This window comes from Centroberyx affinis, unplaced genomic scaffold (assembly GCF_046629955.1).
Source record: "Centroberyx affinis isolate AG114_WGS23_722 - 3 ecotype Tasmania unplaced genomic scaffold, CSIRO-AGI_Caff_v1 ptg003182l_1, whole genome shotgun sequence".
NCBI classification, from domain to species: domain Eukaryota; kingdom Metazoa; phylum Chordata; class Actinopteri; order Beryciformes; family Berycidae; genus Centroberyx; species Centroberyx affinis.
In genome coordinates this window covers 1-72,089 of record NW_027281228.1, presented here as the reverse complement: position 1 = coordinate 72,089, position 72,089 = coordinate 1, and the positions used below count along the sequence as shown (strand labels likewise).

The 72,089-nt window shown below is 43.8% G+C and overlaps 3 protein-coding genes across 7 annotated transcripts in view; 2 read left to right on the top strand and 1 right to left on the bottom strand.

Moving 5' to 3' along the window:
- Window positions 1-10,139, top strand: part of bcar3 (BCAR3 adaptor protein, NSP family member) — a 47,752-nt gene extending 37,613 nt beyond the window's left edge. For all 3 annotated transcript variants that reach the window (XM_071538012.1, XM_071538013.1, XM_071538014.1), the window contains 10 exons: window positions 1-101; window positions 846-946; window positions 1,860-1,991; window positions 2,280-2,531; window positions 2,656-3,266; window positions 4,864-4,979; window positions 5,352-5,523; window positions 6,108-6,219; window positions 7,425-7,628; window positions 7,725-10,139. The exon at window positions 1-101 is cut by the window's left edge and continues 135 nt beyond it. In XM_071538012.1, the coding sequence (XP_071394113.1) occupies window positions 1-101; window positions 846-946; window positions 1,860-1,991; window positions 2,280-2,531; window positions 2,656-3,266; window positions 4,864-4,979; window positions 5,352-5,523; window positions 6,108-6,219; window positions 7,425-7,628; window positions 7,725-7,903 (1,980 nt within the window). In that variant the 3' untranslated portion in view covers window positions 7,904-10,139. The remainder of the gene's footprint in view (window positions 102-845; window positions 947-1,859; window positions 1,992-2,279; window positions 2,532-2,655; window positions 3,267-4,863; window positions 4,980-5,351; window positions 5,524-6,107; window positions 6,220-7,424; window positions 7,629-7,724) is intronic.
- A 5,469-nt stretch (window positions 10,140-15,608) lies between these two features.
- On the bottom strand, window positions 15,609-62,351 carry fnbp1l (formin binding protein 1-like). Of its 3 annotated transcripts, XM_071538008.1 has the most exons (17): window positions 62,236-62,351; window positions 34,409-34,524; window positions 33,600-33,650; window positions 32,532-32,679; window positions 30,976-31,038; window positions 29,752-29,856; window positions 28,076-28,204; window positions 27,835-27,981; window positions 27,389-27,616; window positions 24,410-24,592; window positions 21,642-21,656; window positions 20,719-20,828; window positions 19,957-20,089; window positions 18,950-19,044; window positions 18,202-18,377; window positions 16,877-16,914; window positions 15,609-15,963 (listed from the first exon to the last, which is right to left on the bottom strand). In XM_071538008.1, exons 1-17 carry the CDS (start codon window positions 62,257-62,259, stop codon window positions 15,823-15,825), a joined length of 1,902 nt encoding a protein of 633 aa, XP_071394109.1. In that variant the 5' UTR covers window positions 62,260-62,351; the 3' UTR covers window positions 15,609-15,822. The 3 variants fall into 3 exon arrangements, with proteins under 3 accessions (XP_071394109.1, XP_071394110.1, XP_071394112.1); XM_071538009.1 differs by lacking the exons at window positions 21,642-21,656; window positions 24,410-24,592 and having other exon boundaries at window positions 20,719-20,831; XM_071538011.1 differs by lacking the exons at window positions 21,642-21,656; window positions 24,410-24,592.
- A 1,804-nt stretch (window positions 62,352-64,155) lies between these two features.
- Window positions 64,156-71,804, top strand: LOC139659979 (methylcrotonoyl-CoA carboxylase beta chain, mitochondrial-like). The gene is made up of 9 exons (XM_071538015.1): window positions 64,156-64,257; window positions 64,953-65,051; window positions 66,777-66,941; window positions 67,036-67,232; window positions 67,402-67,580; window positions 67,737-67,817; window positions 71,082-71,260; window positions 71,374-71,590; window positions 71,709-71,804. The coding sequence occupies exons 1-9, from the start codon at window positions 64,238-64,240 to the stop codon at window positions 71,802-71,804; spliced, it is 1,233 nt and encodes a 410-aa protein (XP_071394116.1). The 5' UTR covers window positions 64,156-64,237.
- Window positions 71,805-72,089: the final 285 nt, after the last annotated feature.

Here is a 72,089-nt window from a genome sequence, read left to right as displayed (position 1 = left end):
AGCCTCAACATCACCAACGGGCACGCGCACGACCACGTGCACGCCGCGCACGACCACGTGCACGCTCAGGACGGCGGCATGGGCCGAGGGGGCCAGCTCAGGTGGGGATCACACACACACACACACACACACACACACACATACATACACACTAAGATGGTGTGTATTGTCTCAAACAGATTACATGACCATATCTACTGTAATTTATTGAATTGAACAGTCATTCTCTCGCTCTCTCTCTCTCTCTCTCACACACACACACACACACACACACCCTCAACCCCTTCCCCTTCCCTTTTTAAGCTTTTAACTCGTCGAGCTATTTCCATTCATCATCCAGGCAATAGGCTGTATATACTCCATGCTCCATATGTACTGCAAGTCCTGTATAAATAAAGACACGCTGTATGACTTTGAAAGGAGTAGAAGTGTGTAATTTCACGCTGCATGGAGCGTAATATATGGAGTCCATATCTGTCTCCGTAACAGGGGGAGCGAGGGAAAGATAAATATATGGTCGAGAGTTCAGAGGCAGAGAAAGAAAGAGAGAGAGAGAGGAGGGGGGAAGAGAAAGGTGGAGGGAGAGAGAAAGTAGAGAGAGAAAGTGAAATAAAGGCGAGAGAGAGGATAAAGCAGAAACCAGTGTTGTTCCACCTGTCTTCAAAGGTTCGGCTTGCTCTTTTCTTTCTTTCTTTCTTCCTTTCTTCCTTCCTTCCTTCCTTCCTTCCTTCCTTCCTTTCTTTCTTTCTTTCTTTCTTAAAAGCGATAAACCTTTGAAGACACATGTATTTTTCTCCTCTCTGTGTGTTTAAAGTATAGTTTTTTGACTCTCCCCGCCCACTCAGGTTGAAGGACAGGTGCGGCAGCCAACCAGCGAGCCTCAACCAGGTGCAGGAGAGGCGACGCCCACTCAAGGCGCACCAATCAGAAAGCTTCCTACCTCTTGGTGAGTAAAAGTTGCATTTTTTCATTCACTCTTTTGCACTCCTACTTCCAAAATGTCCCATTTATTTGTGCTGTACCTACTTGAAGTGCCGTTTCATTATATTGAATTTTGAATGCATTTTTTTTTTTCCACTGAGTTGAACTGTTATTCCAGTGCTTGATTCAGTCGATATGAGAAATATGAGTTTGCTTCTTTTTCCACCTGCTTTTGCCGTCTTCCAGGCGCGATTTTCCCACCCGGAGTGTAACAAATCAAATATGGCCGACATGGGAACAAAGCTAATTCCCCTCCAAACACTTGATTTACTGCCATATTACACAGAGGGAACGTTTCAGAGGCAAATGGAAACGTGTCCTCCCTGTGTTGTCACTTTGTATTTGACATGCAGTCTGAGGAGAAGAGAGAGAAAAGACAGATAGAGAGATAGGAAAATAGAAATAGACGGAATGACAAAAGTAAGGATTTATGATCAATTATGGGTATGGTGAGTGAGAGTAGAGCAAAATATTGACTAACTGTATTTGATGTTAGTGTTTAAAGCAGTTCAGCTTTCTCCTTATAGGCACTTTAGATGCATTTAGACGCATTGAATATATTTGGGGGACTCTAAATTTGCATTTTATCCACCTTGCAATTGCATCTTCAGTGCCAGATATGGAAGTAATCAGGCGTGCATTGTGAATTCACCGTCGGGACACACTCCAGGCACAGCACACATAAAGAGACGGAGGGGAAGAGAGAGGAAAACACCGATTTAAATAAACTTTGTAGATGTATTGTAGACGCCACTTTGTAGATGTCTACAATATTTCACGCGGCTGGTCTGAGGTCTGCGTGTGTTAAGACTTAATGCGCAATGGGATTAACTGCCTCTCCCCATCTCTCCTTTCCTCCTCCTCCTCTCCTCCTCCAGGATCCAGGCCGCAGCCCCAGCCTACCGACCCCCTCCTCCCCAGCCCCAGCCCCAAGTCCCCGGTCTTTCGGACGGGCAGCGAGCCGGTGCTGAGCCCCTCTGTCCCGCGGAGATCCATGGAGCCTCTGGCAGGTCAGTAGAGACATAAAGGGATAAAAAAAAAAAATGGCACACACAGATTTTTATTTTACCTTTTTAATTGATTGAAACATGTGTCAAAAATAAATAAGTGGAACTGACAAAATATATAGTGCATCAAAAAAATAAATAAATAAGAAACTGGAAAATATCTACTCAGGTTTGGCCCAGTTGGCCTGGTTTAGGTTCGGTTTTGTGTTTAAATAAAATACAATAATAGCTTGTTCCCTCAATGGAATAACATTATGCATATTTTATACATTGTGACAATTTTGTCTACAGGCCATGCCATCAGGGGCTCCGACAGCCAGCTGTGCCCCAAACCGCCCCCCAAGCCCAGCAAGGTGCCCTCGGTCCGGCTGCCCCGCTCCCCCTGCCTCCTGCCCCTGGCTCTCCCCTCCTGCTCCTCCTCCTCCTCCTCCTCCGTCGCCCCGGACTCCTCCTCCTCCTCCTCCGCCTCCCCCAGCCTCGCCCCCGCGCCGCCCCCGGACTCCACGTGTACAGAAACCCACGGTCCGGCGTGGAGGAGCGGAGGTAAGTCATGGTTATTCTGTGTTATGGAGCCAGAAATGATGTTATTTTTAAAGTCATACATTTTCAAAAAAAAACATGAAACTTAAATTCCCAGTGTCAAATAGATATGATTGTTACTCCACAGTGTCCACGGTCCCCCCCGTCCCCCCGGTCAAACCCCTGAAGTTCCAGCATCAGCTTCACCTTCTGGACCCTCCACCTGCCGAAGCGGGTCAGTTCCCGGACACGGAGGCCATAACGGGACACACCGAACGCCCCGCGGAACTCAGGTCCTGCAGCCCCCAGCGATGGGAGGAGCCAATCTCATTAGACCACGCCCCCGAGCCCCAGCCGCCCCAGCCGCCGCCGCCCTGCAGCTACGTGGAGCGCCTGAGGAGAGAGGGGGACGCGGGGGGGAGAGAGGCGGAGGAGCAGGAGGCGGGAGGGAGGAGAGGGCTGGACCGGAGCTCCTACCATCACGCCATCGCCGCCTTGGAGAACACCAGCGAAGAAGAGGAGGAGGACGGGGGGCGGGGGGACGAGGAGGAGCGGGCGAGGAGGGGCGAGGAGAGGGGCGGCTTCCGGAGGCCGGTGGTGGAGACGGCGTCGGCGTTCTGGCCGGCGGACTTCGGCTCCCGCCTCTTGCCGGCGGAGAACAAGCCGCTGGAGATGGTGGTCCTGAAGAGAGCCAAAGAGCTGCTGCTCAGCCACAATCACCACAGCATAGCCAGGCACCTGCTCATGGCCGACTGCCAGGTACACACACACTCACACGCACACACACATACACACACACATACACACACACACACACAAAGGACACACTGTCTGCTTATAGGTCAAGACAGAGGTGTGACTTTGCTCAAGTCCCAAGTCAGTCTCAAGTCTTGAGGCACAAGTCTCAAGTCAAGTCCATGTCATTAATGTCAAGTCTCAAGTCGAAATATAGATTACCAAGTCAAGTCTCAAGTCAAGTCCATGTCATTAATGTCAAGTCTCAAGTCAAGTCTCAAGTCTAAATGTAGATTACCAAGTCAAGTCTAGTCTCAAGTCAAGTCTCAAGTCTAAGTGTAGATTAGCAAATCAAGTCTCATGTCAACTCCAAGTCATTAATGTCAAGTCTCAAGTCTAAATATAGATTATCAAGTCAAGTCTCAAGTCAAGTCCCAAGTCTAAATGTAGAATAGCAAGTCAAGTCTCAAGTCAATTCCATGTCATTAATGTCAAGTCTCAAGTCTAAATATAGATTACCAAGTCTCAAGTCTAAATATAGATTACCAAGTCAAGTCTCAAGTCAAGTCCCAAGTCTAAATGTAGAATAGCAAGTCAAGTCTCAAATCAAGTCCATGTCATTAATGTCAAGTCTCAAGTTCAGTCTCAAGTCAAGTCTCAAGTCTAAATGTAGAACAGCAAGTCAAGTCAGAACAAATCAAGAGTCCAGTATCAGTTTAATATCTTAAAGAAAACTAAATATCTAGGACTTTTCAATGCAATATGGTTTTAATAGGATAAAAACTTGGTAAGAGCATCATGAGTTTGATTTCTATAATCACTTTCAGCTTCAATAAATTCAATCATTCCATACAAATTCAGAAAACAGAATTTAAATGCAGTCGTCTGCTGGAACAAATCTCATCACTTTCAATCAAAGTCATTTACACAAACACAAGATCTCAAGTCAAGACCTTTTCAAGTCATCAGAGTACAAGTCAGAGTCAAGTCCCAAGTCACCAGAACCCAAGTCAAGTCTCAAGCTATTCAAATTGTGACTCAAGTCCAAGTCATGTGACCCAAGTCCAAGTCATGTTGTATGATACAACATACAGATGACAACACAGATGACTTGGTTTTCAGTATCAAACACCTTTAATATGTGAAATGAAACTCAAACATGTAAGTACAGACCTATATAAAAATGCACAACTACACTCCATCGAAGCATCGTGCATACAAGATGACACACATTTTACAAAACCATGCACAGGTGCTCACCAATAGAAGTGAGACCACACACACTAACACACACGTGTGTCTTAATCTGGAGGTAAACATGTTTACTGCTGCTGTTATCAACAGATCCTCTGTCTGTCTGGCTGTTGGCATTCTAGGGAATTAGATTAAAACTGTCCTGCAGTCATAAAACCAGTCTCATGACGCACTCGGAAACAAAAACAAGCCTGGACCGAGCCCCACACACACACACACACACACACACACACACACACACACACACACACACACACACACACACACAGACACTCCAGATACACCGTTGCTCCAGCTTGATAGTTATACAGAATAAGGGAGAAAATGTATGTGAATGATGGATGTGTGTGGGGTTTTTTTCTCCCAGGTTGCTAGGATACTGGGCGTGTCTACAGAGCTTAAAGGTCAGATGGGCGTGGCCTCGGGGCTGGAGCTGGTGACCCTGCCGCACGGCCAGCAGCTGAGGCTGGACCTGATGGAGAGGTACACACACACACACACACACACACACACAGATACAACTCAAGGATAAAGTACACGAAAAAAAACAAAAAAACACAAACATCGATGCCCACCAACACGCCAATACACACATGTAGATATCATACACACACCTGTAGATACATAAGCATGCAGTCACACAAGCCCAAATGCACATGTGAACACACACACACACACACACACACACACACACACACACACACACACCAGTGGATCTAGGACTCGTGATTCAGTGTGGACTCAGTTTTCGTGATCGCTTGAACTCGCCAGTAGAAGAAGAAAAACAGAACCGGACATCCAATAATAATCGTAATAATCCCGCCCCCTCCCTCCTCTCCTCCTCCCGTCTCCCAGGCACCACACCATGGCGATCGGCGTCGCCGTGGACATCCTGGGATGCACGGGCAGCGTGGAGGAGCGGGCGTCCACGCTCAACCGCATCATCCTCGTGGCGCTGGAGCTGAAGGACGCCGTCGGCGACCTGTACGCCTTCACCGCCCTGATGAAAGCACTGGACCTGCCGCAGGTAACACACACACACACACACACACACACACACACACACACACACACACTGAAACAGACACATGCATACTAAACCAGTGATTCTCAACCTTTTTCATATCAAGGACCCTAATTTAGTCCACATTAGACCCCCATTTGATGAGATTTTGTCTCTCTGACCCAAATCTGAGAATATTTTTATTGTCAGATATGATTTTGTCCAGAATTTCATGACTATCTGTATTGTAGGTAGAGAGATAACAGAGAAACTATGGGATCAAAACAGTCATTCTTCTACATTCTCTAATTGTGTTCACTTCTTGCAAATGAAATAATGGTGAAGTTTAACAATTCATCAGTTTGCTGGGGACCCCCTGGAACCCCCTCAAGGACCCCAGGTGGTCCCCGGACCCCACGTTGAGAACCACTGTACTAAACCACACACACTCATTCTTTTTCAAATTAAAACACCTGAATGGAAGTGGCAAGTTTCAATCAAAGTTTTTACAGTTTTTTACAGTTGATGGAAATGCACTTAATTCTCAATTTTATCTTGGATTGACATATGTTGGAAACACTGATGTGTGTTGTGTGTGTGTTGTGCAGATCAGCCGCTTGGAGCAGACGTGGACGACCCTGAGGAGGAACTACACACAGACCGCCATCACCTATGAGAAAACCCTCAAACCCTTCTACAAGAACCTCTACGAGGGCACAGGTACCCGCCACACACACACACACACACACACATATTCATATTTTAGTCATTTCGCTGATGCTCTTATCCGAAGCCACTTACCATGGGTGCAGCAGCAGAATAAGCTTCAGTTCCCACATCACCAAAATTACAATCAACCAAAAATCTGCATCAGGGCCTCAAGATCAGGGCCTTATGTTGGGGTGAAGCGTTTGGAAAAGAAACAGAATAAGAGCGATAAGAAGGGAGATGGAAGGTTTTTCATTTTTTAAATAAAGGTTAAAAACCATCGATGGAAAGTAACTAAGTACATTTACTCAAGTACTGTACTTAAGTACAATTTTGAGATACTTGTACTTTACTTGAGTATTTCCATTTGATGCTACTTTATACTTCCACTCCACTACATTTCAGAGGGAAATATTGTACTTTCTACTCCACTACATTTATTTGACAGCTTTAGTTACTTTTCAGATGGAGATTTGACACAATGGATAATATAACAAGCTTTTAAAATACAACACATTGTTAAAGATTAAACCAGTGGTTTCCAACCTTTTTGGCTTTTGACGTCTTACAAAAAGCAGTGTGTAGTCGGGTCACATTTCAGATGTCTATGAGTTGTTAACAGCTCCACCAAATAGTGATTTTTCCCTCTAAACCTCACATGGTTTCATTTCAATAAATGTTCAAATGATCCAATATTTCACCAAAAATCAAAGATTAGAGAAAAAGTCCAAAAACTGAAAACAGATTTGTGTATCAGAACTTTGTTTTTTCTTCTTTCCTCTCCCATTAATCATCTCACGACCCCTCAGATTTATCCGGTGACCCTTTGGAGGGGCCCGACCCCTAGGTTGGGAACCACTGGACTAAACTAGCTAACTGTATATAAAGTAGATCAAACTAGCTCCACCTCCAGCAACTACAACAGTAACATGCTGCTTACACACTGATGCTTCAGTATTAATAATCTAATGATGTCATATATAATAAAATATCAGTCAGAGGGACCAAACCACTACTTTTACTTTAATACTTTAACTACATTTTGCTGCTAATACTTATGTACTTTTACTTAAGTAGGATTTTTCATGCAGGACTTTTACTTGTAATGGAGTATTTTTACATTGCTGTATTGGTACTTTTACTGAAGTAAAGGATCAGAGTACTTCTTCCACCACTGTTAAAAACAAACTCTTCATGTCCCTGGACTGTCCCCGCAGCCTCCCTCCCTCCTGTGGTGTGCGTGCCCCTCCTGCTGCCCCTGCTCACCCTGATGGAGCGGCCGTCCATCGCGCCGGAGGGGGCAGAGCTCTGGGAGACCAGCGACCAGGGCTGTGACATCATGCTGCGCCACCTGGAGGCGGCCCGCAGCGTGGCGCACGACGCACACGGCTACACGGCGAACGCCCAGAAGGCCTTACAAGGTACGAATACAATAAAACACACAGTTTTTATAAATACTCATATGAAAATACATGCACTTCATCTCTAACCCCCCCCCTGTGTGTGTGTGTGTGCAGGGTTCCAGTGCGACGAGGACCTGCTGGAAGTGTTCAAGACGGACTTTCAGCTGCGGCTGCTGTGGGGGAGCCGCGGCGCCGCCGTCAACCAATCGGAGCGCTACAACAAATTCACCCTCATCCTCACGGCGTTGTCGCGGAAACTGGAGCCCCCGCCCAAAACGCACACCCTGATATGACGTCATCCAAGCACGCTCACTTTTTTTTTTTTTTTTTTTTTACAAACGCAAAGAAGTTTGATGCATTGACACTTTGGTCCCGTCGGAGCAGAGAGAGGAAATATATTTTTTTTTTTGGGGGGGGGGGGATTATGGACAGTTCAGAGAGCAGATATGACAAAGGGAAGCTGGGAAAGCGTCACATTACTGTTGGATACACTCTTAAAAACTATAAAGGCAGCAGGCAATTTTGTGGTGTGAGAAATGCTTATTTTCACGGTTTGTGTGGAGCAGCAGTTTCCATTTCAAAACCACGATAAGCATATGAACTCGCCGCTATGAATAAACCAGCAGAATTTCACGCAGCACTCATGAATTTATGATGAGCAGCCCAGAAACCAACAGGTATTCTGAATTTATGACCAATTCCTGTTAATACCGGAGTTCACTCTTGTGTCCAGTGTGATGATTTTCCATCATGTAACTGCAGGAGGCCAGGATCCATGGGTTTTGAATGTACAGGTTATTAATGATCCATATTGAAAGTTATCAGAGATGTGCACAGTGTCTATGGCCGTCGCAATATTCAGTCACAGCAATGTTAGCTCTGCTTTCCGGCTCCACGGCTGGTGCTGAGCAACGTATGATTCAACACCAGCTGATTTTTTAAATGTTTGGCATTTCACCGTGGCTCTGTTATGTGGAGGGATTTATTCTATTTTATTACGACAAAGCTTGTCACACTGAAATAATCACAAGAAACTACAGTAATTCCTTTTATCTGTGGCCAAAATTTGGAGAAAGGGGGCCACACTGGACAAGAGCCATAAGGGTCAGTCGGTGTCCCCAAGGCCACGACTCTGTTAGACATAGGGCTCTGCTATAGACCCACTGGACCAAGACAGACAGAAAGACAGAAAGACAGATAGATAAAAACCACTAGCAGGCTCAGGCAGATCCAGAGGAATGGTGATAATGAAAGGATACATTGAAGGATGCTAGATTTACTGCTAAGCCAAGATAACCTGATGATCAGAGGGTTAGGGTTAGTACTAAGAGTGTCTCCTGAAACAAAGGCTGCATTTTCACTGCACCTTCAAAAAAACAACTTTTCTGCAACAGATATAGAACAACTGACTAAGTTACAAAACAGTTTCAGAGCTCGCGGTGAATGAAAACGCAGTCTGACTTCCATTAAGCTAGCGCCGGAGATGGTTTCCTTTTTAAAGGGACTGACTGCTGTATGTGCAAGAACAGAGGAGACTTGAAGGGATACCTTGACATTTTGAATTTTAGTGATTCAAAATGCCCCCCCCCCCCCAACAGCCACTTTTTACATTGCCATTCCAGTTCACTGAAAAATGCCCTGTTAGCATTGTTAGCATTCCTCTTCGAAACAAAAGGGCAAAGCTAGCAACTAGCAACAAGCTAGCAACTAGCAACAAGCTAGCGGTGCCTTGGTTTCTCGCAGTAGTAATAATGCTAACGAGCCATAAGCTGAAAGACAAATGCAGAAATTCTTTTGCATAATGTGACAAGTACATATAACAGTAAAACGTCAGGGTATCCCTTAAAGACTTGAATAGCCTATATTGTGATTCCTTGTTAAATCAGGGTAAAAGACAGAATAAAGTGATAGAATAGTGAAAGAGGACAGAGAGGAAATTCTCCTACAGAGCCAGTGCTAGTGTATATTGTCTTTAAATAATAACTGTATTTAACAGTGTTGTTAAAGTATGATTCAGGTGTTTGTTTTTTTTTGCCTTCCTGTCCATGTCAGCCTGTTCTCTGCAATTACACAGAAACAGAAAATTGTGATTTAAAGCCTGTACTGAGAATTGTTTTATCCATTTGTAAATCAGTGGGACAAAGATGATCTTAACTCTTTGGCTGCGTTCACACAGGGACAGAAAGTTTGGTTCTGGACATTTTTTTCCCACAAGTCTGATCTGTTTGTTGCTGTATAAACAGGGAAAACCATGAGTCCATGTTCGGAAGCCATTGGAAGATCGGATATACATATAGATATATATATATATGAAAATCAGATCTTGTGTACCTGTGTAAATCTGCCTAACTTAAGTCTGTTAATGTGTGAGAGACTAAAGCTGTACATAGTTCAAGCATTAGCATGTTGATACTAGACTGTAATATATTTTCTCTAGGAGACTATTGACTGTAAAAAGATGTTGATGAATTTTAATATGTTTATATAACGGACTACTGTGGTATGATTTAATAAATATAGTGTATGATCTGTGGAGACCCACTGTGTGTGAGTGTGTTATGAAAAACCAAGTCGAAAAACTCAATTATAAACTCATTTTTGAGTGGAAATCCTCCTTCCACTCAATCAGGAGAATCTGTGTGAACTCATTAACAGCTTCATTTATCACATGACCAACTCTAACGAAGGAGATGATAGTGTAAGGGTGCCTGTTTGGGTCAAAAAAAAAGTCTACCACCAATGAAACGACACACAAACACATGTACTTTTCATTGCTGCTTCTTTTATTAGAACAATATCTTGGGGAGGGGGAGGAAAAAAAAGAGCATTTTGTTCACAAAGTGTCTGACAACATTCAACGTAAAAAGAGATGTGCACAACAATATGGAAAGAGAAGTACTGCCATTGGTTATTACAACATATACAACATGGTAAAAACACACTTAATACATGGGTCTGACGTGTCGGTGTCCTGCGAAAAAAACGACACGCACGCAAAAATCTGTACCTCCGGTCGCGATGAGATGCTGATGACGGCCGAGAACGGATTTGGCGACCCCCGCGGCCGAGACTAACCGCTGGAAAAAAAAAACGGTGAATATGTACAAAAAAATTCGAGGGAGTCGACTTTGTCAGAGGTACGACGTTTCCACAGGACACTGACGGTCCAGGTTAAAAACAAGAGGAATGTTGAGAAAGAAGAGAACGTGTCTGGGGTGTTTGCTGGGTGGTGAAGTGAAACAGCTACGGAAGCCCATTCCCGCCACTCGATAAAAAAAAAACAAAAAAAAAAACGACGCAATTGTGAGTTTTTTTCTCCCATTTGGGACTTTATTTCTCAGAATTCTGACTTTTTTCTCAAAATTCTGATTTTTTTTTCAGAATTCTGACTTTTTTCTCAAAATTCTGATTTTTTTTTCAGAATTCTGACTTTTTTCCTCAAAATTCTGATTTTTTTTTTCAGAATTTGACTTTTTTTTCATGATTCTGAGTTTATATCTCGGAATACAGACTTTTATTTTTTTTTGCATGCGAAAAAAAAAGAGTCAGAATTCCGAGATACAAAGTCAGAATTTTGAGATAAAAAAAAATCTGAATTGAGTAGTTTTTTTTTATTTTATTGAGTAGCGGGACTGGGCTTCCATAAACAGCGCCACGCCCACAGGAGCTTGGCGGGCCTCGGTGAAGCACTGGTCGTACGAAGAATCCGCTGCAAATTCCTACTAGCATCGCAAAGCTAATCCGTTAATATATATATACTTTTTTTTTTTTTTTGCATAATATTCAGAATTACAGCACAGTGGCTATGATATGCAGCTCACAGTTTTCATATGTATATAAATGCATAGGGGGGGTAAAAAAAAATCACTTTGAATGGGTTTTGTAACCTGCACCTTTTTGTAACCTGTAACCAGCACCTTTGATTTAAAGGGAAGTACACTCCACATGGGCCTACGAAGCAAACTTAAAGGGAGAAATTTAAAAAAAGTAAATGCAAACATTTGGAGTGTTCTGTCCATTTGGGAGTCTGTTGCAGACACACAAACCGTTATATTGCTGCCTTTATGCCTAATATCACTGTCATACCCATGAAATGCTATGAGGAGCCGAGGACAATCGCCTCCACCAGCCTTGAATCTGCCTCTCTGTCTGTGTCTGAGTGCGCTTTTACAATTACAAGCCGGGAAATTGGCTTTAAAAAAAGGCCAAGGGGAGAGAGAACAGTGTGACTGCATTTCCACTGGAACAGAAAATCTAATTTGGAACACTTTACTGCAACAGGTCTGATGTTTTCATCGCTGTCAAAAGAGGCCCAAAAAAAAAAAAAAATTGTTTCTTCCCGTGTTTAGAAAACCACGAGCAGATAAGCTCTGCGGAACAAAAGTGTTGGGAAAACAGATGTAGGAGCCGCGCCATTTTGCATCCCCGACTGAATTCAAGCAGACTCTTGCGTATACGGGATGCAAAACGGCCCGAGGTGGGAGCTGTGACGTCGAGGGGGAAAGCGAAAGGACAGGGGGGGAAGGTTCAAGTAAGAACGTTTATCTACAGCATCATTCTGTACATTTCACAGCTTCAAAATGAACAAACACAGGTTTCGGACGACCTCGAGGAGAGAGAGGGATCATCAGTGGCGTTTTATTTTTTTTATTTTTTATTTTTGTCCTAAAATCAGATCGAAACGGAATTTACGCTTTAGGAACCGCCGGGTGAGGCTCCACAAAAAAAACGGCCCGGAGACATCGGAAAACATCGAGACGACCGTGGAAAGAGGGGAAATCATGCAAGAGAAAGGAGAAAGTTGGGGATCACTTCTCGTCAAGGAGTTACAAAAAGAGTATAAAAAAGCGGAGAAAAATGATTAGAAAGTTGTTTTTTTCTTGTTCACGCGGCGGAGACCCCCGTCCATTCACTCTTTCGTTTCGTTTACTCGTATTCAAACACTGTAGTACTGTGAGGGCAAAGTGCATCGGTTCAGTTCAAAACCTTGTTGTCTCCGATGAAGAGAGCGGGCGGCTGTGATAGGAGCTCCCGCCTGTCAATCAAACAATTTGAAAGAAAAAAAAAAAAAAAAAAAAAAAAAATAATTCCTAAAAACAATCACCGTGGAAACACATTCAGCATGACGTAAAAAGATGTTATTAATATGTACAAATCATTCAATGGTAAAAACTAACCACGTGCATATAAGCGCGATATGCATGTGTGTGTCGTCACATTCACAAAATACAACTGATTTAATGGGGAGGAGGGGGGAGGGGGGGGGGGGATGTCGGAGATGCAGCTGTCAGTCACCAGGAGGCGGGGCACCAACAAGGCAGATGCATCCAGGTGTGTGTGTGTGTGTGTGTAAAATAAGAGTCCCCCCCCCCTCCTCATACTAAAAAAAAAGTTTTAAGGCAGAGTCCAGACTGCACCGGCACTCCTCTTTTGTGTCTTCTTCTTCTTCTTCTTCTTCTGCTGCGTTTATTGAAGTGGCCCAGTCCTGCCTGAGTGGAGCTGAGCTGAGCTGAGCTGTGGTGAGGGAAGGGCGCCGTCTGCTGGCCGACGGGCGGGATCGCAACCAGGAGGAGGAGAGGAGAGGAGAATAGAGGAAAAGAGAGGAAGAAAAGACAGGAGAGAGGTGGAGAGGTCCTGCTATCTGCCTACCGAACGGCTCGGAGTTCAACCATGGCGCTGTTAGGGAGTCAGCATACAAACATACATACACAGATCATACACATGCTGGACACACACTAGAACACACACACACACACACACACACACACAGTAGAACCACAATTCGAGATGTTATGCGATGGGGAACGCCCGATCACGTTTAGCGCACGCTGATGACATGCTGTATGGGTGTGTGGGTGACACATGAAGGCAGGCATGAGGAGCAGAGTGGCTCAGGCAGGCAGGCAGGCAGACATCACCAACAGAGCGCAGAGGAGGAATCATGAGGATGGAGCTGGTAGCTGGAGAAGAGCGCTGCCGTTGTTAGTGGCTACCGATGAAATATCCGGTTCGAAGATAATAAATGATATTATTATTATTATTAGTGCCTGTTCTTAGCAATGAAGCTGTCTAGTCTTCTACCTACATTTACCCAGAAGCCACCCCTCTCCCTCTACTAGTGGTCCCGCGACCCAGAATGCTTTGCTGGTCATGGATGTGTGAGCATGCAGACATGCAAACCTGCCTCCCATCCCACCTCTACCTCTCTTCCCCTCTCTTCTCTCTCTCTCTCTCTCTCTCTGCCCCCCCTCCCCCTTATCTCCACCACCACCGATCAGCAATCAGCGTGAGCCCTCCACCAGCCAATCAAATCGCCCGGCCACCCTGCAGCCCTCAGGAACCTGCGGTCACATAGAGGAGAGAGCAAGTTAACTCAAACTCACACACACACACACACACACACACACACACTAGGAGGTCTTAGTGTTTTAACAGAGTCACAGAACACAGCCGTTCCTCAGGAGAGACTGCATATTTACTGCAACACATTACACAGTATTAACTCGGATGTGGTTCTGGATGAAAGAAAATAAATGCAAAAATTCAAATGCTTTTGCCAGGAAATAGTTCCTCTATCTAATATATGATGAAATATTTGGAATGACTCTTTGTTTAGAGTGGATGAATGGCAGTTTTACTGTGAATGAATTGCACTGAAACTGATTGGTCCCCACAAAAAACAGCGTTCAGTTGTGCTGACTGCATCTCAGGACAAACCAGAGCCATAGATAGAAAGAGTTTGGCCTGGTTGTGCTACAGATACACACAGAAAATCTATTTTGTTAGTTTATGTTAATGTGTATATAGGCTATTTGTCTGCCTCCACTGGCAACAGATTGTACATTTATAAGAACTGGCAATTCTAAGAAATAAATAGACTGTTAGCTGTAACCTGGATTGTCCTTATTTAAACTAAGAAGTGTCGGCTGTGATATAACAATATCTTGCATAATATCACTACATAATATTCAGCTGGCATAGTTGCTTTGCAGCAGCTGTGAGGCTGGATTATGGCGCTCACATGGCTGCCAATGAAATCTGCGATGGCCAAACTGTTTTTATCAATGACTCCCGAGTGAAACATTGACGAAGAACAACATATGAACAGATAACATACGTGATATGACAATGAGACTTATGGGGGGATAAACATTGCTACATTTCTTACAGGCTCCTTTAACTGATTAAGCCAACTTTTTAAAAGAATTTTCATACTGCATTTACCACTGGAACTTGGATTTTACAACTTTTTCAAACCCGAGGCTGTGCTCCAAAAGGTTAACAAGTACAACTCTAAACTTGGCTGTGGGCTAAGAGGCTAAATTAGCTTCGGCCCAACTCTAATGCTAACCTTGGACTAACTGTACGATGTGAAAAAAGGGCTTTTCTGCAGTTGGATCCTGTATAAAAACTAGAATGTTTATCCTGATATTTTAAAACAGTACATAGTAGTATTGGGGTTGAATCTGGTCAAAATCTGGTAGTGTTGTTCCAGCTCTAGTGTGATGGCAGAGATAACACACACATCTGCACACGCACACACACACACACACACACACACACACACACACACACACACTCATCATCAGACAGAGAAAGATAAAAACAAATCAGATCATGTCTTATGTTTCAAATCATGTCAACGTATCGATCCGAGGAGCTTAAAATCAGGGAGTCTTAAACATCTCCGTCTAAAATACAAAAAAAATCAAAACGACAAAGAGTAAAAACGAAAGCAAAATCGTCACTGAAATATTAAATAAGATGATCTCGAATGCTTTGATCGATGAGAAGTGGCGCGGCCTTGACATGGGGCTGGAAAGAGCAGTGGGGAACGTCTCTTTCACACACAGAGAAAACACCTCATGTACAACAAAGTCGCTCAAACACCATCAAATAGGATTCCCCCCCCCCCCTGTTTGTCCATGCGCTCAAAACACTCAACACTGTCCCGGTCCCACGGATACGAAAAGGGAGGACGAGGACAGATGGATACGGGGGTAGAGGAGCGGAGGGGATAGAAGGATGGAGAGACGGGATGGGGAGAACGGGGAGACAGACGAACGTCCGGGTGTTCGGGATGGATGTCGCGTCTCCTTTCCCAGTGTCATCTTGAGAGGGAAAGAGCAAGCGGGATGGAGAGAGGGAGAGAAGGAGAGGGGGGGGGGGGGGGGGAGAGACGGCTGAAAAGGAGAGAGAGTGCGGTGGAGCTTCAGATGTAGGTGACGGCACCTTTGCTGTTCTTCTCCATGGTGATTTCGACGTAGGAGGTGGGAACGTAGCCCTCCTCTCCGCTCTGCTTCCTCGCCCTGGTCCAGCCGTCTCCTTTGTCCTCCTCTATGATGTACAGCACCTGGAGCCAATGGGGAATGACCGGTTATTAAAGGTACACTGAGTTTTGGGGAGGATCGGCTCATTAGTAAGCTTAACCGTTAAGTGATGAGAACACAGACACCAAAATCATCCATGTGTCCCTGGTAGATCATTGGCTCTGGTGCTACATGCTAACACTTTAGCATACACTATGCTGAGTGATAGCAGGCTCCATGCTAACACTTTAGCATACACTATATTGAGTGATACTAGGTATCTAGCATTATCTCAAAAGTGAAAAAAGGAGAACTCATAGCAGCTCTAAAGCTAAATGCTAAGTAATTTTAAATGATATGCAGCTAAATGTGACAGTTTGTGTGCAGATTAGCAAAATGTACACAAAATCTGATATCAAAATAATGTACTGTTTTGAAATAGCAGGGACTACTTTCCTTGTTTCCGTAGGAAGTGAAGGTGGATGATGGGATACAGCTAAAAATCATTGAGCAGTGGATGAATACGTGGTAGCTAGTCGCCTACTATCACTCAACATAGTGTATGCTAAAGTGTTAGCATGGAGCCTACTATCACTCAACATATAGTGGATGCTAAAGTGTTAGCATGGAGCCTACTATCACTCAACATAGTGGATGCTAAAGTGTTAGCATGGAGCCTGCTATCACTCAACATAGTGGATGCTAAAGTGTTAGCATGGAGCACTGGAGCAAATGATCTACCGGGGACACATGGATGATTTTGGTGTCTGTGTTCTCATCACTTAATGTATAAGTTGACCATCAAAGCCAAATCAAATTTTAAAATGTATGTCATGATATCACCGCTGAAGTTAAATGTGCATCTTCAACACAAAATGATTAGCAAAATAATAAATGAGAAGAACTATTAAGAGATAATTCAAAACAGCTGAAAAATGTAATGTGTTGCTGCATCACCTCGTCTTCTGCCATCACCAACGTCCCCTCGTTCTGACCTGAGAGTCAAACAAACCACAGTGAGTGAGATTACACACACACACACACACACCAAGATCAATATTTGTGTGTCGAGATCAATATTTGTGGTACATAAACATGATATCCTGTTTACAATGACCAGGATAGCCTCTTATCTTATTAGGAGAAACGCAAATAAAATAGAATATACTGTTATATAATCCAGAATAGAGGGCTTTCACAAGACATAACGTGCTTTTTGGCAGCCATATTGGCCATACTCGGCCATCTCAACAATATCCACTAGACATGGTTAATTTCTGTGCTGTTTTTGACTGGAGACTGATCAATTTGTCACTGATACATCTGGCTGATTTTGTGTTAGATCATGTCAGTTAGCTATGGTTAGCTAGCTAACCATAAACTAACTGTCACCGTTTTATTACTATTATTATTATTATTATTATTACCTTTATTTAAACTCGAGAAAATCATTGAGGGTTGGCCCTCATTTACAATGATGTCGAGTATAAAAGATATAAAATAATAATAAAAATACAATAAAAGAAAACAATCAATTCAAACAAGTATATAAGTACAGTTAATAAAAGATAAAAGATACAAAAAACTATCAATTAAAACAAGTATGTAAGTATGCAAGTATTGTATTATTTGTAACTGTTACTCTTCTTTGTAACTGTTACTCTTCTTATCCTTTATTTTATTTTATCGAAAGCAATTTGTAACTTTGTTTTTAAAAGTGCTATATAAATAAAGCTATATCAAGCTATATATATAAATATGAAAAAGTTATTATTATTATTGTATACACATTTGATTTGCACAGTAGATAACACATAGATAGTAGGAGATAAGTAGTAGATAACATTAGGTGGCTAGTAGCTAGTACTGGCTAGTTTTTGCATGCTAGCATTAACATAGTGCTTTTTCTAAGTTAGCCTGCTGGCTAGTTAGCTGGCTAACAAAGCTAAAAACCAACAGTGTGTTCAGGTTAACTGAGCTGACTCTTCTCAAGCTACGTGCTTTTTTGAAGTAGAAACTAGGGCTAAAGACAAGACAGTTTACTCACAGTAACTTTTACCTTTTACCACACCAAATGGCTTGTATCTTTTCAGATATCTCACTTTTTCTAGCTCAGTTGTTATAGGTTCAAACATTTTTTTGAATCTTTTTTCAGATATCTCTCTTTCTCTGTCCTGGCTGTTATAACTTTAGCCGCTGTCTCCACACAGCCAATCCTCCAAGATGGCGCCACCCGCGGCTGCTGGGAGATTCCCGCCGTATTGCACCCCCGGCGTCCTTACCGTCGAAGGAGTAGAGCGCCTTGCAGTGTCCGATGACGGGCAGCGGGTCGTCGTCGTCGAACTCGTCGTCGAACTCGTGGGGGTCCGGGTTGGGGGGTCCGGGCTGCGGGGGGCTGGAGTGGTGGTGGGGCGTGTGGTGCTCCTGGCTGGTGTCATCTGTATAACTGCCCTCAGGACTACATGGGAAGAGGCGGCACAGACCGGTTTTGAATTTGCATAACTAAAATACAGCACTGCTGCTTGGTAAGATAAGATAAAGAGAAAGTTAAACGATCACCATGGGGAAATTGGGAATATCGGCAGGAATGTTAGTGATGATTCAGACAGCATCTACTTTCAAAATGTAATTTGTTATGTAATACCTGCAATCTAATCAGTGTTGTTTTCACTATCTGTTACAGATTACAGTTACCAAATGAAGAATTTGGTTCCATAATGAGATATCCACCATGTGATGTTTGTTGATCACACCAATCCAAAACAAATTACAGTATGACAAAATGAGAACATGTTTACAGACTGGGTTTGCTATTTTGTAGAGATATTCAAAGATGAATTACTGGTAAAGACTCCAAAATGGATATAAGAAAGAAATGCTTTGATTCTGTAATCTGATTACTGCAACCTACTTACATGTCATCCATCACTACCTGATGTTTAAATCCTTACATTGTACCAACTTTCTGCCTCTCTCTCTCTATGTGTGTAAATGGGTGTTGTCTGTGAAGGTATGTGTGTGTGGGTGTACCTCTCTCTGCCCTGAGGAGTGTGATGGTGGTTGTCGGCGCTGTGTCTTCTGTCTCCTCTGGAGCTCTGCTTTCCCTCTACCTCCGATAGCCAGGACTGGAGACGGAAAGAACGAAAGAAAGAGAGAGAGAGAAAGAAAGAGAGAGAGACTATTATGTTACTGAGTAAGAAAGAAACAGTGGATAATTCATAGGATGCAATGCAGTGTTGAACACACACTGTTTAACCCTCATCCTACCTCTGGGGTACCCGCAGACCCCAGAGCGATACTTTTTGTCATATCTCACAGGTGCTTTATTCTATCATTCCAATTTTTCATGACTTTGTCAATCAATTTGTTCCTAATGACTTCATATCATTGTTTTCTGCTTCTGTTTTAATTAGTGCTTTTTAAAAACACCAATGTATTGGGCTCCTGGGGGACCCCAGTCAAAAGCACCCAATTCTGCCTATGCAGTTTTATTAGATAGAACTATTTATTGAGCTTATGTTTGCCATGGGTCCTAATTTAAAGTATCACACACTATCAGGGGGGGTAGGGGCACAGTCATTTTGAAGGAGACAGACACAGATGCAGAAGTTAACATTTTGCTATGATGGTTGTTTCTTACAGTAGTTTTACTCTTGGGGTCCCCAGGGACCCCAGTCGGTAGTCCTTGTATGTTAAATATGTTGGTAGGATGAGGGTTAAGACATTATTCCTCCAAATGAGGCTCTCAGTCGGGTCCTGTGCCTGGCCAGAGTGCAGTTACTCCAGTTGACCAGGAGGTGGCACTACCATCAGCACCAGTTCACCACTGCCAGAGGCTGTGTAGATGAGGAATTAGATAAAACTCTCCAGGAAGGAGAAAAAAAAAGCTGATCTCTGAAACTCTTACTCCCTCTCTGTCCTCCCTCAGACCGATGTTGTTCCATCTTACACACAGTCTCTGATTTTTTCAGGCTGTAGATGTCTTTACTTCCTCATTCCCAAACTCAATTCACCTAGCGATTCCCGACCCTCCGTACCTCGTTCTTGTGGATTTCGGAGCGCAGCTTCTCCATGTTGCACATGGTCTCTGATATTTTGGGCTGCAGGCTGCTGGGGTCTCCCATCTGAGGGTTCTTCTCATAGACGTCCTTCATCTTGTTCAGGGCATCTCTGACGGGCACACACACACACACACACGGGATTTGACACGTCTTACCAATCATATGCACATCATACTAACAAGTGATGAACATCCACATTAACACGGTGCTTATCCTTGGTGCTTTGTGCCCAAAAACAACTTTTGGCCCTTGTTGCCCACACGGTGATTTTCATCCCAGTTGCCAATCAGTCATCCCTACTGAAGGCAACAGGCGGTTGCTGCAATAGTTGCATCATAGCTTCAGATTGCCCCATCTCTTGCTGAAGCTCCTTGCTGGTGGTTAGTGCTGTGCTTAAGGGATAAGGGTTAGGGGTTAAAGCCAGACAGTGATGCAAGCGAGATCCTTCTTAACAAGTCATTTCATCTAGCTTTGAGTGTTAAAATCTTTTGTTAAAGTGGAAAAAAATCTGCCAATGGGATGAGGGATGGGATAACTTTCCAATACTGATCAAGTTGCCTCAAAAGAATTCTTAAATCAAGCGCGATCAAGAGTCTTTATTCTGCTTGGTTTCAAGACACTGACAGTTGAACAAATGAACCTCAGACTGAACAGGAGATGACTTGTTAAGATGGACTGTTTTTTGGGGGTTTTTTTTTGCAGTGTATGGTTAGGACTAAGCTAGCACCAGTGCCGTACCTCTGATCCACCTCTTTCTGGAGCTCCTTGCTGAGCTCGTCGATCCTCTGCTGCAGCCTCTTCCTCCTCTGCTCCGGGGGTAGGTGGCTGAAATCCTCCAGGGACGGAGCCTGCTGGGGGGGGGGGGGACAGCATTAATATTTCTACGAGCGCTACACTGAATCCTTCCTAACTCTGTAGCGTTGAGGGAGGGAGTCTGGGAGATATAAAAACATGGTATGAAGATTAGTTTAATTGGACGGTGTGGATGGATTTTACCACAGGAAAGACCTACCAGACACCGGGTGTTTAGAACAGCAAAAGCTTTCATGAACTGGATAGAGGATGAATCACTATTGTGTTGGCAAAAGAAAGTACAACCGACATTTATCTTGTCTATGAAAATGAGAAATGATTACTTTAAAGAACTGAATGCTGCACGAAAGCTTTCCAGGATATGTAGGGAACATCTCATTTAGAATCAATAACCGTTAATCCTTCATGTCAGATTTGCCAATTTTCCCACGGGGATCATGTAAGTTCCATCTTATCTTAAGTACAAACACAGCATACTGGAGTTGACTTTAAAACTCGAGTGGCAATACACATCTTGGTACCTTACCTGGTGAACACACACAAAACCTCAAGAATTATTCATCTAAAAGTAGCGAATTCTGACTCTAATTATATGTGGGTGCAACACAGTTTTAGAGCATTAATCTAGTCATTATATCTGATAGAGAGCGGGAAAACAACTACTTGTAACTGGGGAAAGGACCGATAACTATTACTACTGGGTTTCCATACTGGATCTTATAGGGAGGCGTCTATGGTCATACCGGTAGTTCCTATAGGCCTATATGGTGAGGAGACATGCACTAACACCTACACTGCTGGGTCTACTTATTAACTCCACACACACACACACACACACACCCACTTACCATCTTGACCGACCACTGAGCCGTAATGCATTAGCCATGCAAGTTAAAGAGACAGACAACATGGGAAGCTTGTTAGTCATCAGTCAGTCAGCAAGACAGCCAGCCAGATATTCAGTCATGTCGTTAAAGTCAGTCAGATCGTCAGTTAGTCTGATACGGGTTCCCACTGTGGCCCTAATGTCAAATTTCATAACATTCCATAAGTCAGAGTGCCTCCATGGCCTAATAATTGCATTCCTTCCTTGTTTATTAAAGGAAAAGTCCACCGCACAACACTTGAACACTGTTAATAACAGCTACTGGCAACAACATTGGAACTGACTACAGCATGCCCTAGTAATTTGAATGTAATTATGTCAGCCTGGTGGTGTGTGTGGGTTTTTTTTTCTGTTTGTTATGTATCATGTCTGTAAAGTTGTGACTCCTGCTGTTTTTGTGTTTTGTTAAGGTAGTTCAAAAAAACTAAGGAAAAAGTGGTTCTGTACATATTCCGAACTGGAGGTATATGTAATTGTTGCCAGAACAGCAATAAAAAAAAAAAGTATGAAAGTATGAAATAAATTATGCAGTGACCAAAAAAAAAAAAAAAAACAGCTACTGGCTATGCTTCAAGGCATATTTTTTTTCTTATTCCCGTCACTGTTGTGCTCTCCGCCTCCATGTGTAACCCACAGTTGAATGCAACATCTTCACAGACGTTCTCTGGAGGCTGTCGAAAGGCATTCTGGGAAATATAGGAAATCATTTAGGGCGTTTTCACACCTATAGTTCGTTTGCTCTGGTCCGAATCAGTTGATGAGTTTGTAACCTTGGAGCGTTTTCCCCTTGGTTCGGTTTCTTTTCACAAAAAAAAAAATCCAAGCGAACCAAAATGCGTCACTACAAACCACGTGAGAACGTTCACTCCGCTTATTGGTCAGATGTGTCTGGGGCGGGAGCAGGAAAGTCAATACAGGAAGAAGGTCCTGTGTTCTGGACTAGTGCACATTGCTACGAGACATGGAGCAACGGCAGAGTTGGCATTTGCTCATAACTGTTTATTATCTGGGCAATATACAAGGCAAAACTGTACCAGCAGAATGCGGAATGCACTTCGAGGAAATGTCTTGAAAATGCTATATTGGCTATACCTGCTGTACCTGCTATACCTGCTATATCTGCTATACCTGCTATACCTGCTATACCTGCTATACCTGCTGTACCTGCTATACCTGCTATACCTGCTATACCTGGCTACAGGAGCCGTTTAGCTCAAACTTGCGGAGTAAATTGAGTCCACCTGGTAGTTGGGTCGGATCGAGGTCGGATCACGTTCCCGCCACAAACGAACCGCTCCAGAGTTCGTTCGGGACCGGACCGAGACCGCCTCCTCTAAAGGGTCTCGGTGCGGTTGTTTTGGTCCGCACCCGAGTGCGATTACTGTGTTCACACCTGCCCAAACGAATCGCACCGAGGGGGAAAACGAACCAGAGTCCGGACTAAAAGCGCAGGTGTGAAAACCCCCTAAGTGAAGTAGAAGCAGACGAGACGGCACAATCTGGCAATAGAAGAGTATCTGAGGGTGGATTTTTCCTTTAATGTCCAGAAAGGCCATGAGCAGCAGGAACCCTGTCAGATAGTCAGTGCATCAGCCAGTCAGTCAGTCCGGCGGTCAGCCAGCCCCTGTGTCAGCCAGTCCCTGTGTCAGCCGGTTCCTCTGACGGCCATTAGACAGATTAAACCGGCTACTTAAAAGACCGGGCCAATCACAGATGGCTGCTGACAGAACCGATAGGAGCAAAAGCCAGTCAGAGTTTTGGCTCGGCACCGAGTCGGGGCGTTATCGACGAGGACAGCTCTGCTTCACAGCGTACTGACACAGTGTTAGCAGAGGCCCGCGAACACACACACACACACACACACACACACACACACCAGAGCAAACTAGAGCCAGGGCCAACATCAGGCAAACACCTGATGCAGCGATTTCGGGCCCCTCCCTCCCCACACACACACACCACGGCAATCGCAAAACGCCAAAACCCGCTGAATCCTTCCCCACACTAATCAAACACACACACACACACACATAACACACTGTCAATCACCAAGGATCCTCAAGGCTTGTGATTGGAGCGAAAACCTGTCTCGGGAATGAAGGGAGAGGAGGAATCACAGGGGAGGGGAATAGGAAGAAAGAGAAAAAGAAATGAGAGAGGGAACAAGGATGGGACAAGAAAGACAGACAGACACAGAAGGAGTGAAAGGAGAGAAACGGTAGAACAGGGCGTCTGCAAGTTTCATGTTTCAGACTTTTTTTTTAAAGATTTTTAAGAATTTAAGACTTAAAAAGCTTCATTTAACTGTATTCAAGAACTTTCGAGGCCTCGAGTTTAGATCATTTACGACAGTGGTTCTCAACGTGGGGTCCGGGGACCACCAGGGGTCCTTGAGGGCATTCCAGGGGGCAAATTGATGAATTGTTAAACTTAATTATTTTGTCATTTTGATCATAGTTTCACTGTCTACCTACAATACAGATAGTCATGGAATTCTGGACAGAATCATATCTGACAATAAAAATATTCCCAGATTTGGGTCCGAGAGACAAAATCTCAACAAATGGGGCCCCTAATGTGGACTAAATTAGGGGCCCTTGATATGAAAAAGGTTGAGAACCACTGATTTAAGACATTTCAACCTGCAGACGCCCCCGGAAAGAAACTAATCAAAACCGAAAACCACATCAACCCATCACACTCCAAACAGGACACTACTTCCTGGCTCACCCCTCTCCTCAGGCCCCTCAAGGCGGGAAGTCTGGGTACTGTGGTCTTTATCTCAGACAGACAGTAGCCCACGGGGTCGGAGCTGAACCGGGGCGGAGGGGGGAGGTGGGCGGCGGGCCGGGAGGAGGAGGAGGAGGAGGAGGAGGAGGAGGGAGGTGGAGGGGGAGGAGAGGAGGAAGGGGACTGGCGGTGGGGGGGGGGGGAGGAAGAGAGGACAAAGTCAGAGGTCAGGGCTGCACGTTCTTCGGATTTGCGTCGTGAAAAAAAAATTATTTCCCTCAAATTTAATTATAGCTTTGAGTCTTGGCTTGGAGAGAATCGGTTCAGTTCCTAGAATGTAGAAAAAAACGTGCAGATTTTTTTTAATTGACTGGTATTTAACCTCTTTGGAACAGCAGCTATTATGGGTGAAACGGCATATATCATTATGTAATAATAATATCAGCTTACATGGACGTTATTAACAGGGTTCCCACCGTTGCCCCGATGTAAAAGGACTCTCCCACGACTTTTCATGACTAAATCAGAGAGGTAGGACACTTGATAAAGAGATTTTTAATCTTAATGAGGCTTTTCCTGGTTTTAACTTTATTTTTACTACTATTATCAAGTGGGTTTTATTCTCTACCTTATTTTACATTAATTATGCCATTCCATCCCTGTTTTTATGCTCATTCTATGTCTATTTTCATGTGAAGATGCATTCTATGTGTTCTATTCTCATCTTTATCTTATTTTCACTGTTATTATCAAGTTTTATGTGAGGCACTTGGTGCATTTAATTTCTTTGTTGTAAAGCACTTTGAGCTACAGTTCTTGTATGAAAGGTGCTATAGAAATAAAGTTTATTATTATTATTATTATTATTAAATAAAGGTTAAATAAAAAAAAAATAAAATAAAATAAAAAAGAGAGCTTCCATGACCTAAAACATTGTTTCCTTCCTGATTTGTTAATGTTCTTTTTCTACATTTTCTACTTGTAAAATGCCCCGATATTCCCCGACTTCCACAGAGAATCGATCAAATTCCCCCGACTCTCTAAAATTCCATGACATTCCATAAATTCCAGTGGGAGGAGCCCTGTATTAATCAGTCAAACTAGTATCCGGGTAGACACGCACACACACACACATATGCATATACACGCAACACACACACACACACACACACACACACCCTATCCATCGGGTTCCCGGTTACGCGAGGCGGACGGGGGGTAATGATTAACCCGCATGGTCCTTTATGAAGAGGGCAAGGTCCAAGGAGTGGAAAACGGCAGAGAGGTGACAGAAACCTCCTGCTGGAAAACTGACCGAGAATGCGAGCAGGGCGTGAGAGAGAGAGAGAGAGAGAGAGAGAGAGAGAGAGAGAGAGAGAGAGAGAGAGACAAACAACATTAAAACAGCGGCCGCTAATTTGTATACGCTTTCCTTAACAAATCGGTGCCGCCGAGAGCCGGAAAAAGGGAGAGAGAAAGAGGGTGACGGAGGGGTGGAAAAAAAAAAAAGACGCGTGTCCAGGCTGTAAAAGCTCCCGTCTGTGTGTTGCTCAGCTGCAGGGTGGGGATTTTATTATGGAGCATAGCTGCAGTGACTAACCATGAGGGAGGGATGGGTGCTTTGTTCCTCACATGACTTCTAGATAGTGACATGACTGTATCGGCCAAATGAGTGTGAACCCATGTGAGTGATGCTGGTGTTTCAAAACTATTTTTAAAAAGGCACTTTCCACATCTGTAAGGAATTCTACTCATTAATAATGCTAATATGAATACGTAATGCCCGCTGATGTATTATGCCAGACGCATCTTAGAGTGAATTCTAAGTACAAGCCTCCTATGAAATGTTTATGACCCGTTGTCTCAGAGGTTGTGCCGTTAAGCATGGTACAGAAATATGATTGGATTATGATTCCGGATAGAGTGCGCTTAAGTGCACTAAAGATATGGTCGTCATAGAGAGTGCTGCCCGTTTCTGTTTTTATTAGGTAGCGCACGGTGGAGGGAGACGGGATATGATACAGAGAGAGAGAGAGAGAGAGAGAGAGAGAGAGAGAGAGAGAGAGAGAGGAGTGGCTGTGTTCACTCTGCTCACAGGCGGAGGTGGAGACAGAGCTGCACTTCCCTCTGAACTGCACCAGGTATGAAAATGTGAGAGAGAAATATTTCTCCAAACTCCAAAATACGTGTAAAAACTTCCTCCTGACAAAAAAACTCCTTTATATCCTTGGAGAAAAAACGTGAGTGAGCCACACTAGCTGCTGTTTATATAACATGCTGTGCAAACCTGAGACAGGAGAACTGACCTAAATATTTTCCATTTTTTCCTTTGTGTGCAATTGAATACTTGAACTTTCTATTGTTCAGTTATCTTTGTTGTTATTATTGCTACTTTTTCTTGATTATCAGTTTTGCTTTGGCAACAGATACTGTTGTATTTAATGCCAATAAAGCTCATTTGAATTGAATTGAATTGAGAGAGGGAGGGAGAGAGAGAGAGAGAGAGAGAGAGAGAGAGAGAGCTGCTCTAGTCTCATATTCTGTCTTAAAATCTTTTTTTTTTCCTTTTTCTTAAAACGTGAAAAATGATGGGGTCACATACTTCCACTGGTTTCCAATGCAGTTTCACTTACTTAAATATTTTTTTTATTTTTTTGAAACAATAAGGCAGATCACTCCACTGGTATCAATAACATGATACTAGATTCAACAAAATTCTTGAAAAAAAAAAACTTGATTTGCAATGGAAACCAGTGCAAATATCTCAACCTACTGTCAGTTTTTTTTTTATTTTTTTACTTTTAAAAATGATGATGATGATGAGTCAGACTCCTATGCCCCGATGTAGTGGGTGTATGTGATGTCATGTTAATTTGGTTAGTTTATGGCATTTCTGCTTCATTAGACAAATTCCAGTGGAAAGTAAGTAAAGGAGAGAGTAAGTAAGCTTATGAGCGACCCGGCCCCCTCGCACTGTACCTTTGGTTTCTTCCCGAACAGCCAGAGCTTGTTCTTGGCTTTGCCCATGGGGTGTTTGGGGTCGGGTCGGGGCCCCGGGCCCCCCTCTCTGTCTCGCTCTCCTTTGGGCGTCGCGCTGATCGTCCCGTCGGAGCCCGTCCTGCTCAGGTTCTGGCTGAAGTCCTCGAAGGGGAAGTCGCCCGGCGGGTCGAAGCCCGACTTGAAGGACTCCACCACGATGGACGAGTCCTGGGAGGGAGGGAGGGGAGAAGGTGAAAGGAGAGAGAGAGAGAGAGAGAGGGAGAGAGAGAGAGAGAGAGTAAAGAGAGGCGCACCCTTCCCTTCGCTCCTTCTCCATCCTTCCCTAGTAGCGACCATTCCCCTCCAGACATTTTTTTAAACTAACTCTCCTCTCTCTCCCTCCTTCCTTCCCTCCCTCCCTCGTCCCCCCCCCCCCCAGCGCGTACCCTCCGCTCGTCCACGGCCTTGGCGGCGGACACCATCCCTTCCAGGCACTTGGAGATGATGGGGACGACCCTCCTCTCCACCTCGGCGAAGCTCCGGTACGTCTCTCCCAGCTTCACCGTCCGCCGCTCGTCCATGGCCTGCAGATTCTACGGCGGAGGGAGGGAGGGAGAGGATTTTAAAACGAGAGGGAAAAAAAAGGACGATTTCTGCTGAGTTTTTTGCGGTACAACGCCGTCTCACCTTGAAGATGTGCGGGATGGCGTTGTTGAAATGCTTCCACTGCTCGGCGTTGAAGTTCTGCAGCTGGGCGGCGTACTCGTTCTTGCTCTCGTCGGCCATGTGGGTCCGCAGGTAGAACTGGGATTTGGCCTGGAGAGCCATGACATGGATGCCAATGTTATCTTATGTGTTGGGGGGGGGGGCGGAGGTTCGGCGGTTTCTACTTTATTAGGATGCACGTTAGAGGATGCCTCAGAGACTGCTGGTCTAGCCTGGAGTCCAGTACAAACCACAAGGCAAAATCTAAACATGTCAGATCATATGGTTCTATGCCTTGAACATCTTAAAAAAACAAAAAAACTAAAATCGAAACACTGAAGGTAAAGTTAAAAAATTTGCTTTAACTAGAATTTAGAACCATCTCCTCTCCTCTCTCCTGCTCTCCTTTCCGTGTTTCCTCTCCTCTCTCCTCTCCTTGTCTCCTGTCCTCTCCTCTCCTCCTCTCCTTGTCTCCTGTCCTCTCCTCTGTTCTCCTTGTCTCCTCTACTCCTCTCCTTTCGTCTCCTCCTCTCCTCTCCTCTCCTCATCTCCTCTCCTTGTCTCCTGTCCTCTCCTCCTCTCCTTGTCTCCTGTCCTCTCCTCTCTCCTCTCCTCCTGTCCTCTCCTCTCTTCTCCTTGTCTCCTCTCCTTTTGTCTCCTCCTCTCTTTTCCTCTCCTCATCTCCTCTCCTTGTCTCCTGTCCTCTCCCCTCCTCCTGTCCTCTCCTCTCTTCTCCTTGTCTCCTCATCTCCTCTCCTCTCTTCTCCTTGTCTCCTCTCCTCCTCTCCTTTTGTCTCCTCCTCTCCTTCCTCCTCTCTTTTCCTCTCATCTCCTCTCCTTGTCTCCTGTCCTCTCCTTGTCTCCTCTCCTCCTCTCCTTGTCTCCTGTCCTCTCCTCTCCTCCTGTCCTCTCCTTTCTTCTCCTTGTCTCCTCTCCTCCTCTCCTTTTGTCTCCTCCTCTCCTCCCTCATCTCTTTTCCTCTCATCTCCTCTCCTTGTCTCCTGTCCTCTCCTTGTCTCCTCTCCTCCTCTCCTTGTCTCCTGTCCTCTCCTCTCCTTGTCTCCTCTCCTCTCCTTGTCTCCTGTCCTCTCCTCTCCTCCTGTCCTCTCCTCTCTTCTCCTTGTCTCCTCTCCTCCTCTCCTTGTCTCCTCTCCTCTCCTTGTCTCCTGTCCTCTCCTCTCGTCTCCTTGTCTCCTCTCCTCCTCTCCTCTCCTCTCTTGACACACAAACACACAAACCGCTCTCCAATCATAGTAGTGGGATATGGACATCAGGGTAAACGTCCAATACATCTCCACTCATGTCCATGTCTGCGGTGTATTTAGTAAAAAATCATGTGCAGTTATAAACGGTTATATGGAATGCGGGATGCTGCACTCTGATGTGAGCTCTATTTGGAATGGATTATTTTCCTCCAAACTAACTAAATCCATTAAGTCTAATTACATAGTAAGTGTGGGGGGAGAAAAAAGAAGAGCTATAATTTAAAGGTTACAGACATCAATTATGCGCTACCAAGTTAAAGTCAAAAATGTGAAGCATCAGGGCAGCGAGATGCTTTTCGTTATCGACTTCTCCACACTGTAATATGGATTTAATATCATGAGATGAATATGAAGCAGCAGAATAGAGACGGTCAGCAGGTGGGACCTCCCTACCTTCTCCACCTCCGACTTGGTGGCGTTGATGTCATTATCCAGCCTATCGTAGCTCAGCTGGGACTTCTCCGCCTCCCTGCACTCCCTCTCGAACTTCTTTTTACTCTGGACGGAGAGAAGGAAAGAGCGAAGGAGGGGAAACAAACAGAGGGCACAGTTGTTAATACGAGTTTTGTCTCATCGTTTTCGGTCAAAGAGGAGAAAAAAAAAAAAAAAAAAAAAAAATTTAAAAAAAAAAGCCGAATGGGGGCGAGAGAGGGAAAGAGAGATGTAGGGGAAGAGGGAGAGAGGCGAAAACAGAGGAGAGAGAGAGAGACAGAGCTAGACGGAGAGAGAGAGATAGTTTCCTTCCTGCCAGCCCATCTGGGTTGCATTAGCAGTGAAGGAAACACAGAGAATAGCTGAGACATTACAGTGCAGTGCAGTCACTAGGTAGTCACTATTAAAGATATACAGACCACACACCAAAAAAATCATTCTTTTTTTTTTTTTTTTTTTTTTAAGTAATGTGACATAAAACAACAAAAAATTAAATTTAATATGTAGCCTTTAACTTTTTAGGTCTTACGCAATTGTGGTGTTTGTGAATATGACTTATAATGAGCAGGTTATCTCAAAAATAACTCCTCAGATGAGATTTGATTGCGTCCAAACTGGACAAATGTAATAGGTGATCTCACTCTGGAGCCATCTGGGAGCCAAAAAGAAGGTTGTCAAGGGCCAAATGTGGCCCACAGGCCTTGCTTTGGAAAGGCCTGGTGTACACTAAAATCTGTGTGTGTGTGTGTGTGTGTGTGTGTGTGTGTGTGTCTTGGCCCTGTCCCTGGTCCCTGTAGACCAGGCAGTGGGCCAGGAAGAAGAGAGAAGGGCCCTGCTGTCTTTTCACACTCAGGAACAAAAGCTTCAATATTACACAGTGTATTTACTTGGGACAGCACACTATAAAAGGTGCATTCAACACTCCTTTTGATAGGAAAACATATCACGACTTTTGGTGTATTCATTTCAGGATGCTGTTCTTTCTTCACTAGGCGTTTGTTATTATATTATAGGGGAAACGATTAATCAGCATTTGCCCTGCAGTTACCTTTGTTAGCATTGCTTGCATTCCTCATACAAACAAATAGGAAATCGGTAGTGCTGGCTGTTCCTTATAGGGAATATTTACACCAGATCCCTCTCTCCATCCCTCCCTCTCCCTCCCCCCCTCCCTCCCTTACTTACGTTGTCCATCTGTTTCCAGCACTGATCCAAATACTGCTGGGCCTTCCTGCCCTCCTGTAGATGCTGCTCGTTCACACATGCACACACACACACACACACACACACAAAAGAAACCATGTAGACACGGGAAAACACAGGAAAACACACATAAATATAGAAAAATTGAATGCACACACAAACAAACCAATATATCGGATATAAAAACATACATGGCAGCCACAGCTACATGCAACACAATATCAAACCTCTAGGAAAACAAAGGGCTGAGACCAGAGGCACAGATTTACTAGAGTTCATTGACCCTCGCAGTAAAATGACACACTGAGACTGAATCCTCCATAGGAATAGGCTGAAACCTATATATAACTAAACATAACAGAAGCTGGAAGCAGCAAATGATTTGCAGATCTGGTTAGAAAAGTCCATGCTGAAAAGATAAGATGTACAATTTAAAGCCTGGGTTGGGACGCAAAGTCGGGTTACGTAAAGCTAGAAATGAATACCCAAATGACTCAGGAAAAATCAACAGTTTTCAGGTGGGAGGTAATAGGAAAACAAAAGATCAGGAAATTGTACTGAGGAAATATCCCACTATCACGGGTTCAACCCTAGCTGTGGTCCTATAGAGAGATAAGCAATGTCCATACAATTAAGATAACTTTATTATACACCGGTAAACTGGAATTTGTCTTTGACTGTCTGCCATGTGTAACATTTTAATATCGATAAATCACTACCACAGATTCAGACGTTAATATAATTATCGGAAACCAACGAGACTATTTCTGAGACAGGGTTCCTACACATTTTCAATTAAAAAAATTCCATACTTTTTCCAGACCTTGATTTGTTTTGAAGATTTTGTCTGGTGTTCAATATGATTTACGCAGACAGACATCTTGCCCCTGCTAACTAGGTCACATCACTGTATAGATGAAGATTGTTCTTCACAGCCACAAATATCAGAATATGTGAGATGATTGGCAGGGTTCCTACACGGTTTCCATTTTAAAATTCCAGATTTTTCCCAGACCCTATGTTCTTGACTGGATTTGATTTTGGTCGGTATTTGACATAATGCATAATCCTCTATCTGAACATTATTCTTCACATCAACAAAAACTGTGGACTCAAAGTGGCTCTACAACAACATAAAAGCTAGAATCATGTGTGTATCGGACCTGAACCGCAACATTTTCCATACTTTTCCAGCCATTTTTTCAAATTCCCAAACTATTCATTTTTAATACTTTTCCAGACTTTCCAGACCTGCGTAGGAACCCTGCTGAGAAGATCAACAGCTTCTACACTGCATTTTCCATTGTGAGCCACCAGGTCGGATTTGGCGGGAAATCTGCTGGATTGCTTTACGGCACAAAACAGGAAGAGGTTCTGTTCTTCCAGAGCAAACTGAGATAAAGCTTTCAGAGTATCTAACGGCAGAGGGTGGAAGGAGGGAAAGGCCGATGGAAAAATCACTTCCAACATCTTCGGTAAAAAGAAAGACTTTGCAACAGAAAGCGATGGGGATTGTGGGAAACGTGGCGCGTACTCACGTGTTTCCTCTCGGCTTTGAGGTCTTGGCTGTACCTCATCAGCTCGCCGTAGACCTTGTGGCCCATCTCCTCGGCCACCACCTCCCTCTGACCCGCATAGTCATTCAGCTCATTCAGGATGGAGTAGAATGACAGGCAGGATGTGAACCTGGACAACACACACACACACACACACACACACACGGTAAAATCAACGGTACCGGAATGATGATGAGAGTGCGGGTGACGGAAGTCTGAATTCTGACTTGTGTCAATTTTTCTGACTTTGATCTCAGGATTCTGACTTTGATCTCAGGATTCTGACTTTGATCTCAGGATTCTGCTCTTTGATCTCAGGATTCTGACTTTGATCTCAGGATTCTGACTTTGATCTCAGAATTCTGCTCTTTGATCTCAGGATTCTAACTTTGATCTCAGGATTCTAACTTTGATCTCAGAATTCTGACTTTGATCTCAGAATTCTGCTCTTTGATCTCAGGATTCTAACTTTGATCTCAGAATTCTGACTTTGATCTCAGAATTCTGCTCTTTGATCTCAGGATTCTAACTTTGATCTCAGGATTCTAACTTTGATCTCAGAATTCTGACTTTGATCTCAGAATTCTGCTCTTTGATCTCAGGATTCTAACTTTGATCTCAGGATTCTAACTTTGATCTCAGAATTCTGACTTTGATCTCAGAATTCTGCTCTTTGATCTCAGGATTCTAACTTTGATCTCAGAATTCTGACTTTGATCTCAGAATTCTGCTCTTTGATCTCAGGATTCTAACTTTGATCTCAGGATTCTAACTTTGATCTCAGGAGTCTGACTTTGATCTCAGAATTCTGACTTTGATCTCAGAATTCTGACTTTGACCTCAGAATTCTGACTTTAAACTCAAAATTCTGACTTGTTCCCACTTTAAATTCAGAATTGTGAGATCAAACTCCCGGAACTTTTTAACATGTGGCCCAAATCCTCTTTCCACAGGAAACACTTTGTCTCAGGCCTTTTCTGCTCTTAACGTAAAAACAGAATAACCGAAGTGAGCGGAACGACTCTGTTGCACTCTGTTGACTCTGCTCACCTTGGCTCCTCATCTTTAGAGCGTTTGGGACAGTACTTCTTTACCAAGTTCCTGTAAGGAAGGGAGGGAGGGGGTAAGAGAGAGAGAGAGAGAGAGGGAGAGAGAGAAGCAGACACAGAGATTAAAAAGGCTGACTGACGGATAGAAAGACAAAAAATTACACAGACAGCTAGAGGCTCAGACACTGATCAATAGACAAGTAAACAGACAAGTAGAGGGTTAGGCAGGCACACACACACACACACACACACATATATATATATATATAGAAAGAGGGAGGAGGGAGTGTATTATTAAAGATGAATCAAAGATTTAAACATCAAAGTGTCTGCCTGTCAATTCCCTCAGGCTCTGACAATACCGACTGCAGCAAAGCAGGATGTTAATGATTTAACTAGAAAGCAGAAGAGAGTGTGTGTGTGTGTGTGTGTGTGTGTGTGTGTGTGCATTTTCAACAATGAGAACAACTAGAACAAACACACACACACACATACACGAGAGCTGCATCTTTGATCGTTCCTCAGACATGCAGTAGCAGTGTATAATGTACTCTGCAGGGATTTCCCTCTTTGAAATCCAACACACACACACACACACACACACACACACACACACACACACACACACCAACAACCACCCAGGAGAGCGAAAACTACTGGGAATCTACTACTTTTTAATCAGTCGAAGCAGACGGAGTGTGTGCTTGTCGAGTTGCCTCAGTGTGTGTGTGTGTGTGTGTGTGTGTGTGTGTGTGTGTGTGTGTGTGTGTGTGTGTGTGTGTGTGTGTGTGTGTGTGCGCGCGTCCCTACCGTAGCTGCTTGGCGTAGTTCTGCTCTATCTCCAGCCTCTCCTTGACAAACTTGGCGTAGCGCTCCAGGAAGTCAATCCCCCACTGAGTGTGCTTGTCCAGGTTCTCAAACTGGTCCTGAGGAAAGAAAGAAAGAAAGAGAGGGGGGAGAGAGAGAGAGAGAGAGAGAGAGAGAGGGGGGGGGTTACGGCATCACATTGATAAAACGGCTTGGGGGAAAATCAGGTGCCATCATTGCAGTCATTTCTATGGGTCACGATTATCCCGGCCGAAATAATTGCGATTCACGATATTATCCCGATAATCACCAAAATATGCTTAAAACTCTTAAAATGCCACTAAAACATACTGGAATCACTTTACCTTTAATTTTGTTAAGAAACAAATATTTTTATTGCATCATAGGACACATATCTTTTTTTTGTGAACATCCTTTTTAGTGAAAAACAAACAAGGACAGATTCAGACTCTCGCCAACACCCAGCAGGTAATCACAATGAGAGAAAAAAATCCATTAATAAAAAGAATCTACCTATCAACCTGATATCCAAGCATTCACATGGTTCAATTAGTTATGTGTTGGAAATGCACAGTAAATGAATAACCTGTTTGTTTTCAGGTACAGCAAGGACAGCAGAATGAATGCAAAAAAACCCAAACAATCTTAAATAAGGTAATCATAAATTATAAGGTCCCCCTGCATAAATAAAGGATAAATAAATAAATAAAAAATAGCAACATTGTGTGAGTCTGTTCTTTATATAAAATAAAGTCCACCTGGCATTGAGTCAAACTGTACTACTTTGACACTCGCCAAGTCACTCGTGAGGATATTCCCGATTATCCCGATAATGGAAATTCCCCGAGACAAAATGATCTTGAGTGTTTTTTATCGCGATAAAAGATCAAATCTCATATCCTCCCATCCCTAGGCGGGAGCATGAAAACAGCCACGAAACAAGCTGGCCGACTGCAGCCGAGTTTCCATCCGAGCATTTTTATGCAAATTGCGACGCTTCGGATTAGAAAGGCTGAACGGAAACGGCAAAATTCCCATAAAGTTTCCCAAGTACTGCAAAAACAAAACTTTTAACCCCCCCCCCAAACCCTGGAAAGCATTCAGCAGGTAGAGGAACTGAATGAGAAATCTGTGTTTATACATTCACTTGGCAGTTGGATGGAAACTGCCAATATCTCAGTCTCTCTCTCTCTCTCTCTCTCTCTCTCTCTCCCTCTGTCTCTTCTTCCCCCCCTCTTTCTATCTCTCTCTCTCTCTCTCTCCGGTAAATGGGATTAAAACTCAGGGTTACATGACTCAGCGGTCTGTCTGCCTGGGCATAAGTCCATAGGAATACACACATAAATCGGAAGTCCTCCTGCCAGTGACTCAGCATTAAGAGCATTTCCTCTTCGCTGCGGTTTATTTACACACACACACACACACACACACACACACACACACACAAACCTCCTTTCATCCCATATTCTCCTGTCAGCAAACCACAATAAATCCCAGAAGAAGAATAAGCTTCAGTTCGCATCGTCAAGTGAGAAGCCTACAGAAAAGCAGAAAAACTGAAAAAAAAAAACCAACAAGTTTTTTCTTTCTCCTCTCACTCTCTTCTCCTGCCCAATTCCTCCTCTTCCTCCTCTCGTCGTTCCCTCCCTCCCTCCCTCCCTCGCTTTTTCATAAGACTTTCCTGATTACTGGCAGTGTCATCGGGAGGCCCAAAGGACAGCGGAGGATATCGGATGGAGAACAGGGATGAGGTCCCATTACAAAGGAATGGGAGCTGTGTGACTAAAAGAAAACAAGAAATGGATTATGCAATGATTTCTATCATGTTTTCCATCATGTTCTTATTTTTAAGAAGAAGAAGAAGATTTTTATGATTTATTCTATTGCGTCACGAGATGCTATAACATATGACACCATTACAATTCAATGTTCATTTTCTCCAGACATCTCCCCTTCTTCTTCATGTCAGAATGTGTAAGTAAGAATGTGTCTGAATTGGTGTGTGTGTGTGTGTGTGTGTGTGTGTGTGTGTGTGTGTGTGTGTGTGTGTGTGTGTGCATGTACATCTCCAGGGTAGATGGACTGACTACAATAGCTCTGCTCAACTGGAAAAACACCATCATTTACAGCCCCCTGCACACACACACACACACACACACACACACACCCATAGGGGAATGTAGCGGGTGATCTGTTGTCAGATGTCTATCTGTACTGACAACAAACAATCTCCACCCTCTTCCCACAATGCTGCTGTGTGTGTGTGTGTGTGTGTGTGTGTGTGTCCACCCTACCACACTCTAAGAAGAAGACGTTTAGTTTACAGACGTGATTTCTGGGTAATGCAATCTTTCTTTTGGAGGAAGGGTTGAATGTATTTCAATGCAATGACCTCACAAATATAGAAAGGTGAGATTGTTTTATCAAGGCTAACACACTAACAAAATAAAATCAGATTGCGTTTTGTGTGTGTGTGTGTGTGTGTGTGTGTGTGTGTGTGTGTGTGTGTGTGTGTGTGTGTGTGTGTGTGGTGGTATCACAAAAGCACTATTAATTGCAAAAGGCAACATGAGGACAGAATTATTTAGTGGTCCAAGCACGTAATTCTGGAACCCTATTGTTTTTATACGGATTATTACTATTCTTCTTCTTCTTGTTACTATTCTTCTTCTTCTTCTTGTTACTATTCTTCTTCTTCTTCTTGTTACTATTCTTCTTCTTCTTGTTACTGTTCTTCTTCTTCTTCTTGTTACTACTCTTCTTCTTGTTACTATTCTTCTTGTTACTATTCTTCTTCTTGTTACTCTTCTTCTTGTTACTCTTCTTCTTCTTGTTACTCTTCTTCTTCTTGTTACTCTTCTTCTTCTTGTTACTCTTCTTCTTCTTGTTACTCTTCTTCTTGTTACTCTTCTTCTTGTTACTCTTCTTCTTCTTGTTACTCTTCTTCTTGTTACTTTTTCTTCTTGTTACTCTTCTTGTTACTCTTCTTCGTGTTACTCTTCTTCTTCTTCTTGTTACTCTTCTTCTTCTTACTATTCTTCTTCTTCTTACTATTCTTCTTGTTACTCTTCTTCTTCTTGTTATTCTTCTTCTTTGTGTTACTCTTCTTCTTTGTGTTACTCTTCTTCCCTAAAAGCATCTGGATCTCAGAAACCGTAAGAGCTACAGCGACCAAACTTGGCAGATAGGTCCAAAGTCTCAGCCGCTACTCAGGCAACAAAAACGATTATTAGCCTAGTCCAGCTGTGTCTTGATGATTTGAGGAACAAAAATTACATTACTGCACTTTTGGCATCTTACATCAACATCTCGACTATTTTTCAGTGCGGGACATTCTAAATGAAACGTTTTAATGTCAGAGGTATGCCAGTCCCCTATGATGTTTAACTGCAGAACCTGAAACTGCGATACCGATTAATAGTGCTGCCCTAGCTGCCACTCTGTAAGCTTCCAACTGCCTCTCTGTGTGTGTCAACAGAAACTACGGATAAGGGCTGGCAAGGGAAACACGAGACGACTGACCTCCTCGTCTGTCCGGTTATCATATTCTTCAAAACATAAAGACAGCAGAGGGCCTTCCGAACAGCATATATGTATTTCCATACATATTTTATTATCATCTAGCCTATACACCAGGGTGAGAATTAACTTTTGCCCTCTTGATGTGATTTAGGGGTATTTTGGTACTGCATATTGGCAAATTAACACTCAATTTGTACCACTAAGATTTGTTTTAACTTCTTCCCCACTGCTGGAAACTGGCAGCAGGCCTTCCAGAAGAAGTTGGAGCCGTTTCAACCCCCCTCTGTCCCCAGCCAGTGCATCTTCCATCCCTCCACTGTTGAGTTTTTACCATATTGGTCATCTTATCTCGAGTTGCTGCGGTGGTTTGTGTGGGGTCGGCATTTTCTACAGCTTCAGGCTGCGTACTCGCTTGTTTTCTGATCAAAAAATGCTCAGTTTTCTCACCCAGAACGCTCTGGAAAGAATTCTCCCAGTCACAGGCTCCCACCAGTCCACTGACGGTGGCCCACGAGGGACAGTGGTTGCATACGCGCATTAAAAATTGACATTTTAATTGACAACTCAATGAGATGCAAAAATGGGTATTCCTACACTATCTGTGTTCCCAGGGTCCTATGTTCCCAGGGTCCTATGTTCCCAGGGCCCTATGTTCCCAGGGCCCTAAGTTCCCAAGGTCCTATGTTCCCTGGGTCCTATGTTCCCAGGGTCCTAAGTTCCCAGGGTCCTATGTTCCCAGGGTCCTATGTTCCCAGGGTCCTATGTTCCCAGGGTCCTAAGTTCCCAAGGTCCTATGTTCCCTGGGTCCTATGTTCCCAGGGTCCTAAGTTCCCAGGGTCCTATGTTCCCAGGGTCCTATGTTCCCAAGGTCCTATGTTCCCAGGGTCCTAAGTTCCCAGGGTCCTATGTTCCCAGGGTCCTATGTTCCCAGGGCCGTAAGTTCTCAAGGTCCTATGTTCCCAGGGTCCTATGTTCCCAGGGCCGTAAGTTCCCAAGGTCCTATGTTCCCAGGGTCCTATGTTCCCCAGTTCAATATTCTGTTAACACACATTAACCCTCCTATTGTGTTCGGGTCAAATTTGACCTGTTTCAAGTTAAAATATTTCATAAATATTATCCAGTTTTTTTTTATTGGAACAAGGCTTCAAAACAGCTATATAAACACAACAAAACCAATGGTTATCATTTTATTTGATTTTGAAGGTCTCTAACCCTAACCCTAACGCCTAGAACTGGGGAACATAGGACCCTGGGAACATAGGACCCTTTGTCATGTTCCCATTATGTGGCATATAAATCTGGGGAACATAGGACCCTGGGAACATAGGAACGACTCCCCTACACCATCAGAGGTACTGCAACAGAAAGAGATAGGCTGGCACACAATAACAAAAATATAACAAACAAAATACTATATGACATCAGTGTCATTAAAACAGTACAATAACAATATCATATCACAATGTAAAATGATAGAAAAGAAATCCCACACACCGCTGGCAACACCAACACCTAAAAATAGCCAAGATGTGGCACAGAAAGACGCAGCGAACAAAGAGATCAAAGATGCTAGAGAGCAACAAAGATATGCCGCTACACCGCAAGACGCTACACAGAAACATAGGGATGACCGAGTTGAGTCAATCATTCGGCCTCTGCCTCTGTCCGTCTGTGGTTGCGTCAGCCTCTAACGGTGTCCTCATGAATAAGTAACGCGGTATGAGCTCATCCCGGGAGCTTGTGGCGGGCTGGACACGGTCAGACCGGCTCGCTGGGGAGATGACAGCATCGCCCTCTGCCTCGTGGCTCGCGGCGCGCGGGGAGAGGAGGAGCAGGAGGATGATGATGGTGATTATGATGATGATGATGGTGATGGTGAAAGCATTATGGAGTGGGTCAGAAGAGCCGCAATCTGGCCTCCATTCAGAGAACCAGGCTGCTATAAATGGCACTGATGCCAGGTTTTAACGCCCGAAAATAAATCTAGGACAGTGGTTGTCTCTGGGAAGTCATTAAAGGTCCCATATTGTTATTTTGTGTCTTGAGGTCCATTCAAAGCTGTGTGTGTGGTGTCATGTACCAAAAACACTCTCAATCCATTTTTACACCTTCATTTTCCAGCATCTCTCTGAGCCTTACCAAGAACAGGCTGTTTCTGTCGCTGTGGCTCATTAATATTAACGACCCCTCTGTTCCGACTGGCTAACCGCTTGACCGAGTGAAACGTGAGACGCCGCGGCCCGGCGGCTACAGGTAGGGAAAACTCTCCTCGGTAATAAACAATGACAACCGCTCAACCGCTTTAAGGGCAGGGAAGGGAAATCCCATTTTATACGACGGGACCTTTAACCTGAATAGATTCGAAGGCAACATTTTGATCAAATTCCACACAAGTATGCATAAATATGTTTTCTTATGACTATTGTTATTATTAGCATTATCCTGAGTTTTAATGTCTCGTGATCTATATGCTATTTAAAGGAATAGTTCACCCAAAAATGAAAATTCTGTCATCATCTCCTCACCCTCATGCCAGTTGAAACACAGGTGAAGTTTGTCCATATAACACACAGGGAGGCTGCCAGCACAACTCCATAGCAGCCTTCTCCAAAACAACTGAAGTCAGTGGGGACCAGTTCTTCAGAGTTCCAAAAAGACCTACAGTATATTTACACCATCATTTAGTGCAAATCTGAACTACAGCTGATTGATTTGCAACAAATAATGGTGTATAGGTCTTTCTATTCAGTGTGATTGTTTGGCTGTTTTTGTTTTGGAACTCTAAAGAACAGGTCCCCATTGACTTCAGTTGTTTTGGAGAAGGCTGCTACCAAGTTGTGCTGGCAACCTCCCTGTGTGTTATATGGACTAACAAACTTCACCTGTGTTTCATTTGGCATGAGGGGTGAGTAGATGATGACATAATTTTCATTTTTGGGTGAACTATTCCTTTAAGAGGCTTTTCTATTCTGACAAGAATACATTTCTAGGGAAATTCCTCGCAATATTTTGGAATGCTTTAACATGAAAGTAGTCAAGATACTGAATATTGGCGCAAAATAGCAGCTATTGTTGTCTGCAATTGAAAAAATCTCGGCTTTCAAAACCACATACGGGTACAAACCCAAATAGAGACATCTAGGTCCAGAGACAGAAAGGTGGACTAGCAGCCATGTTATCAGCAGCAGCAAACACAACAACATCCTGTCTCATAATCACGGGAAGTGATGTCTTCATCAACAGCAGAACAATGACAGGAGACCCGCCTATCACGGCACACGTGGGTGCTCGTGAAAGAGGTGCATTGACCTTTTTGGCAACTAATTAAAAAAATTGGCGCTTGTAAGCAGTAGGGAAGAATAGGAACTAACTAACTGAGAATAGGAAAAAACTGACACTTAACCGAGGCGGATATGTGAAAAAGAAAGTATGGTTTGCACTAGAGAAATGGATGTAAACAATACAATAGCAAAAATAACAGAACACACTTCTTTGGTAAATATTAAAATGTTAATAAATCTAGTTTATCTTTATCTTTGCACAATCATGATATCTTATCTGTGTTTTTTACCATATTGGTTTTTCAAGGTCGGCCAACTTTCAACCGATTGGTTGGTTGACACTTCCCTATCAGCAACGTCCAAACATCAAATCATCAGTCTGTTCCTCTTTTCCTCTTCTCACCTCAACATAGATAATAATCATGACCCATCGCATTTCATCAGGACATGTTCATTCTTGCCACTCCTCTGTTATCCACATTACACTTCAGGGTTCAAAATCAATCATTTTTCCAGACCAGATTTCAAGATGCTGGCCGCTCAGACACTCAGACATACAGAAAATTAGGCAGAAAATGTAAGAAAACATTTTTCCATACTTAACATCCCTCAACTTTTTAAGAAATTATCAAATTCATTTTCCACACATTTGTCCGATTTCCCAATCTCCAGGCATATTTCCAGACCTCCGGGCCAGTAGATTAACCTTTAACAGTAGCCCGGTCGGCCCAGTACATTTCAAAGTCTTTAACAGACAAAACACATGCTCTCACATCATTTTCTTGCAGTAATATAATGGTCCGTTGTCAATAAATATTCTGAGAATTGGCCTGGGTAACGTTAGGCTGCTAAGTCCAAGACATTTCTTCTAATGCACTATCATCATCATCATCATCATCATCATCATCATCATCACATCTGGGGCCGTATCCACAAACATTCTGAGAATCCTCTCAGAGAGCTCTTATCTTATCCTAAAATTCCTTAGCAAGGAGTCCTCCTGCTTGACTCAGAGTGAGCAAGGAATGGACAAGATCTTTTATCTTAGTGAGGAGGTGTGGTCGACCCCGGTGCTAGGTGTGATGCTCTGTTTGGACGCTGCCATTGGTTGATCAAGAAAAATCAACACTCCTCTTTTTGTCATCCAGAATGCACACAAGGAATCACACAAGATAACACACAGTTTACTCGATATGAACGCGTGATTTGCTTATACTATCAAACATTTTTAAAATAGAGCTCATTGGACAAAATCTTTGAAAACCATATGAACCGTACTTTTTAATACTTGTACGGTTCTCACAGGTTGACGCATTCTGCCTTTATTTGGGTGAATGCAGTAATGTAATTATACTTTACTAATTTGAAGTTAAGATTTGGTGAAAATGGCTCAAGACTCAGTAGTATTAGTAGAATTTATAGACTATATTGGCATCTCTACTCTACTCTCTCTTAAGGGCTAAGATGCTTTGTGAATAGCTTTTATCTTTACTAGGATTTAGTCTTACTTTTAAGGGGACACTCTTAGAAAAAGTCATCACTGTCAGAGTTTTCTTAGAATTTCACCACTAGGACCAACTCCTAGTACTGGGAAGCTTTGTGGATATGGCCCCAGGTCTTCTCCCAGCCTGATGATGAGGCAGAGAGGGAGAGAAACCAGACAAAAGGTGTGGATGGTAGGTCTCTCCTAGCAGTCAGATTGGCAGCCAACGAATCACCGTCTGCTGGCCCATTCTGATTCCCAGCATTCGCTCTGTTGATCAAATGGTGAAAGTGGCTAGTGGATTTTGGAAACTACAAGCCACTGTGGCTGGTGGAAGTTTGTTTCTTGCCCTCAAAACCCCAAATGGGTCGTAGGTCTGTTCCTCCTGGGTTCCCATGTGACAAGGCAGCTCGTCTGTTTAATGAGGCCGGGTCCCAGGGTGGGAGAATAAATTAGTCGTTCAGCTCCCAGACGCTTGAAGACGCCCCGTGTGGAGACCCCACTATGGAAATGCTGTCTTCTGTACAGTCTCGTAACCAATCGGACGGCTAGACGGCCTCCCCCGGCCAATCAGAGAGCCAGACGGCCTGTGTGCATTCCATGGGAGAAGGCGAGGTTAATTAGCATAGAAACTGCTACTAGGACAATAGGCTCATTACACACTATGGCATTCCAGAGCAGCGTGCGCGCGCATACACACACACAAACACTGACACTCAAACACACACACACACACACACACACACAGACAGACACAGACACGGCAGGGACGGGGTGGGAAATGTCAACTTGTCTGAAACACTGGCATCACTCTGAAGACCCCCAGGCTGTGTCTGCACTGTGTGTGTATGTACTATATGTGAGTGTGTATGTATGTGTGTGTGTGTGTGTGTGTGTGTGTACCATGTGTATCTGCGTTCATCTTCCTTGAAAACAACCAGTAAAAAGGCCTCCACCAAGAATGTGATGGGAGAGAGAGGGGAAGGGCTGTGTGTGTGTGTGTGTGTGTGTGTGTGTTGGGGGGGCTTATAAAAAGGACAAGGGAGGGGCAGAGGGGGATCAAGAGAGTGAGCTGGAGGAGGGAGGTAAGAAAAACAAGAGGAAATGAGGAAGGAGAGGCTGCACCACAGAGAGAGGAAAAGTAGAATAGAGGAGGAGAGCAGAGGAGGAGAGCAGCCATAAAACGGACCAATCAGAGAGCAGATTTGGGAGAGGGTGACATCCAGTAGAAAAGAAGAATGTAGCGAGTTAGTGTTTCCAATATACACAGAAAAAATATATTTTGGTCTATTTTGGAAGGTTTACGCATTTTAATTTGAAGACTATCAAAATTTGGTCAAACTCGATTACTGGAGTCAAAACAAAAATAAATCAAATGAATGAATTTAGGTGTATTTAATAAATTTGTGATCATAATGCCAATGCATTCCATTGTTTTATGTGTGTCATTATGTCATTAGCATCTAAATGACAAATTTCCATCAAACTGAAATAATGACACTATACATTATATGATTACATAGATCCAATAACAGACACTTCAAGCAATTTTTGTTCATTTTATCTGTTTCAGGCTAGTTGATATCAAACCATAGATCCAACTCGGCTGTCTAGCCGTTCAGTTTCCACACACAGCTGAGCAGCGTGAGCAGTGTGGCACCTTCCCTTGCCTTCCCACACACACACACACACACACACACACCCTAATAGACACAAGATTAAGCTTGTTCCAGTCTGACTTGCATGCCAGGTTGTTATTTTGGTTCCTCTCGGTTAAATCTGTTTGCCAAAAAACATAAGCTGAGCACACTCGTCGACATACGACACGCTTGTTAAATAGACATTACCACACACAATATAAGCCTACAGCATGAACTCTGCTTTAATTGCTGAGTGAACGACTACTTCAAAATCACTCTGAATGTCATTTCAATGCGGAAGTCGGTGGTGTTAAGTAAGTAAGTAACTCTATTTATATAGCACCTTTCAAGAGCAGAGACGTCACAAAGTGCTTCACAGAGGAAATAAAGCATAAACATACATACAGACATAAAGCACAATAAAAACAGACAAAAAAATGACACAAAGGCAAGTCTAAACAAATGTCCACAGTGTCCACAGATCTTAAGTCCAGAAGGAGAGAGTTCCACAACCTCTAAAGCACAGTCTCCTTTAGTTTTTAGCCTAGATCGAGGAACAGCCAGCAAACCCTGATCAGAGGACCTTAGAGACCTGCTGGTGACATAGGGCTGCAGTAGATCTCTAATGAGATCACAAGGACTTTGAATTGGATTCTGGATTTGACGGGGAGCCAGTGAAGAGCGATCAATCGGTGTCACATGAGACCTTTTGGAGGACCTGGTCAAGAGTTTAGCAGCAGCATTTTGGACCACTTGCAAACGATCCAGGGATGTTTTGCTGAGGCAGGTGAAAATGGAGTTATAATAATCAAGACGGGACGATATAAAAGCATGAATTAACATTTCCATCTCCGCTTGAGACACAATGGGCCTGGTCCATAGTGACACCTAGATTTCTTATGGAGGGTTTAACCGACAAGGTAAGAGACCCAAGACCATCCCAAGGTAAGAGACCCAAGACCATCCCAAGGTAAGAGACCCAAGACCATCCTTTATCTTAGGGACAGGACTAGGAGGGGCAGCAATAAGGATTTCTGTTTTGTCTGTATTTAGCTGTAAGAAATTATGAGCCATCCAGTTTTTTATAGCATTTAGGCAGTTATTTTAAACTGACAATTTAGCTACGTTTTGAGGTTTAAATGAGACATATAATTGTTATAATAATTGGTGTTAACTTGCCAGGTTGAGGAGAGACAGACTGACACTGACACAGCCTCCAGCCCCTTCAACTATCCTGAAACTCTGAGGGGAAACACCGTTTTGTATCTTTTATTATTCTCATCTAACCGTGTGTTTTCCTCACCGGGAGCACTGCGGATTCCAATAGTCTTAGATTTGCTGCTAAAAGTTGTTGTTGTGTTGAAAAGTCTCCAATGGCCATCTATGGGCAAAACCCAAAGGCAACGCTGGCACGATGTTTACCTCATCTCCCAACCTCTCAGCACACGGGGGAGGCAGCCAGCTTCTCGCACCGGCTTCCAACTCTCTTTTTGATCATCATGGATTCTATTAGAGCAGTGATTCTCGACCATTTTCATATCAAGGACCCCTAATTTAGTCCACATTAGGGCCACGGACCCCCATTCCATGACTACAGAATTCCATGACTAACTATGATCAAAACAGTCATTCTTCTACATTCTCTAATTGTGTTCACTTCTTGTAAATGAAGTAATGCTGAAGTTTAACAATTCATCAATTCGCTGGGGACCCCCCTGGAACCCCCGTCAAGGACCCCTGGTGGTCCCCGGACCCCACGTTGAGAACCACTGCTACAGAGCGTTCGCTGGACCAACAGTTTCTCCTCCCTCTTGCATCACAGATTTCCCGGCAAGCGGCCGACTCAGACGGTACCGACCGCCCCCCTGATTCCTAAGCCCGGGGCGATAAAACATCGGAAGAGCTCCGTGTTGTTTTTAAGAAAGTAATTTGCGAATTAAGAGGGCGTTTTCAGGTGGAAGCTCTGGAGTCATTACCTCCTTAAACTGCACCGAGGCGGACAGCGCGGACGTCCGGCGATGTGTTTACACGGAGGAGGAGGAGGAGGAAGCTGAACTTGCCACGTGGATTAAAGTTGCAGATAGACTGGAAGTATGCGATTCACGGGGGGCCTCAAATTATGAATCACTACAGCGGATTAAAAATGAATGAGACAACGAATCCCCCGTGGATCACGGTTAGCAACAGCAGATGAGTCAGTGTGTGGCTGCTTTATGCCTGCAGACAGTCGCTCCATGACTCTGCTGCTTTACAGTCAGAGTACAGTGTTTCCAGTGGAGTTGTTTTGTATCGGGATGATGGTAGCGGGCCAGAATTGTGCTGGATATTCGAAAAAGTGGATGTTATTGGCCAGTTATGCCTTTGCTTGTATGTGGGGTTTATTCAAAACTTTGGCTTTTTTTTTGTGTTATGGTGCAAAAATCAGGCCAAGGACTCTTCTTGCTGAGGCACTGCTTCAAAATACCATGCGCCTGCCTTTATAATTCAGTTTGGGTTGGGGCAGTTGAATTGGCAACATGCCCTTGGGTACATTTAATAAAGCTATAAAATAGACATGACTAAATCTGAAATGATTTACGCTATTCCATATTTTTTTGCATTTCACCTGCTCTCGTAATAACTTTGTCTTTTATTTTATTTACAATTTTATTTTCCTTTTTTTCCAACAACATAACGCCTTTGTAATACATTCAGTGTGAAATACCAAATACAAAAGTTCGCATGTTGTCCATTTTTGTACCCCCCCCCCCCCCGGACGTACATAAACAAACAGCAAAATAGATCAAAGATGTAAACAATAAATAAACACAACAATAAATAAATACACATACATTCATACAAACAAATAGATGGATATATTAGTCACGGTTGTCTATAGCCAATCTACATTGTAATTTGGTTTGAATAAGAACCAGTTATGGAAGAGTACACCGTTGTCCCCCATCCATGAGTATACGGAAAATTCATTTATAACAAATATGGTATCTGAATATGAATACAGCACGTCTGCATCATCTACCGACTGAATGGAACTGGATGTTGTCTGTTCCAATTTCAGTAAAGACCTGAACCAGGCCCCTGCATTCGTAAAAAAAACAATCAGTTGGACAGTTCAGTTAAAGTCAATGCATGGGGCTGTTTCTTCCTCTTATGAAACGTGAGTGGAGCTATTGTTTCCCGGTGTGAGTGTGGCCGTTTTACTGTTTCGATGGAGGATAGTCTCGAGCGGCGCGTGTCCATACGCAGCTTACTCACAGCTGTGCGGCTGTTAAAGAGGAAAAAAAAAAGAAAAGTCTGGTTCAGATCATAGATACTTCCTATCGAAGCTGTAGAAATCGACACATTCCCAGCATCGGCTCCAGCAGCTATTCATCAAGTATTGGCCGTGGGTGACAAAACGTTTGGTCTCTGTTTTTCTTTGCCTCGGCGGGGCGGGTCGGTCAAACATTAACCTAACCCTGCCGAAAGTAGGGCTCCGTCCCACTGCCTAACCCGGCTACAGTGGGCCTATTATCCCGACCGGAGCCGTGGAGCTAAAGCAGTTGAGCAGTGACGAGGTTTAGTCACACTGGGATCACTGGAGAATCACTGGAGACCTAAGAGCCAATTTCCATACACTTTTAGATTTGTATACTTTTCCATAGAAACGCATTCGTTGATTATCCACAATTTTCTTTTTTTCTGCCTGTCTTTATCAATAACTGGAACACATTGAAAAATATGTTTTTCATGTGTCTCCGCTATATGGACACCCAGGACAGCCTGTACTGGTAGTTCACTGTTGGTAAAATCCATATGTGGGGTAAAACCAATCGTCTAACACAGGGAAAGTTCCGGCCCTCTCAGCCTCTCTGCCTTTACAACACGGCCGTAAATCAGTTATAGTCACGTTTTAACCCGTCAGGTGTTAGAGAGAGAGAGAGAGAGAGAGAAAGAGAGAGAAAAAGCGCACGTGTGTCATGTGTTGATAATAAACAACATGGATGACAGACCTCATCATCTGACCACAATAAACACACTGTTGTTGCAGCCTGTGGAGTCGCTCTCTCTCGCACACACACACACACACACACACACACACACACACAACAGGAAACAACTATATATAGGCCAAACTGCTTCATAATGGTGAGAGACAACATTATCTGCTGCTGACCCCTATTCTGGGGTTTTTGGGATCTTTGAAACTATATTTAAGACTCTAAGGCAACATTTAACCATATAAAAGGATTTTTTTTTTAAAGGATATTAAATATTCAGTTGAAATCATTTCAGAACTTTTTAAAAGATCTGCAGACACCATGAATGGCTGTCCCAATGCACTGAGATCTATTCCCACAGCCATTCCCACTCCGCGTAAAGCCTGTCTGCGCACAGTGGAAAATAAACACACACACACACACACACACACACACCTGGGCACTCCTCTCTGAGGCGAGCTAGTCAGGTTTCATAGCAACCCGAGCTCCTCTATTGTCTTGTTCCCCCTTGCTGCCTCGCGTACGCGCACACACACACACACACACACACCCTGACGGACTGGTTTGACGAGAGGGAGGGAGAGGGGGAGAGAGAGAGAGAGAGAGAGAGATGAATTGATATCTGGTCTTCTATAAATAATCCAGCTATGATCGTGCCCTGGCAGGCAGAGTAACACCACGGTCTTTTAACACTCCGCCCCGTGGCAGTGTGTGTTTTCCTATGTCAGCTGATGTGTAGCATGTTGTCTCACCATGCATGATAATGTCAGGAGGCCAAAACATTCGTTCCACTAAGGAGGAGATAAGAAACTTGCTGGGTCAACCTGCCTGTTGTTGGTCAACCTAACTTGCTTTGTGTTCAACAGACACAGCTCCTCTCTCTCTCTCTCTCACAAGGAAAAAAAACATCTGAGCGAACAAACCCATCAACCCAGATTCTTACGTCCGTCTCGGTCCAAAGATCACAAAAGCACAAGATTGCCCACTACAAACAAAGATTTAAATGCCGAAGAACAAACCGGATCGAGAACAGAATGCACCGAATAAACACAATGAGAACGCTCGGCTGCACACCGGCTCGGTCTAGGTCATCGTAAGATTTTGACACCCCGATGCGGGGACGTCACCGGGCGTCTCGGTCGCCACGGGCAACGGCTACCACCAGAAGGGACGGGAGGGGGGAGGGGGGGAGGAAGAGTCGAGGAGCCGCAAAGGACATCAACAAGGCGCGAGGCATCGGTTTACTTCCCAGCCTCTGGACAGATTTGGTTACTGTCATATCTGGGGTGTACGGCCGTTAGCATTATGTTTTTAATTGTAGACAATAATCAATATGCTTGTCAGGGGAGAGGAGCACCACTGCTGCTGAATGTGAACATTTTAATCTACCACAGCCTAATATAGATATGACTTTACTCAATTCATTCCTAATTTCCCTACTGTAGTGAACTGCAATAAAACAACATCAGTGTATCTATAGAATATTTACACGGCTGTTTTTATAGCTCTTCATTAACTTTGCATTAGGGCTGGGCGATATGGTTGAAATCAATATCATGATAATCATAAGGATTTTTCTCGATGTCTCAAATATATATAACGATATGGTTCATGTATGCAAAATCACGTTAAATTGGAATTTGAAGAAACCTACAGGAAACTGAAATTTTTTTTTTTTAACCACATATCTGAAATTACACATAGTGTTATATATTATCAACAATTAATATCATAAAATGTTAAAGGAACCTTTCAGGTGGTATTTGATGCGGCACATTTAATCGTAATACATACATTATGATTGAATGGATATTTGATTTGTTTTATTGATTCATAATAAGACAAACTCTCTTAGAAGTGGAATTTCATGGAATTCCTTACAGCTGGGTGACATTCACATTCACACTCCAGGAATTTAAGTAAGGGATAATGCCCGACGAGGTGTCCATTATCAGGAAGTAATGGACGACGGGGAGGCCAGAACCGTCCGACGGGCATCGCAGCGCTTACACCATGGTCACTTGCCAAAGAAAAAAAAATTAAGACCATGAATATATATTTTCATGCGTTTTGTAATCAAAATCTAAAGTTTTTCACAAGCCATAACTCAGTTTCCCTGGTAACACCCGAGGGTTTGACTAATACCTGGAACAAACATTACCATCCCATAAGGTTCTTATGCAATGGAAACGTTGTTCACTACTCCAGTAAATAGGACGAACCTTAGCTACGACTTGGCAGCAGGAGATATTTCTAGTCCGCTCAGCTCATAGAACCCTTTGGCTCAGCTATGAGCCAGAAAGCTAACGTTATGCTAGCAACATTCAGAGTCAATAACAAAAAGTAAATATAATTTGACAATATGTTTAACAACAAGACTAGCTAGCTATCAGCCATGTCATTGTCCCCAAATCAATATCAAGATTTTCACGAAAAAATGACTGCGTCCCTGTTGCTATGGTTACTCATTTTAGATACAGGCTGATACTACATAACTAGCGCGTGAATTTAGAACGGTGAACAGACAGTTTCACTGGAACTACTTAGTAGGTGTCCATTATCAGGAATTAATGGACACCCTGCAGCCAATCAGAATCGAGTATTCACCCAGACCATGGTATAATTGGAATTAACCACGCATTCTCAATTGGGTTCATGCATGGCCCTGACCCTGATGGCGGACGACATGATGCTCCAGACATTGGGAGTGACGCCGGCTAACAAGTCCTGAGATTTAACCCCCGAGCGGGGCGGAGCTCGACCCGGGTCTCAACCCTGATCTTAACCCGGGTCGTTTTTGCGGGGTCGACCGGCAGATTTCCCGGGTCAGTCGTCCGGTCTGAAAGGGGCGCAACAGAGGTGACCCTGTTCTTTTGGATAGGGAGCAACACAAGAGGGAGTCACGCAAGATCATCAGATTTTGCAGGGCTACACACACACACACACACTGACACACACACACACACACTGCGATTTGAACACAGTGGAAAACAGACATCTTGTGTGTGGCTGCTATTCTGTCAAAACTCATCACATACACACACACACACACACACTCACACTCACAGCTGGTAGGCAGTCTTCACACCCACACACACCCAAACACATACACATACTGTATATACAAAACACACTGTCCTTCAAGTACAGAGGTGAAGAAGAGAGGAAGAAGGAAGGAGTGTGTGTGCTACTGGGATTAGGAAACGATCGCATGGATGGCTACACACACACACACCCACACACACACACACACACACACGGCTGGCTAATTTGAGCACAATCAGTCTCGGTGGTTATCCTCACTATATTAGCCGCAGCATTTCCTGTGTGTGAGTGTGTGCGTCCGCCCAAGATGAAAGAACAGGATGTGATGATGACTGTATCTGTTCGACAATCCGGCGAGCTGTGTCATCAGGCCACATGTGTGAGCGCGGCACACACACACACACACACACACACACACACAGACACACACACACACACCGCATGTGCTTCTCTAAAGAAAAAAGCCACAAGATCCTCAATTTATCAAACCGCTGACTCAAGTACCCTAATCACAGTGAGGGTTTGGCATGTGGCTGCCAACTTATCCTGTGTGTGTGTGTATGTGTATGTGTGTGTGTGTGTGTGTGTGTGTGTGTGTGTGTGTGTGTGGACTATAAGACCCTCTCCTGTGACAGTGTCTATGGTGGTTAAAGCGGGTGACTGTGGGCTGTGACACTTGCGCTGGGTGTTGACAGTTGCCACTTTTTTTTTTTTTTTTTTTTTTTTTAGGCACCAAATGCATCACATCAGTCCTACTTCAATCAATAGTAAACTCACAGAGAAATCAATACGCCATAAGACAAAAATCCAATTTATCACCACTCTTGTAATAGCTTTCCATTAGGTATAATGTTGCATGCAAATATGCGAGCTTGCATTTAAATATGCGAGGCCATTGGCTACATTCCAGAAACAACTAAATGCTTTAAATAACTCAATATATTCAGCGGAATAGCCCTTTAAATATGCCTTTACATTATTCTCCATCCCCTTTACATCTTTTGAATGTTGCTTTGTGTTCAGTGGAACAATCCTACGAATATCCATATATAACACTGGAAATTAATTTGTTCCTTCATCCCGTCTTATTTAGTTTCAGTGGAATATTCCCTACAATGTTTCCTCATATTCCGCGGAATTCCCCTTTAAATGTCTTTTATAAAAAAAAAAAACGGCGGAAACTCCCTGTACCCAGTGGAAATATCTCTTAAGATAAGCCTTCAGCGTGGTATAAATATGCCTTTATATTCAGCGGAATACCCCTTTTTTCTGCCTGCAGTGAGCGGCTGAGCGTGACTCTGGGTCAGTCTGGAGACTTTGGCCCCTGGTCATGTGACTTCCTGGCTGACAGACGGACAGATAGAGAGTCTACATGCAGAGTTTCCCCCCCCGTGGCAGAAGGGAAGAGTATGGGGTTTATTTTGCTGTCCACTGCATCTTTCAAGACCAAGAACAACATATGCTGGGCAATGCGGTTTACTTCCCTGTGTCTATGTGTGTGTGTTTGTGTGTGTGTGTGTGTGTGTGTGTGTGTGTGTGTGTGTGATGTAGATTAACCATTAACTCCATATCAGTTGACTAATTGCTGATAGCAGGCTAGAGTTTGGGTGTAATACTACTACTGTTGCTGCCATCACCACTAGTACTACAGCAACTACTAGTGACTACTGTTACTACTATGGATACTATTACTACTACCTAGGGCTGGGCGATAATTCAATATTATTGTTTATCATCTTTCAGTTGAATCATATCGTGATGATATGAAGATATTTTGATATCGTGACACACATTTCTGCTGTCTGAATTGATGATGACAAGCAAATTTTACTTAAAAACTCTGATAAAATGAGGTATGGTAGGAATATTATTTGAATATTTCTGTTTTGTTTGACATCACACCTAACATCACCATTCGGTTCAATGAGATGAACATTCATTTGATTATTTAACGTGATTTTGCATACATGAACCATATCGTGATATATATTGATATTGAGAAAAATCCTTATGATTATCATGATATTGATTTCAACCATATCGCCCAGCCCTACTACTGCCACTACTACTACTACTACTACTACTACTACTACTACTACTACTACTACACCCATGAGTGTGGATCCATAATGTGTCACAGGCTTGTTTCTGTTGTTTCCCTTGACAAGAGTAAAAGTTTGTAAGAAAGAAGTTTTAGCCTAAATCTAGACTTGATCAAAACTTGAACTCTAGATCAGGGTTTGTCAAAGACCGGGTTGGGACCCAAGAGTGGATCGCAGTGTGTGCTTGTCACAATCGATTCAGTAGCTACGGGTGCCTATGCTGTCAATCTTTCCCGAGCCTCTGCAATTTACGGTAGCCCGATTCAAATATTCACTCTGTTGTTTTTTTCCTTGCAAAAAACAGTGAATTTCATTAAACAAGCATGCATAATAGTATGCAAAATCAGTTTATGTTTGGGAGAAAATATGAGTCCCGCTCTCCAAAGAAAAACTACATCCTCACCTCTTTTATTTCCAAAAAGAAACTTCCCTAGCCTTTGCAAATCAGGAGGGACACCAAACTGGCCCAGAAGCAGATTGCCGCTCGCTGTATTGACTTCCCTATTCTCCGCTCTGACTACCTGACATATTATGGTCTGGGGGTAGCCATGGCAACTAGGGGGAGTACGCTGTGTACTTCTTCGCTGGACAGACTAGCGACAGGTTACCTAGGTAACCTGCAACCCTCCAGTGAGCGTGTGTGTGAATACGCGGCGCGGAGAAAAGACACACACACACACACTAGTTTTATAGGGCCCTGAAACTTCAGCGGGGCAAATAAACAGCCTGGGAAAGCTCTTTTGTTGCTGGAGTTAACATTGTTTCCTCAGATGTAAACACACTGTATGTAGGAAGGGAAGAGAGAGGGAGACGAGCAATGGGAGAGGGGGGCGGGACTGTCCTACTTCTTGTCCCTTGTATATACGCACTGTGTACAGTATGTCTGTATTTACGTGTATTGGGGCAAATTCCTGCCAGTATCCAGTGTTTCCCATACACACTCGGCGGCCACAATAGCACAAACGCACCACAAATAGATTCCCCCGACTGATAAAACAGCCTCGTAAAGCTGCACTTGTATTGTGTGTACACAATGCCACAGTGAACGTAGGGTCTGGGGACCCGCAGAGGCCCTTGAGAGGGTTCCAGGGGGTCCGAAGACAAACGGGGAATAGTCTAATTTAATTTACTAGAAATTAAGCACTATCCTATCAGGTTTCACTCATTTTCATAAGGTTTCGCTCTTACCAGTATAAAAACAAAAAAATCTTCCCATGTCTTCCCATGAAATCTTATCACATGGGTGCATGGCCTATACTGTGTGTCTATTTGGGGGTCTGTGACATGCATTTGAGCACCCCTTCCCAGTCTGTCGTGGCCTGTGGGAAACGCTTGTAAAAAAAACCAAAATGTCCCGGTCCCGCTCCATCCGAACAGGAGAGAGAGAGAGAGAGAGAGAGACGCGGGGTCGGTTGGTGGGGTAACAAGCAGAGCGAGGGACAGAGGAGGAGTGGAGAGGTGCAATTATCAGTTCCACAATGGGACTAAGAGCGAACGGTTAATTGCCACATGACCAACATTACACCCACTCGCTGTCTCACACACACACACACACACACACACACAGGGGGAACAAAAAGGGGTGTCATGCTGGATCCATTCTCCGCGCTCTAACACTGGTAGCTATGTAACAGTGTGTAACGCAGTGACAAAGAACCGGATTAACAAACATGGAGCTTAACTCAGAATCAGAGATGTAAAAACATAAGGATGACTGACTGGATGAATGAATGAATGAATGAATGAATGAATGAATGAATGAATGGTAACACTTTACAATAAGGGTCACTAAGTTAAGGGTTAGTTCATGCTTAATAAGGGTTAGTTAATGCTTAATAAGCATTAACTAACCCTTAATTGACAGTTAACTAATGTGTAATTTACTAATGGTGTTCATGTTAACTAAGGTATTCATTTATACATTATTTCATAGTTTATAAAGATGACTATTAAATAATCTATAAATGAATACCTTAGTTAACATGAACACCATTAGTAAATGATTACCAGACACATTAGTTAACTGTTAATTAAGGGTTAGTTAATGCTTATTAAGCATTAACTAACCCTTAACTTAGTGACCCTTATTGTAAAGTGTTACCGAATGAATGAATGACTGACTGACTGACTGACTGACTGGATGAATGAATGAATGAATGAACAAACAGCTTAATGTGACCCTCTGTCTTCTGTTCGTCTCTTGGTCTTCTGCTCGAGTCTATCTAGCCAGTCAGTTGGTGTTATGTTTGTCAATCTGCCTTTCGGTCAGTTGGTGTTCTGTCTGTGTCTTCAGTCAGTAGTTTGTGTCCGTCCACAGATCAGATCAGGAGTGGAGCAGGTTTTAGCGGGCACTAGCCGATGTGTTTAGTACACAGGGACGCAAGGACATCAGCCGGAGGACATCTAGGTTCACCACCAGGTCTGTGCCTTCATTTCTTCAAATACTGCATCCACAGAAGAGGAGGAAAGTTTACGCTACTGTCTGTGAGCATGTCATGACTGCGGCCTGAGATCCACAGCGGCCAGCCATCCAGCAAGAGGTTTAGTGTAATGACTGGGTTGGAAATCTGGGGAAAATTCAGCAGCGAGAGAGAAAAAAAAAAAAAAAAAACATCCCGGCGTCTTCCAACTTTCCACGTGTCCCGAAGCCTGCATTTTTATCCGCTGGCTAATAAAGTAGCTGACTAATAAACAGTTGACAGACAGACGGGCCCCGGGGCGAGGCCTTTGCCTCTAGAAAAGCTGGGACACTGAGGGGGGTTTGGGACCGTTTCCCTCTCTGGTGATTCAGCTTTTACTTCCCGGAAAGAACATCTCGTCGTACAGCGGTGTTAGAATAAAGCGTAATATAACCAGATATATTCGCTGGCTGCTGGAGAAACAGAAGGAACTCGAAGCCATTTCCAAAACATGATACCTCACCCGATATCTGCCACAACTCCGATATCTAAAACAGTGATTCTCAACCTTTTTCATATCAAGGACCCCTAATTTAGTCCACATTAGGGCCACGGACCCCCATATGATCTGATTTTGTCTCTTGGACCCAAATCTGAGAATATTTTTATTGTCAGAATGCCAGAATTCCATGACTATCTGTATTGTAGGTAGAGAGATAACAGAGAAACTATGATCAAAACAGTCATTCTTCTACATTCTCTAATTGTGTTCACTTCTTGTAAATGAAATAATGCTGAAGTTTAACAATTTATCAATTTGCTGGGGACCCCCTGGAACCCCCTCAAAGACCCCTGGTGGTCCCCGGACCACATGTTGAGAACCACTGATCTAAATAAAATACCGCCAATAAAGTTTCATTTTAATAATAGCTATAGCATCATCGCCGACAATAATGGACAGCCATAAGCAAGGAACTAAGGTCATCAAGTCTAGGTCAGTGGTTCTCAACGTGGGGTCCGGGGGACCACCAGGGGTCCTTGTGGATGTTCCAGGGGGTCCCCAGCAAATTGATGCATTGTTACACTTCATTTACAAGAAGTTAACACTATTAGAGAATGTAGAAGAATGACTGTTTTGATCATAGTTTCTCTGTTATCTCTCTACCTACAATACAGATAGTCATGGAATCCTGGACAAAATCATATCGAACAATAAAAATATTCTCAGATTTGGGTTTGAGAGACAAAATCTCATCAAATGGGGGTCCATGGCCCTAATGTGGACTAAATTAGCGGTCCTTGATATGAAAAAGGTTGAGAATCACTGGTGTAGGTCATAAGAGATCCTGAAACCAAGTAGCACCAAAACTATTAACTATAAGTTTTCTCACGATTGTAAGGGAGTCGTTACAGTATCAGTATCAAGTTGGCTGGTAAAACAGTGAAAGCGAATGATGATTTTGGGGATTTATTAGCAACTGTGGCCAGTACACATAAAAGTCTCCCAAAAAAAATCCATCTAATATTCTCCATCCTTTATTTATTATACTGATGTACTTTTTGATTCTAGTTGCTGCAAATCAATTCCACCTTGGCGTCATTCAAGCTGAACCGTGTCTGTGTGTGTGTGTGTGTGTGTGTGTGTGTGTGTGTGTGTGTGTGTGTGTGTGTGTGTGTGTGTGTGTGTGCGTGACAGTGTTCGACTGTAAGAAGAGCTTGAAGTCTGTCTGCCAAGCAGCTGGCTGGGAGGATCCAGCTGTGGCTGCGTCCAGGGAGGACAGGGAGGCAAGCAGGAGAGGGGGGGTGAGAGGAAGGAAGAGAGGGAAGGAGAGGAGAGGAGAGGAGAGGAGAGGGAGTGGGGACACATTCTGACGACCCGCCAAGAGGAAGCAGGCAGCAGCTGTGGGGGAGAGAGAGAGAGAGAGAGAGAGAGAGAGAACATATTTGGTACTGATTGAGGGGGACTGCATCATTTGTGGGGGATGAAATGTTTACTGTTGCCTTGCTTCTCATTGGCGTACGACTGCCCCGTCGAGAGAGAGAGAGAGAGAGGGAGAAATGGAGTGAGAAACAGAATGAGAGGAGGGGGTGTAAAAGAGAGAAAGATGGAAAGAAAGACTAAGAAAGACAGAGGAGAGAACAGAGACTAAAGCAACCAAAAAGTAATAATAATCACACTCCCATCTCCCTTTATTGACTCACCTCCCTCTGTCCCTCTCTCTTTCAGTGCCTCCCCCCCTCCTCCTCCCTCCATCATTACATCTCCTCCCTTGATGGTCTCCCTCTACTCCTCCGTCCTTCTCTCACACCTCTTCCCTCCCTCCCTGCCTCCGGGAGACATGTTAGCACAACATCGTTAATTAGGAAAGACACCCACCCTCGCACACGTAGCATGGCCTTGCTTCCTTCTTACATACAGGCGTGCAAACATGTTCTCTCTCTCTCTCTCTCTCTCTCTCTCACACACACACACACACAGAGCTGACAGTGGGCAGGCTTGGCCGCGCCGAGTGTAACAGCTTGTTGTGTGCAGGCCAGCGCCCTCCGCTCCAACGTGACTTCATTCACACCCACTGTGACCGGCTAAGAACCAGACTACTGACCTACTAACCACAGACGCCCTCTCGCAAAGAACTACAACCACCACAGACCCACTTCCTATGCAAACACGAGCGAGGGTAGGTGGTTTCCCCTGTGATCGTTCAGCAGCGGCGGGGCACCGCATGAAGAAAACTGCCAGACAGAAGGTGAAACTTTATAAATAAAAACTGCATTATAAGTCAGAGAGATACTCCCCCGAAACACAAATATAGGTCTGAAAATGTAGGGAAAAAAAGGTGGAAAGGAAAAGCCACTATACCTGACAGAGCATGTGGCTTTTTCAGAAATGAAGGCACTCTTGTATGGGAAGAAAAATCTTGGTAATTATACTAATGTTTGAAAATGAATGAGGTAATCATTTATCCAACATGGGGCTAATGTAATGTTATTGTGATCCCAATAACCCATCCAAAATATAGCAATGTAACAGTTTTAGGACGAGAAGAACCAAGACTGAGACCAAAACAATGACAGACTTAGAAGCAAAAAATCAATAGTTTAGCCGCTCAGTAACGCCCCATCCTCTTTCCTTCCACTCTCAATCCCCCTGTTCTTGTCTTTCAGCCTGGCCGGTCGGCAGAGACGACCTCCCGTCTGCCTCTTGTCCTTCAGTCAGTCAGGCTGGCCGCTCCGCTCCACCGGCCTCCGACTCACCTCCACGAGACAGACCAGAGCACAGCGTGGCAGCATCTCTCACACACACACACACACACACACACACACAGAGCTTCCATTCAGACAGACACTTCCTAACTGTATGAGTGTGTCTGTCGGAGGGCAGGAAGCCAACTCAGTTAATAGGATGTTCCTCGCTTGCTTTGTAACGTCTCACAGGCCTGGGCTGCAGCCAAAACGCCTGGCACGGCCCCGCAGGCCGCCAGGCTGCGGAAAATACACCAAGACTACCACACTGCGCAGAACATGCTAAGGCCAACATGTTAAGTGCAACATGCTAAAGCCACCACACTACACAGAACATACTAAGGCCACCAAGCTAAGTAGACCTATCCAGTTTAGTAGAATATACTAGAACAGTGATTCTCAACCTTTTTCATATCAAGGACCCCTAATTTAGTCCACATTAGGGCCATGGACCCCCATTTGATGAGATTTTTTGAGAGAGATAACAGTGAAACTATGATCAAAACAGTCATTCTTCTACATTCTCTAATTGTGTTCACTTCTTAATGGTGAAGTTTAACAATTCATCAATTTTCCGGTGGACCTCCTGGAACCCCCTCAAGGACCCCTGGTGGTCCCCGGACCCCACGTTGAGAACCACTGTACTAGGATACTAATAGTATGCCAGTGAGAATGCTGCATTATAATCTAAGTAATAATGCAAAATATGGACTTATACATGATGATGGAATTAGTCTGTGTATATGCAACCAGGCATCTATGTAGTCTGCAGCCAACGCATCTGACATCAACCCAATCCTGACTCATCATGCAGTCAGCCAATAGTCTGTCATATTAAATCAGACAGCCAATAGTCTGCACTGTCTGACACGAGACAGTCAATCCTGTGTGAAGCATGACGGCCAATCAACCGCATTACGTCTTCTTTTTCAGACAATAATCTGTAATCTGACACTAGGCAGCCAATCGCCTGTAATCTGACATCGGACAGCCAATCATGTGTAATCTGAATTAATCTCATCAGCAGGCTCACGGGATTATGAAGATCCATCAGTCGCAGCGTCTCCACTCGGCAGATCATACTGCGCTTCACTGCAGCGCTGACCATATGACAAACTGAGATGGACTGGAATACATTTCAATGGCCAACGAGTGGAATACCTTGGTCATCTGGTCATTTTCCATTACTGGATACTGTGTGGGGGAAAAGCATCCTTGCATTTTAGGGAAACTGAAGGACAATGTATGGCTAAAATTTTAAATGTCATGGTATTAATGCACATACTCAGCAACATGGGGACCAATCTGAACACTTCTCTTTATGACCAGTCTACAGAATTTGTATGTTTTTTATGTAATTTAATCAAATGGTAACAATATCTAACAACCCCAAATTTGACCTGATTCCAATTAACTGAAAGGGCATTCACACCTTAAGACTCTGAAGAGTAATTCTCTAAAATTGAATTTTCTCCTCTCCTCTCTCTCTCCGTCTCAGACTCCTGATCACTAGCCAGTCTGTGTTTCTGTCTGTCTGGCTGGGAAAGCAGCCTCTGGCAGTGCCGAGTTCTCTATCCTCCTATCCTGATTGGTACTCCATCCACGGACCAAAAAAAAAAAAAAAAAAAAGAAAAAGCAGGAGGAAAAAAAACAACAAGGAAAACTGAATGGGAGACGTGAATGGGAGTTGCACGTCCAAAAAAACAAAACATGGAATCCTGGAAAATTGCATCACTGTTCATTGACTACATTTCAGAATAGTCAGAATAGGTAGAACTGCTTCAAATTCAAACTAAATATGAGTTTAAATTACAACGTATTGTAGATTATAGCCACTATAGGGGCCATTCAGCATCATCTCATGGAGGTGAAGTGCCCCCCAGGCCTCACATTGAGAAACCATGCTCTGTTTTATCCCTACACACTCTGCTTCTCTATCCTGTCCCTGTGGACTGGAATAGCCATGAGTCAAGCAGCCTATCCTGCTCTTCTCCTCTCCCCCACCACATACACACACACACACACACACACACACACACACACACACACACACACACGGGATGCTGCCAGTTGCCACGGGTGACCACAGCTTTTGCTGGCCAACACCCCAAAAATACAGCCTGGTACTCACTACACTGTCATTTAGAGGTAGAGCTGTTATAACCTAGATATATTAAATAAATCAACGCAATATTGCATCTCATTTTTTGAGAAAATGGAAAAAACAAAGCATGGAAACCTTTTTAGGCTGATGTAAATAGGGATCTCTCTCTCTCTCTCTCTCACACACACACACACACATATACAGGGTTCACCAGCCTGAGATCTACTGAACTTGACAAAGAGCAGACGGCTCCTGTAAGACTGACTGAGCTAATAACATTTGATAAACGACTTCCAGTTACTGACTGAGTTAAAACAGACAGGAAGACACAGGACACGCGTTATGAGGCACGGGTCGGCCGACGCATCCGATCCGAGCATCTATCCCCTCCTTTCCCATGGAAGTTAAGGCAAAAAAACCTGGAAAATTGGCCACAAAGATAATATACCAATCAGTCCGTCCAGCAAATAGCAGCAAAGTCTAAGTTAAGGTTATGATGTTGCATTAGAAAGGGGACGGAGCAGGACGGCGGTCGACCCCGGATCCCACCGTTCCCCCCACCCCGCTAACGGGATCCCTTGCCTGGCTGTCTTTGAAACAGGGTGTGACATCCAAAATCCGCCAAGATATAACTTCATAACTTGCCGCTCTCGCAGCCAGATCAATGCAACAACGGGGATTTTTATCCGTGCTGACAGGCTGCCGGGGCGGGCGAGGCAGCCTGACCCGCCCCGGCCGTCTGGCCGTGTGTCTGCAGGACTTGCCTATTGTTCAGCCCGCTGTCACCGCGGCTAAGGTGCATTGTAAGGATTAGCTAGCTTAGCGTCGCTGGCTAGCAGCCGGCCAGCTAGCTGTTAGCTGCTCGCCTGTACACACAATGCTAAAAGGTAACACGGCACCTTCGTTCCACCCGAATTCCCCAACAAGTCTGCCCGTGTTGTCCGCGAGAAAAGACAAAGCAAACAGTCCGAGCAGTCGGGCAGAAACACAGCGCAGCAGTTCAGACGTACCCACAGCTCCGTTCCCCAACTCATCGCGGATTCCTCCTTGTGAGTTCTCCCGGATTGGACGCAGTTTTCCCCGCTCAGCCTCGCCTGGACCGCCGCCGCTGCTGGTCTCTCCCCTAGTCCTGACTGACTGTCTGTCGACAAACACACACACATACACACACACACACACTTTTCCTCCTCCCTCCCTCCCCGCCTGAATCAGCGATATACAGCAGCAGGGCCGCCCAAACGAAACCAGGGCCCCGGGGCTACACTGGCCCTAAAAATACTTTTTGGTAGTAGTTTTCCACAGAGTAGCCTAACTAACTTAACCAAAAAAAAAAACATAAGAGACTTTGCTTTACTGTGATTTTAGAGCAGATAAGGAGCGTTGTTAGGTATGAGTAACAGGATAATGCAATAATGCAGGATTGTAATAAAAAGAGAAAACAAATGTTGAATTCATCTTCTATTTTAGTCAGAATAATTAAATAATAATAGTAATTGAGTTTTATTAATCCATTAAGGAATATAGTTCCTAAAGTGTTAATAAACAACAGAATTGCTAGACACATGTACCAGTGTGAGTGGTGGTTTGTGGGTAGAAAAATAATATTTAAATTAGCTGTTATGTGGTGACAGGTGTGCTTTAATGACTTCTCAGCCAATCGGAATTGAGGACCGGGACTCTCTGCTTTATAGTGGCCTGTTTGGTCCATGTTTGAGGCTGTTGATATGTTTGAGGAGTGATTTTGATTTTTGATAACTTGTTCGTTATAACAAATATTAACAAGAATCACTAAGACCCGATAAACTAGTTATTATAGGATTTCACAGGTGCTTGTTATGAACTTCACACAGTACAGTCAAATAAATGTCAACCCCAATGAAAAATTACTATAACATTCCAATAATTTTTCCATAGGGACCTAAATGAAGGTGTGTCTGTGCTACTCAGCAGTGAGTTTATAGTGACTTCATATTACTCTGTGGTATTTTTTTTATTATTATTATTTTTTTATTTCCTATGATATTACTGTAATATTCGTGTAATACTCCTGTAAAAACTTTTGCTGGATTATTTGTATAGCAGGTTCTATTAGGAAAGTTTGTTGCTGATCTTTTGAATAGTCGAAGTTAGTTCTCTAGTTGAAGTTGAGAATAAGACATCAGTCTGTAATATTCAGTTGCTGTAATTGAACTATTTGGATTTTCTCTGGTTTGTCCGCTCTCCAAGTATGATCAGAGAGCAGGTAAAAGAGAAGAGGTCTTACTCTGCTGAAATTTCAGGGTACCACAAACGGCATCGGGCAGATCAGAGCCTAATGTAGCTTATTGGGATAGCTTCATGGAGAAGTTACCAGATATCTCTCACTGTTGCCGATATCCTCCTTTAAAAACATCCAAGGTTTATTCGGACCAAATGGCACCCAGGCCGAAAGTGCTGTTAACATCCAGAGGTAGAATCTATATTTTGATGAGTAGCTTTTGAGAGGAAGAGAACAGAGAGGGTTAACGCCCACGTCGACCAGACGACGACGACGAGTGATTCCTCTTCTCAAACACATACAATCTCCGGACACAATCCAAACTCGTTAATTAGTGAGCAGAGCCCTCTTGCGGCGAAAAGGTGTCCCTACTATTGCAAGGCAGATGTATGTAGCCTACGTACACGTATGATAACACACACATCTTAGGTTACACCTATGATAAGAAATGTTGCTTTACATGCGCGTGTTAAAACCTATGGCGCGCGTACAATAATAACTGTATAGAATCGAACGTGATTGGTCTATCCGTGACTCAAAGATGTATGAAGTTTGTAAGTGTATGTATGTATACACGTTTTGACCCACTTGCTTTGCCGTACCCTTCAGCTGCTCTGCGGCTACAGGGAACCAGGCAGCTCAATTTCTTGTTTCCATCCCAGCGTTTTTCACTGTAACACTAAGCGAAATATGTAGTTCAGTGTTGTGGGCGTAAGTTTTTAAGTTGTATCGCATTACAGTCAAGACTTACAACCATGTACCGCTGCATTGCAAGGTAAGAACTGTTACACATTTACGGTTTAAACTGATGCATTTATTTTTTTAGTCGCTCGCACGTGAAATGATAACGTTAGACGCCTATTGTCTCCACGACCTTTGGCATACATTTTCTCATATACTCTGCTTTTTCTATGCATTGACCTATCTGTTTTAAGCAGCGAAGCTCGCCAAAATGGCATAAATGCATTTCTTATACACTTCAGGTTAGGTTTAGAGGTGTGTTTGAAAATATAGCTTCCAAAAAAATGACCAAACGCATGCATTTTTGCACATTGTTGCTGTTGACACCCGTGTATCAAGTATATCCAGTGTCATGGATGTGAGTGTGCTCGACAAAAGTTTGAGTATCTTCATATATGTCAGTGAGGTCAACTGACGGACATATAACCCAGTGACCCTGCCCTACTTATGGAGGAGAAACCGTGATTTTGAGGACGAAGTGGAAAAATAGCTTTGGTTAAATTGAATCAGATGGACATGCAGGTTTAACCCTCCTGTTATGTTTGGGGTCAATTTGACCCCGTTCAACATTTAGCATATCTAAAAATATGATTAACATTATTTTTTCATGCGTGATACTCGATGACTTTTCACGGGGAAAAACCGTTAAACATAAAGTGTAACATGATAATACGCTTTCAAGGTCTCTCTCTCTCTCTCTCTCTCTCCCTCTCCCTCTCCCTCTCCAAGGAGTGTGTGTAGCGGAGGAAGAGTGTGTCCTGCCTTAGCATTGCCTTACTCCCAGTCTCCATCGTGGGCGGTAAGAAACACAACAGACAAAAGACACAGGTGACTACTTCACTCGATTGTGTGTGTGTGTGTGTTTATAATCTTGTCTATGTCAAGTTCAAACTCCCGTCCTGGCAAGCCTCCATCCATTTGACGTGTCATCCTGTCAATCATTAACCTGGAAACATCAACATAAAAAAAATGCTGAGTTCCATGCTGAGTGTAGTTTATTGCTCTGGTGCTCCATGCTTTCATATCAAGGACCCTAATTTAGTCCACATTAGGGCCACGGACCCCCATTTGATGAGATTTTGTCTCTCGGACCCAAATCTGCGAATATTTTTATTATTAGATATGATTTTGTCCAAATGTATTGTAAGTAGAGAGACAGAAACTGTGATCAAAACAGTCATTCTTCTACATTCTCTAATTGTGTTAACTTCTCGTAAATTAAATAATGCTGAAGTTTAACAATTCATCAGTTTGCTGGGGACCCCCTGGAACTCCCTCAAGGACCCCTGGTGGGCCCCGGACCCCACGTTGAGAACCACTGCTTTAGCATTCACTATGTTGAGTGATAGTAGGCGACTAGCATTATCGCAAAACTGCAAAAATGAGAACTTGTAGCAGCTCTGAAGGTAAGTCATCTTAAATGATACGTGGCCAAGTCTGGCCTTTATGTGGGGAAATTGGTAAAATTGAATATGAAATATAACTCAAACCACCTTCACTTTAGGAGGTGAGGTGGTGGGTGATGGAACACGGTGTACAGCTAAAAATCACTGTGCAGCGGATGAATACGTGGCTTGTTCACCTGAAATAGTTCCAATAATAAACCTGGCTACATCAGCTATACTGAGTTAGTGATATTTCATTTTGAAAATTTAGGAATGTAGAAGCCATATAACAAACACCACTAACACCTATGTATCAGTAAAAAGTTAATCTTATTACTTTTGATAATGCTAGCTGCCTGCTCACTCAACATAGTGAATGCTAAAGTGTTAGCATGGAGCCTACTATCACTCAACATAGTGTATGCTAAAGTGTTAGCATGGAGCCTACTATCACTCAACATAGTGTATGCTAAAATGTTAGCATGGAGCCTGCTATCACTCAACATAGTGGATGATAAAGCAGTGGTTCTCAATGTGCAGTCCGGGGACCACCAGGGGTCCTTGAGGGGGTTCCAGGGGGTCCCCAGCAAATTGATGAATTGTTAAACTTCAGCATTATTTCATTTACAAGACGTTAACACAATTAGAGAATGTGGAAGAATTAGTTTCTCTGTTATCGCTCTATCTCCAATACAGATCGTCATGGAATTCTGGACAAAATCATATCTAACAATACAAATATTCTCAGATTTGGGTCAAATGGGGGTCCGTGGCTCTAATGTGGACTAAATTAAGGGTCCTTGATATGAAAAAGCTTGAGAAACACTGTGCTAAAGTGTTAGCATGGAGTCAACTATCGCTCAACATAGTGGATGCTAAAGTGTTAGCATGGAGTCAACTATCGCTCAACATAGTGGATGCTAAAGTGTTAGCATGCAGCCTACTATCACTCAACATAGTGTATGCTAAAGCGTTAGCATGGAGCACCGGAGCCAATGATCTACCAGGGACACATGGATGATTTTGGTGTCTATGTTCTCATAGACGCCAAAGTTAACCAACGGACCAATCTCCCAAAAACATAGTGAATTCCTTCCTTTAAGCTGTCAGTTGTCTTCCAAATACTTTCCTGTGATTCTCTCTGTTATCTATCACTCTTCTGCACCAGGCCGGGTGAGCAGTGTGGCCAGTGTCCAGTCCGCTGCATGGGCTCCGTCTCCCGGAGGAGGAGAGCTCTGCCCAGTGCCTTCCCGGTGCTGCAGCAGCCCCTCCAGCCCGTCCAGCAGCACGTCTACGAAGCCAACCTCCGCAACAGCGCCGCCTGCCACCACAAGTAGGCTCTGCGCCGCTCACCTCTGATCTGGTGTCAGCATGAATGGATAGAAACAGATAGAGTGCAGTTCCAACCTCTCTCTCTCTCTCCTCAGGTACGTGGAGTTGAGGGAGAAGGTGAGGAAAGGGGGCGGGGACAACGCCATAGCCCGACACACCAAGCGGAACAAGAAGCTGCTGGTCCAGGACCGCCTTCGCCTCCTATTGGATGACGAGGACTTTTTGGAGCTGTCTCCGTTCGCCGGTCTGGGTCTGCCGTACGGGGACATCCCTTCAGCCGGCTGCCTGACCGGTCCGAAACCACGAATAAGCATAAACTCACTATATCATAATGTTTTGAAATTGTCACTAGACATCAGCGTTTCATCTGTAACTGCGGTTAAACGATCACATAATGAACAAGACATTCAGAAACCTCTAACCGTGTGTGTGTGTGTGTGTGTGTGTGTGTGTCCATGCAGGCATAGGCAGGATCAACGGTCTGTGGTGCGTGTTCATCGCCAACGACGCCACGGTGAAAGGCGGCACGGCTTACCCAATCACGGTGAAGAAGCAGCTGCGGGCACAGGAAGTGGCCATCCAGAACCGCCTCCCCTGCGTCTACCTGGTCGACTCCGGAGGGGCCTTCCTACCGCTGCAGGTTAACACACACACACACACACAGAACACACACTTTTGACTCAACAAGTGCCTGCAACCAGAACGGTGTCTTAACCAGTGGGCTCAAATGGTAGATCGAATTGACTTTGTATGTGTGTGTGTGTGTGTGTGCTTGTTTGTGTGTGTGAATATCCAGTCAGAGATCTTCCCGGATAAGAACCAAGGAGGCCGGACGTTCTACAATGAAGCGATCATGTCTTCCATGAAGATCCCGCAGGTAGGAAAGCAGAAAGTAGGACAGACATTCTAAAATAGACTCGGTTTGTTTACATTTTATTACTGAGTGAAAATACAGGTATGAAATAAAGGAAACCAGTTACAATTTTTTTTTTTACACACCCCAAACCCAAATCTGTGGTGAAGCCTGACCCCTAAAGGCTGTTTTATGGTTATAAGACAAGTGTCAAGGGCACAAGCTGCTGTCAACGGTCATCTCCATGGTAACCAGTTTGACGCTTCCGGCTGGTTTGTGTTTATGAAAGATGGCTGCTGGATACTATGATACGTTTGATTTGTCAGAGGAAGAGGACATTTTAAATTGAATTTTACTGCGGAGGAGGAGACAAAGGAGAAGAAGATTGTGGTCCGTGCGCCCGATAAACCGGACTAAAGAGGAGCAAGGGGAATACCTCCTAGGTAGACAAATGAGAGAGATGGATGAGAGACATCACTTTCGGATACGGGTACTTTCGGATGTCTAGATATCGTTTTGATGACCTCCTACGTCGGATCACACCCTATTTTAACCACCAAAACACCCCATTACACATTAACCCCGTTGGAGTGTCACAGAGACTGGCTGTAGCTCTATGGATCCTGGCATCTGGGTCATCACAGCAGAGTGTAGCAGCCAGTTAACAGACCGGGGACAACAACAGTGCCGCTAATTTTGACTGAAATATGCGAGGCGATCTGGATGGCCTTGAAACAAGACTTTGTTGCTGTTCCTTCACGTTCCGGGTGGGAGGAGATTTCAAGGGAGTTTTGGAGAGTTTGGAATTATCCAAAGTGTGTTGGATCTGTAGATGGCAAACATGTTGTGATAAAAGAGAGAGTGCATTTGGCCAGAAGTTGTTGCGAGGTCAACTAGATTTGCCTCCACCACAAGACCTGCCGGGAACCAGCATTCCCACACCGCATGTGTTCCTTGGAGATGCAGCATTCCCACCGCACACCCATCTAATGCGTCCCTATCCAGGTAAACTAATGATCAAGGCAGTAACATATGCGTCATTTCATTTTTGAAAAGCAGAGGCAGGCTATAGCCTATATGTATATGACTTTTTTGAGACGGATGTAAACATAGTGTATCTGGCCCCTGGCAATCAGCACCACGGAGAGCGGCACGAAAACAGATCCGACACATTTAATATATAACTGCCTCCCACACATTATTTAACTGCTTTCACAGTGTCTCGAATGGTTGTCTTCAGTTACTTTACTTTTCTGTCATCTCCATATAGCCTAATCATTTTGAGCCTTTTATCTAAGGCATCAGTGGAGGCCACCTAGCTGTTTAAAAACACTGTCCAATCCCGACTGTTGCCACCCCTACCATGTTCTGACGCTGCTGGATAGTCAAACAATTATATCGCCATGTTTTTGAGAAATAATTGATAATCGTCTAAAACACATCGTAATGATCATGATCAAAGCAATAATTCAAGTAGTGGAGTAGGAGGACAAAATATTGTATCCATGTCCTCCATGGATATGGTAGATAGGTTTGTTTGTGGGGAGGAGGACTAGAGACAAAGAAAAAAATTGATATTTTTGTACTGCAGCTTGCAGCCTAGGTATTATTTAGCCACATACACAGTATTGTAATTGAATTTCCAGTTCAGTTCTGTGATCATTCTTGGCATACATAGGAACACAGGCAGAAATTGAAAAAGCACATTGCAGAAATTCCATAACAGTACATTATAACTTTAGACTATCTCCACTCAGCTTGTCCTGTCTTGGCTATACCTCACCTCCTCTGTCTCCACCACAACGTTGGTCTCTGTGTCCCTGCTTTTTACATGCAGTCAACCATGACAGGCTAGCAAAAATTGCAGGGACACTTTAACCATTTTCCCCCAGCATCTCCACTCCTACCCTTCATCCTCTTTTTTGCCTTACTGAACCTATCTCAAATACGCACACACACACACACACACACAGCTAACGTTAGTAAAATCCATACCATACCTTACCATAAAATTAAAAAAAACATTTTAGCATGGCTTTATTACTGTTAATGCCAAGGGTTTACCTTGTGATTGTGAACTGCTACATTTGTTACCACATAGAGCTACAGCAGCTAATCAAGTTGACATTATAGTAAATTAACGGACATAATAAGCTTAACGTTACCGGTCACGAAGACTTCTCCATCGCTGTTTTGCTGCCAAAACAGCAGCAAAACAGCTGCTGATATTTCCTCACTTGTTCTGCCAGTCTCTCCTCAAAACCATCCATTACAATGTTACAATGCTACTTTTACTATTTTTATTCCCCTCGGTCAAAGCAAGTAGTTAGATAGCTGTTTCCATCTCCATGGCAACGATAGAATGCTCGATCCAGCCAACCATTTAAAATGTAAGACAAATCAAATCTGCAACCTTACAAATTTCGACAGGTACAAGACATTGTCGGACGACACATACTTCTGTCTTTATTACATCCTTTTTGTCTTAAGACACTGTCGACAGACACTTGTCTTATAACCATAAAACAGCCTTAATGGTGAAAAGTAGGGTACTGAACTGGCCATCTGCTATTGGCTGGTCTTTGCCAGGTGATATCATCACCTGTTGTCCTCTATAGGTGATATCACCTGGCACAAAAGACCAGCCAATAGCAGATGACCAGTTCAGTACCCTACTTTTCACCATTAGATGTCAGGCTTTACACAGATTTGGGTTTGGGGGTTAGTTACTATTTAAATAACAAGGAATGCATTTCCTGTGCATTGGTCCTCTATTGGCTGTTCTATTGTATTGGTGAGCATCGGCAATATCGTGTTTGATTAAAACAACCTCCAGGGTTTGGAGTATAAATAATGTTTCTGAAGATCACAAGTAAACTGCTGGCTAATTTATTTGAAACATTCCCGCCACAAAAGGTGGGAATGCATTCGATCTGCGTTGACCAACAGCCTAGGGAACACAATGAGTGAGTGTAGTAGCCCTATTTTGTGCCATTTCTAATTTCGAAAGGTCAGTCTTAGAAGCTGAAGCCCAAATAACAGAGCAGTAATCAAGATGACACCAAGCTAAGGTATAGAGATGACATAACGCTAACATATGCTGCATTCAGATGTTAGTGTTGAATATAATAGAAAGACTCTAAGAATCCTAAATATCTAACTTTAAAGGAATAGTTCCATCTCAGCCTTCTCCCAAATTATTGAAGTAAACAAAGCCATCCGATTACACTGTGGGTCCAAAACGCCAATATTTACCTCATTATTTCCTATATTTACTGTGTCCTGAAGGTGTCGGTGGTGTGCGGGTCGTGCACGGCGGGCGGGGCTTACATCCCCACCATGGCAGAGGAGACGGTGATGGTGCACCGGATAGGGACCATATTCCTGGGCGGACCGCCGCTCGTCAAGGCCGCCACGGGAGAGGAGGTCACGCCGGAGGACCTGGGAGGAGCCAGGCTTCACGCCGAGTAGGTGTAGGATAAAGGAGAGGATGTCAGAATTGGAATAACCCTTATTTCCGTACGGAGGCCCATATGTGCCAAAATAAAATGAATAAATATGCCAATTTTTTCGGGTTCAGGGTGAGCGGCTGTGTGGACCACTTTGCCTGGGAAGAGAAGGAGGCGTACGATTACACCAGAAACATCATATCCACCCTCAACTACCAGCTGCCCGAGGAAGAGGAGGAGGAGGCGGTGGAGGGGAAGAGGAGGGGAGAGGAGGAGCCACTGTATAGTTCGGAGGAGCTTCTGGGGCTGGCGCCGCTAAACTATAACCACAGTCTGGATGTTAAAATGGTACAGAATGCACACACACACACACACACACACACACTCAAAACATGGATAACACTGTGTCTGGTAGGTCTTTCCTGGGAAAAATCCTGTTGGTTGTTGTTGTCTTTCTGTCTGTCAGGTAGTCAGTCGGCTGACAGACGGGAGCCGATTCCAAGAGTTTAAAGCTCGCTTTGGGACTACACTGGTCACTGGCTTCGCAAAGATACACGGGTAAGAGAGACACTCACACACACCCACACACACACACACACACACACTTTGGGCAATGACAGCAGGAGCAACACAAGTTTTTCAGTCTACAAACAAGGCTGGTGTAATCAAAGCCATGTAGAGAGACACACAATCAGGATCACTCTTATTGTCCAAATACTACAAACGTACAAGATTTTGTCTCCATTGCTTCCATATAGTGAAAAAGAGTGTAAGAAACATACTTTACTCCCCACCCACAAACTCAGTGGCCCCTCACCCTCTTGAGATTAGGAGCTACCCTCATTAA

Bases quoted from the DNA above. Each gene is read 5' to 3' on its own strand.
- fnbp1l (XM_071538008.1), bottom strand. From the start codon at position 62,259: ATGAGTTGGGGAACGGAGCTGTGG. The intron at 29,857-30,975 runs GTAAGTAAGGGA...CTCTCCGTCCAG, and splicing joins GCTGGAAACAGATGGACAAC to AGTAAAAAGAAGTTCGAGAG. The intron at 27,982-28,075 runs GTGAGACGGCGT...CCTCCGCCGTAG, and splicing joins CCATCCCGCACATCTTCAAG to AATCTGCAGGCCATGGACGA.
- LOC139659979 (XM_071538015.1), top strand. From the start codon at position 64,238: ATGTACCGCTGCATTGCAAG. The intron at 65,052-66,776 runs GTGACTACTTCA...CTTCTGCACCAG, and splicing joins ACAACAGACAAAAGACACAG to GCCGGGTGAGCAGTGTGGCC. The intron at 67,581-67,736 runs GTTAACACACAC...GTGAATATCCAG, and splicing joins GGGCCTTCCTACCGCTGCAG to TCAGAGATCTTCCCGGATAA.